At 39.9% G+C, this 72,089-nt stretch overlaps 2 pseudogenes; one reads left to right on the top strand and one right to left on the bottom strand.

Annotated features, from left to right (window-relative positions):
• The first annotated feature begins 29,822 nt into the window (after positions 1-29,822).
• LOC138432826 (acyl-CoA-binding domain-containing protein 5 pseudogene) lies at positions 29,823-32,900 on the top strand (annotated as a pseudogene).
• Positions 32,901-54,981: 22,081 nt separating this feature from the next.
• LOC138432432 (protein O-mannose kinase-like) lies at positions 54,982-62,500 on the bottom strand (annotated as a pseudogene).
• Positions 62,501-72,089: the final 9,589 nt, after the last annotated feature.

Raw genomic sequence — 72,089 nt, 5'->3', positions numbered from 1 at the left:
TTTCCCACGGGAACAAACAGAGGATTCTTAGCTGAACATCTCGTTTGCAAGAATGTTCAGCCCTAGTTGAGAGTCTCGTTTGCAAGCACTTCTCAACCTTCTTTATACCTTGTTCCCTACACACTGAATGGATTTTGGTGTGGCCTCTTCTCCAGAGCCTGCAGAGAAGCCAGCATCCTGGTTTTAACCATGGTATACCCTGAACAGAGAAGCCAGCTATTCAATGCCAAACTATGAGCTCTTAAGCACACATTGTTTCAAGCAGCTGTGTAGTATTTGTTACACAGAGGTAGAATTATGGTCCATGGGGTTACAAAGAACTAGACCCAACTTAGCAACTAAACAACAACAACAATAGAAAACCAATATGAGTTCTATTGTTCACACTCTAAGGCCGAGGATTTTCTCCTCAGTTCAAATGTTTGGTCTGAGGTGCTTCTAGCATGATTTACATTGAATTACAGAATCTCCCATATCCTATAAAACTTCAAGTCTTTGCTCTGGGGCCAGGGTTCTTTCATTGTTTTTGCTGAGTTCCCATTTTTCATTCACAAAGGAAAACTGTTCTCCAATTCAACAGATAAAGTCTTGCTGTCACGCCACAACAAGCTCCAATGCAGTCTCCTTACTCAAGTCACTGGCTACTTATTGTAGATATTTAAAATTGACCTTTCAATTTCAAAGGTCATTTTTTCTACTGAAAAACAAACAAACAAACAAACAAACAAAAAACTATTGATACTTCCGTGGTGGTCCAATGGTGAAGATTCTACACTTCTATTGGAGGGGGTCTGGGTTTGATCCCTACTTGGGGAACTAATTCCCACAATCCAAGTGGCCAAAGATTAAAAAAATAAATTAAAATAAACTAAAAAAATGTAAATAAATATCATGTGACTTGATATTGTCAACTCTTGGGAAAGTATAATTCTACCCCTCAGTAATGCCTACATTTAAGTTTGGTTTGAAAAGATATACCATTATCTGTGAATTCTTTTGGCTAACCAGGAAAGAAAAAATAAATACACATACACATACCTATAGATTTCCTTTTCAGGTTTTGTGTCAAAATAAACTTAAAGTAACAGGCAAAAGAAGCAAACGTACACTCAGAATACTAACTGGGAGTGCAAAGATGATAACTTGATGCTTTTCAATGTAAATAAATATAGAATGTTCATTGGACTCCTTCATAGTTGCCTTCTCTGTTTTTGTTTGGTATTTGCCCTTATTCTCTCTTTATCAGACAAATATCTTAAAGCCTCAAACCACCAACACTTTTATATATCTTTTATATATCTGTGCACTTCAGGATAATATTTGCTTTCAAAACATTTTTATAGTGAGATAAAAGAAAAGCCTGGAAGGAGAAGGTGAATTATATTAAACAGTGATTCATAAGAGCTGAACGTCAATGAGAAGGGAGCCAAATATTATCTGGAGGTTATTCCACATCTCATCATCTTTTGAAATATGCTATCCTATATAAGAGAAAATAGACTTTATTCAGCTTTGCAGATCCATTGTTTTGGATTTATTTAAAATAGCAGATAATTTCCTCCTCCAAAGCAAGGCCTCAAAGAGTTATGGTATAATAAACCCACCTTTAATATTGGCAACTTCTCCCTCACAGAAGTCCAATTTAAGAAGTCAAGGGTTCGTTTAACTATCCCCAGATTTCTCTGCAAGAGGTTGACTTTAAACTTTAGTAAAAGGCAGACTCATCTACATTTCAGGTTAGGCATACCTAAAGTTCATTTTAAAATCTTGCTATACACATATTTTATTCTACGTGTAATAAATAGACTAAAACCCAGCAGGTAAATCTGATCCTTTGTTGAATTTTGTTTGTATCCAATGTTTTAACAAAAAGTTCTATTGAAAAGGATAATAATAAAACTGAGTGGAAATTGTTAAGTTTTATCTTCTTAGTTAAGCTTTTGGAAGACTAATATTAAAGATCACAAGGTTGTAACCCAGGCATCACTATTCATCTGGTAGAAGTTTAATAACAAAAATATAAAGCATGAAATACATCAAGAAATAAACATCTTTTGGTAGCTAATCTATACAATACTATTTCAAATCATGATTACAAGCACATACATTTAAATAAGTAATTGTAAACAATACATGAAACTAAAATTGAAATGTTAAAGTAGGGTAATATAAGGAAAGAAGAGGCTGAAGAAATTGACTTAATCTACACTAAACAGAGAGGACCCTATGAGATTAATCTTCTAGTAGATCTCAAAACTGCCTACACAAAAGAACCACCCTCAGAAGAACTAATTAACTTGACCAAGAGGAATGGTTCTCCAAGTGTGGTAACCATCACCTGGGAATTTGTTGAAAATGCAGATTCTCAGATTCACCCCAACTGCTAAATAAGAAATTCTGGAAGTGGAACCCAGCAAGCAATCTGGGTGGTACAGGTCTTCCGGGGCTTCTGTTTGAGACTCGTTGATCTACAGTAAAGAGATAAATCATATCTTTATTGTTTGAAAGTGCTAATACACAGCCAAGATTAAAAACTCTGAGCTTAACACTAAAAATTAGGTAGATATCAAAACTCAACAAGAAGAAAATGAAAACCTTATTAAAAACTGGCAAAAGATCTATCTATACAGACATCTCATCAAAGAAAATATACAGATGGTAAATAAACATATGAAAAGATGATCCACATGGTATGTCATGAGGGAATTGCAAATTGAAACAGTGAGAGATCCTACACATCTATTAGAATGGTTACAATCTAGAACACACATGATATCAATATCAACAAGAACACTCATTCATTGCTTGTAAGAATACAGAACAGTACAGCCATTCTGGAAAACAGCTTGGCATTTTCTTATTGAAGTAAACAATCTCTTACCACATGATTCTACAGTTGTGTTCATTGGTACTTATCAAATGAATAAAAAAAAGTCCACATAAACTCTGCCATTGGATGTTTAGAGCAACTTTATTCAGAACTGCCAAAAGTTTGAAGCAAGCAAGATATCCTTTAATAGGTAAATGAATAAGTAAACTGTAATATATCCTTATAATGAGTTATCAAGAAATGATAATACCAAGCCATGAAAAGATGTGGAAGAGGCTTAAATGCATATTACTAAGTAAGAGAAGCTAATATGAAAAAGATGCACACTGTGTGATTTCAATTATATGACATTCTGCTGCTGTTGCTGCTGCTACTGCTGCTGCTGCTAAGTCGCTTCAGTCGTGTCCGACTCTGTGCAGTCCCATAGACGACAGCCCACCAGGCTCCCCCATCCCTGAGATTCTCCAGGCAAGAATGTTGGAGTGGATTGCTATTTCCTTCTCCAATGCATGACAGTGAAAAGTGAAAGTGAAGTCATTCAGTCGTGTCCGACTCTTCGCAACCCCATGGACTGCAGCCCACCAGGCTCCTCCGTCCATGGGATTGTCCAGGCAAGAGTACTGGAGTGGGGTGCCATCGCCTTCTCCATTGACATTCTAGGAAAGGCAAAATTATGAAGATGGTAAAAGATTAGTAGTGATAGTGGTTAGAAGGCAGGGAGGGATGAATAAGTAGAACACAGAGGACTTTCAAGGAAGTGAATTCATTCTTTTTTACTTTAATTTTTTTAACTGTGGTTAAAACACACATATAGAAGGTTCATATGTGCATGCTAAGTTGCTTCGGTCATGTCCAACTTTTTGCGATCCTATCAATTGTAGCCTACAAGAATGTCTGTGGGATTCTCCAGGCAAGAACACTGGAGTGGGTTGCCATGCTCTCCTCCAGGGGATCTTCCCAACCCAGGGATCAAACCTGTGTCTCTTATGTCTCCTGTATTGGCAGGTGGGTTCTTTATCACCATCACCACCTGAGAAGTCCCACGTATAACAGGACATGGTACTAAATTGGTGAATTCGTATCATCATACATCTGTCAAATGTACAGAATATATAAAATCCAAATTGAACCCTAATATAAACTGTGAACATAGGGTGATTATTATACATGAATGTTCATCAATTGAAAAAAAAAATGTACCACTCAGGCACTAGATGTTGACATTGGGGGAGACTGTACTTGTGTAGGAGTGGGGGTTGGGGATATCCCCCCTATCCTTCCATATCCGGAAGCTCTCTATAATTAATATTTAATCTTAGTGGAAATCTGAAACCGATCTAAAAGTCTATTAAAATATGGCATATGACATTAACAGATACATTTCATAAAAGATAAATCACGTATAAAAGTATTTACAATATGACAAAATTTTTATTTGACTCATCAGCTGGTAAGGCTGCTAGGAACAAATGTTACAGTAAGCTCAAAGGAGAATCCAAAGACCAAATATGCATGGTCATTAGGAATGCTAAAATGAACTTGCTTCATGGAGGCAAAACAGGATTTTTTCCAACAATGTATAAGGACAGTTGATTAAAGCTCCAGTGGATAGAATTTAATCTGCATTTATATATAGAGGAATCATTTGTATTACTTTCTGCTTTTTACAGGTTAAATTTTAACTCTACAAAGTTATATAATAGCTGCAAGACAATGAAATACACAGACCCTCCAGAATCAGATAATTCAGATGGAGTGCTCCAAACAATACATAGTTCTCTATGGATGGACCTTTATAATCTTTTGGGTCATATTAGAGTTGTGTACAACTTTTCTTTACAGTTAAAAACAGATGGAAAAAAAGGGCAAGGCAAAGCTTGGCCCCTTAGTAACATAGACAGTTGAGATGACCAGGAGGCAATAAGCCTTGAAAAAGCAGAGGGTTGGAATTAGAACAACAGGTTCAACAGTGTGTTTGTCCTTTGTCAAAGGGTGTCAGGTGTCATGTTGATAATTTTGTTATTCCTATTATGGTAATGTGAAGTCATCCTTGATTTCTGGGAAAAGATGTGTATGATTAATGCTGTGCTTTAGGGATACTAGTCTAAAGCAATCTCTAAATGGATTAAATGCCAGAAATGACTGGGGAAGACTAGGATGGAGCTGGTAGATCATTCAGGATTAAGGTAAAATTTAAAGCTTTCTTATTCAGAGATTTCCTAAGAATTTCTTTGGAGACAGACACTTTTGCAAATTCATCTTATTCTACAAAACTCACAAAACCAGTGTGTACTCTTTCTCTCTCTCATGGCCTTGCTCTACAGTAATATGTTGAAAATAGAGACCCATTTTTCTTTCTAGACAGGGTGGATAGTTATCTGGAGTGAAAAGTTTCATTTTCTAGCATTTTTCATTGAAACCACCCCCTGATAATTATACTGAATAGAAAGTAACCATTAATCACATTGCTAATATATCAATTCATCACTGTCTACCTTGTGTGAAGCAGAAGAACTAAAATTAATCAGTCAAACCAAACTCCATCACAACCAAATGCCTGGGGAGGGTGGGGGCCAGAAGAGAATCCTTTTAAGTGGAGAAAATACACTGGCTTCCACTGGCAGCAGGATTGAGGCCTCAGTGGTAACACTGCTTTCTGTCATCACAGAAGGTGATTTTAATCTCCTCCCTTTGCCCCATTTGAGCAACTTTAAGTTTATAAGAAATTCAAAAGCTCTTAAATGTTATCTTATCCGCAAGGGAAGGAAGTAGGTAAGTTCTGACACTGCCCTTTCATTGCACAAAATCTTTGCTAATGAAAACCTTTTACGAAATAAATTCACATTTCAAATTGCAACTGCTGCCTCTGTCCTTGTCACCCTGTTTCTCAACTGATAAGTTCACTCTGTCAGGTGACCCACTTAGAGACTCCTAGCTCTAAAGCTCTAGGAAAGAAGGTGTCTTTGTGGTGGTGATTAAATGTACAGGCTGGCTCTAAAGGTTCCTGGTAACGAATAAGGTGCACGGGGAACTATTCATTTGTTGCTTATCATCACCTGCTTCCTTGACTTGTGATGGTGCCATGAAAAGAAACCTGAAAACTGCTTACAAACTCCTTGAAAATAACAGCCAGGTCTTATATTTTTTTAAAGTCACTTCCAGTATAGCAGCTCCTGCATAACTGCTTGATAAGTAATTGGATGTTGGTTGGTTATAAACCGTAGATTCTCTAGAAAGTTTAGGAGGAAAAAAAAAAAGGAAAAAGGATTCTCTTAGGGGCTAAAAATGTCAAGGCATTTATTTCTAAACTCCTAATCTAGATTATAAATCTTTATTATATTATACATAGAGTGAGGGAATTTGGCATTTTGAGAGAAATGCTTTAAGACTCTCAGTGATTGCCATGATAGTACATTACCACTACCCCTCTCCATAAAATTCAGGAAATTAAAAGCTGATAAAAGGCAAGGCTCTAGCAAAATGAAAACAATCAAGCCACGGAGTTGTGGGTACTGAGCAGCCAAATTCTCTCCCTCACCAGGAAGAGGCACCCACTAAGCCCAGCTGTGCACATGCCATACCGTGTGTGTGTGCTAAGGCGCCTTAGTCATGTCTAACTCTGTGCAAGCCTATGAATTGCAGACTGCCAGACCCCTCTGTCCATGGGGTTCTCCAGGCAAGAATACTTGAGTGGGTTTCCATGTCCTCCTCCTTTAAGGGATCTTCCCAACCCAGCGATCAAACCCATGTCTTTCACCTCTACCTGCATTGGCAGGCAGGTTCTTTACCACTAGCACCACCATCTCGGAAGTCCACATGCCACATTTATGCTTCCTCAAAACTGCAAAGTACATGATGGAAACCTGTGGGCTTGGTCATTGATCGAGGCAAAAACTTTAAATTCAATACATTTTCAACTTACCAAGTATCTTCATCTTTGCTATAGCTCCCAGGACACTAAGAAAAATGATAGGCATCTGAATATCATTTAAAAAAAAATCTCCAAACAATAAATGCCAGAGAGTTTGTAGAGAAAGGGGAACTCTCCTACACTGTTGGTCAGACTATAAACTGGTACAACAACTATGGAGAACAGTATGGAGTTTCCTTAAAAAAAAATAGTTCCTCCCTTGTGGCCCAGTGATTAAGAATCTGCCTGAAAATGAAGGGGACACAGGTTCCATCGTTTCACTGAGTTAGACATCATTACACTCATCTCACATGCTAGTAAAGTAATGCTCAAAATTCTCCAAGCCAGGCTTCAGCAATATGTGAACCGTGAACTTCCCGATGTCCAAGGTGGTTTTAGGAAAGGCAGAGGAACCTAAAATCAAATTGCCAATATCCTCTGGATCATCAAAAAGCAAGAGAGTTCAGAAAAACATCTGTTTCTGTTTTATTGACTATCCCAAAGCCTTTGACTGTGTGGATCACAATCAACTGTGGAAAATTCTGAAAGAGATTGGAATATAAGACCACTTGACCTGCCTCTTGAGAAATCTGTATGCAGGTCAGGAAGCAACAGTTAGAACTGGACATGGAAAAACAGACTGGTTCCAAATAGGTAAAGGAGTACATCAAGGCTGTATGTTGTCACCCTGCTTATTTAACTTATATGCAGAGTACATTGTGAGAAATGCTGGGCTGAAGGAAGCACAAGCTAGAATCAAGATTGTTGGGAGACATATCAATAACCTAAGATATGCAGATGACACCACCCATATGGCAGAAAGTGAAGAGGAACTAAAGAACCTCTTGATGAAAGTGAAAGAGGAAAGTGAAAAAGTTGGCTTAAAGCTCAGCATTCAGAAAATGAAGATCATGACATCTGGTCCTATCACTTCATGGCAAATAGATGGAGAAACAATGGAAACAGTGACAGACTTTATTTTGGGGGGCTCCAAAATCAGTGCAGAAAGTGACTGTAGCCATGAATTTAAAAGACGCTTACTCCTTGGAAAGAAAGTTATGTCCAACCTAGTTAACATATTAAAAACCAGATTCATTACTTTGCCAACAAAGGTCCATCTAGTCAAGACTATGGTTTTCCCAGTAGTCATGTATGGATGTGAGAGTTGGACAGTAAAGAAAACTGAGCACCAAAGAATTGATGCTTTTGAGCTGTAGTGTTGGAGAAGACTCTTGAGGGTCCCTTGGACTGCAAGGAGATTCAACCAGTCCATCCTAAAGGAAATCAGTCTTGAGTATTCATTGAAAGGACTGATGCTAAAGCTGAAACTCCAATACTTTGGCCACCTCATGTGAAGAGTTGACTCATTTGAAAAGAGTCTGATGCTGACAAAGATTGAAGGCAGGAGGAGAAGGGGACATCAGAGGATGAGATGGTTGGATGGCATCACTGACTCAATGGACATGAGTTTGGGTAAGCTCTGGGAGTTGGTGATGGACAGGGAGGCCTGGGTGTTGCAGTCCTTGTGGTCACAAAGAGTCGGACACAACTGAGTGACTGACCTGAACTGAACACATTCCATCCCTGCTCCAGGAAGATTCCACATGCCAAGAGACAACTAAGCCCATGTGCCACAACTACTGAGCTAGTGCTCCAGAGCCCACAAGACGCAACTACTGAAGCCTGCTTTCCCAGAGCCTATTCTCCAAAACAAGAGAAACCACCCCAATGAGGAGCCTGTGTACTGCAACTAGAGTGTAGTCCCCACTTGCTACAATTAGAGAAAACACATATACATACAGCAGCGAAGACCTAGCATAACCAAAATAAAAATAAAACATAAAATAAATGAATATATAAACAAACAAAGAAAACTAAAAAGAGAACTACCATATGACTCAGCAATCCTACTCCTGTGTATATATCCAGAGAAAACTATAATTTAAAAAGATACATGCACCCCTATGTTCACTGAAGCACTGTTTATAAAAGCCAGGACATGGAAACAACCTAAATATCCATCAGCAGAGGAATGGATAAAGAAAATGGGGTACATATATACAATAGAATATTACTCACCCATAGGAAAAAAACAAAATAAGGCCATTTGCAGCAACAAGGATAGACCTAGAGATTGTCATACTGAGTGAAGTTGTCAGATACAGAAAGACAAATATCATATATTGCTTACATGTGGAATCTAAAAAGTGGGCTACAGAAGAACTTATTTACAAAACAGAAATAGAGTCACAGATGTAGTCATAGAAGACAAACTTATGGTTACCAGGGGATAAGGGGGGAGGGATAATTTGGGAGATTGAAATTGACATGTATGCATTACTATATATAAAATCCCTGAAGACTAATGATCTACAAGTTAATTCATCCAACCAAAATGTATTGAGCTTCCATCATTTTTTCTTTTTCTTACATTTATTAATAAATGTTAATGTCTTTAAAATTTTGTTTTCTTAATTGTTTTTGCTGGAATATAGTTGATTTACAATGTTGTAGTAGTTGCAGATGTACAGCAAAGTTATTTTTCCATATAGACCATTACAGAGTCCTGAGTAGAGTTGCCCGTGCTATACAGGAGGTTCTTATTAGCTGTCTATATGTAAAATATGTATATATAAATATATATAAAATAAAATAAAATAGACAGCTAATAGCCAATCTATATATAATATATGATATATAAATATATATAATAAAATAAAATAGCTAATAGACAGCCAATCTATATATAATATATGTATATATAAATATATATAAAATAAAATAAAATAGACAGCTAATAGACAGCCAATCTATATATAATATATGTATATATAAATATATATAAAATAAAATAGACAGCTAATAGACAGCCAATCTATATATAATATATGTATATATAAACATATATATAATTAAAATAAAATAGACAGCTAATAGACAGCTAATAAGAACCTCCTGTATAGCACGGGCAACTCTACTCGGGACTCTGTAATGGCCTATATGGAAAAATAACTTTGCTGTACATCTGCAACTACTACAACATTGTAAATCAACTATATTCCAGCCAAAAAATTTAGAAAACAAAATTTTATAGACATTAACATTTATTAATAAATGTAAGAAAAAGAAAAAATGATGGAAGCTCAATACATTTTGGTTGGATGAATTAACTTGTAGATCATTAGTCTTCAGGGCAGAATGTCTGCATCTGAGAATAACAAAGAAGGGGAATTAGTGGTCAAAGAAAGCAGAGATGATGATACCTATGCCAGAAACAGTTTTCATTTTCACGCATAAATCAAAGGAATGCTTTAATATTTTGAGTTCTGAGTTAGACACAGACTGAAAACACATGTAATTTTATTTTATGCAAAAGAAAAGAAAGATAATGAAACAGAAGGATATCATATAAGTCTCAGCCTGGGTGCCAGTTACAATTGGAGAGGACAATTCAACTTTCATGCTAGCAGCCACAGAAAGAAGGAGCCAGTGGTCACAGGGGATACCAGCCAAATCTTACTGGATTGTCCATAACACTGTCTGTTTCTAATTAATGACTATGCAAACTGGTTTGCAGTCAGTGAGCTGACCGTGCTGGCAATTTAAGTTCCTTTTGTTAGTGAGATCTTCAGCTGCAGTTGTCGACCTGACAACCCAGTGTTAAGATGATTATGCCTTTAAATGAAAGTTGGGAAATATATTTCAGAAAAAAAGAAGTGGAAGGGCTCAGTTTCCTGAGAGGAAATAGACATATATGCTACTAATCCAGGATTTAATGAAGTGAAAAGAAATGGACCATATAAATGAGAAATGTTCAATATAACAATAAAAAGAAGCTACCTATACAAATAAAGACTTGTGATGACAATAAAATTCATGCTTTAATTTGAACAGCACACAGCTTGCAAAATGCCAGCACATATGGTGTCACACTAGATCCTCAGTGAAAGTGAAAGTTGCTCAGTCGTGTCCGACTCTTTGCAATCCCATGGATTATACAGTCTATGGAATTTTGCTGGTCAGAATACTGGAGTGGGTAGCTGTTCCCTTCTTCAGGGGATCTTCTCAACCCAAGGATCGAATCCAGGTCTCCCTCATTGTGGGAAGATTCTTTACCAACTGAGCCACCAGGGAGGCCCTAGATCCTCAGAGGTTATTTTAAAATGTATTTGCACATTATACATATATTGACTTTTAGGCACCAAAGCCAACTATTGGACATTTGGACAGAATCAGACGCTCATAGTTCTTATGAGCAATTCTCTAAATGCCCATTGTTTTCCTTTTACTTATATCTTCTTTCCTAGATATTTCACCTTATGAACCAATTATTCTTATAACCCACTGACAAATTTATAAGTTGCTGGTATGAGTCACACTGTATCACCCATAAATGTATATGTTGAAATCCTGAGCCCCAGAACTTCAGAATGTCACCCTATTTGAAATGATGGTCATTGCCTATGTAAGTAGTTATGGTGACATGATTAAGTGGACCTTAACCCCACATGATCCCCATCCTTATAGCAAGAAGAAATGTGGACACAGAGATAGGCACACAGAGAGAACACCACGTGAAGACAAAGGCAGCGATCAGGGCTATGCTTCTGAAAGTCAAGGAATGCCAAAGATTGCCAGCAAATGACTAGAAACTGGGGAGAGCCATGAATTAGATTCTCCCACTCAGCCCTTAGAAAGAATCAACACTGCTGATACCTCTATCTAGCTTTTCTAGCCTACAGAACTGAGAATAATGCATCTTTGTTGTTTAAGCCACCCTAATCACGGTACATTTTTACAGCAGCCCCAGCAAATTAATACAATACCATCATGCTTATTACTCTAAGAATAGAGACATGTCTAAGAGTGTAGGGTTAAGTGTCTTTAGGACAACATACCAAAGAAAATCCTTCATCATCCAATAGCAATAGCTCAGATGTTCTAAACTCTTTCAACCGGCAGTGAGCAAGAGTAACCTGGGGAAAGCAGAGGTGTCCAGTTAGTTCCTTGGTTGTGTGACATAGATGACATCCACTCACTCTCTTTTCAATTCATATTCTGGGCTGAGCTTTCCTCCCAGTATTATCTGCAGGAAAGCTTGTTGGCCAAGAAAGTTGGTAGAAAGGAGGATGGTTTCTAACTTTACCTACTACCAGGTATTGCTTTTATACAAGCTATTTAACTTTCCCATTTATAAAGTGAGGATGAGGAAGCTTATCTTACTAGGTTATTGTGACTGTAAATGAGTTAATGCCCATCACTTTTTCCAAGACATTTTCTTCTGCCTCAGTGTTGAAAGCTATTGAAGAAACCAGGGGAAAAATATAAACACCACTTTTTCTAGCTCCAGAAACTAAAAATACTTAGCTCTTTCTTTGTCTTTTTCTTCTTAGTAAAACACCATAAATTTGCTTCTGTAATATCCATTTGCTTGCTATTCTCTTAATTTTTATATCTCTTTACCATGTCATCCCCATCAACTTTGTCCCCCTGACTTTCTCTTATCTGAGGCAAGCAACTACTTACATTGTTTTCCCTTTACTCATTCTTTAGGAAAAGCACTTTTCCCCTCTCTGCTGGTAGCTGAAAATTTTCTATTAGGATGGCTTAGAGGCAGTAATTTTGTTGGAAAGCTGTGCCCAAGGACAGATCTTGAGTCCACATTTGCAGAGCAGGTACTGTGTTTTTGTCTAGTGTTTTACTTGGGGTGGTTTGAGAAGAGTAGATGCGCCAACTGACTTATGCGTGATCTAATATTCTGGCTTTCCACCCCACATTTCTTCTCCACTCTCTCCACCCTGCTCTGTGCTCTGAGAGGGAAAACTCTACAGAGTGTTTACCCAAGCTCTCTTGTCCTCCTGCCAGGATATCCTAGGGTTGGACCAGAGAGAAATGGGGGTACTGAGGCATGCCATCTCCAGGTCCCTCCATGCAAGGCTATGATTTTGACAGCAGCTGCATTCCTACTAAGACTGTAGCTTCTTTCCAGCAGGTCTTCTTCTAATGCTATAGCTCAGTAATACCATTCCCTCCCCTCCCTCTTCAAGAACAGGAATAGTAACATAAACAACTATAACAGCCCCTCGTCAATACATTTATCCCTTAAAAAATTGGAGTACTTGCACTATCGCCCGCTGGGAGTTTTATTATTCTTTAACACCTCCCACATCTTTGTAAATAATCCATTCATTAAAATTCTCTTCACTTACACCCACTGAGGTGCCATTTCCTTACTGTCAGGACTTTGGTCACCCTGGCACTGCCATCTCCCTAGCACTTTCATCTCTCTTCCTAAAAACATCACACAAGTGTGACCAGCACATCATTCGTAAGGAACTTCTACTTTATTCCGGTTCATCTATAGCCTGAAGAAGTTTAGCGATGCTTTTAATCACAACCATAAGGTATATGTTACTAGGTTAACGTGCATTCTTTATATTCTTGGACTTTTCCTTTTTACTGTCTTCATCTTTAAACATCTTCATCTGTGAAGGCAGTCTGGGCCAGCAGAAAGAGTAGGGACCGTTGTGCCCCAACTGGTCAGGCTTGGAATTCAACATTTAGCTATTACGATATTAGGAGTCTGTGAGTACTGCACTTTTGAACAAAACATGAATCTTCCATCAATATTAATGAGTGTAACACCCCCAAGTTAATAGTAAAGAAGAAATAGTGAAAGTGAAGGAAATAGCACATACTAGTGAATTAACAGTTATCATCACCTTCCATATAGATAGATAAATAGATCCATTTTGTCTGATGTTTGTGAGACACTGCTATCCTCAGCCCAAAAACACCCTGAGATTTTCATTTCCTTCCCCATTTAGGTATTCAGCATTCAGTTCAGGGTCTGCTTGGTATAAAACGCCATACTTCTGCAATCAGTTTTTCTGCTCCACCATCTCATGGCATTAGTCATGATTTCCTTTTCACTACTACATAATCAAAAGTAATCATCACAATTCAATGTCTCCTTCCCTTGGAGAAGTGGAGATTTCCCAGCAAAAGATCATCTCTTTCCAACACTTTGTTTGAACAGCACTGGTCTTATAGGCAACTCCTGGAACAAACACTGAAATTACGTACTTAAAAAAAAATATTTCTTGGGCTGCATCAGGTCCTAGATGTGGCATATAGGCTCAGTAGCTATGGCACAGCATGTGGGATCGTAGCTTCCCTAAGCAAGGGTCAAACCTGTAACCCCTGCATCGGAAAGCAGATTCTTAACCACTGGACCACAGGGAAGCCCCTGGAATTCCTTTTTTAGTGACTATCAGTGACTGCTCATCCTCTTTCTCATCACTGTTGGCCCAATCACCCAGTCAGTCAAGAACTATTCTTTGGAAAAAAATTATTCTTTGCTTTCCTTCCACACATGAGTTGGTTTTCTCCCCCAGATAGTGGTCTAGGAAGAAAATAATTTTTCCAGAAGTTCTCAAAACTTTCTTAGAATTCTGGAACTAGGTCAGCAAACCCCAACACAACTTCCCATTTCAAGGTATTGTTCATGCTCCTGGTTTCCTTGCTGAGAAGCCTGCTTTGGGCTTATTTTCTCCTTCTCTCTTTGATAGCTTTTGACCTTGCCCTTGCTCCTTTGTCCTGCACTTTTCCTATTCCCCAAACTGACCTATAAAGAACTCTTCCATTAGCCACAATTTTTCTTTTGGGATCATCTTTCTAGATCATCTTTTTATTATATAAGCCTGTTAGTGCATTCTTTTATTTTCTTCCTCCACACTCTAAAATGCTTACAAGTCATGATTGTATATGAGGTTGGCATCATTGTTCATTGATTAATTTTTTCTCGGATCTCCTTAATTCCTAATATATAAATTCACTTATCCACTTCTTGAATTTTCATCATTTTCACTTTTCTCTTTTCAGCTCCTTTTTATAGTCTCCAGGAAAGCAGAAAGAAGCAGCACAGGCTTTTTATCTAGCAGAACACGATATTAATCTCAGCTTGACCACAGAAGTTCAGTTTCTTCATCAGTAAGAGGAGAGAACATTATCCGCTACAGTTTTCAGGATGATCACACTTTAAAAGCACGTGTACACCCGTGGCAGATTCATGTTGATGTATGGCAAAACCAATACAATATTGTAAAGTAATTAGCCTCCAATTAAAATAAATAAATTTAAATTAAAAAAAATAAACGCCTGTCACAATACCTGGCACATTGTGTCCTGTCAACAAATGTCTGTTTTCATACTTCTTCATTAAACTCAAATATCAGGAGATATTTATCTTTCACTGTGGTTTTACCCTTTTCCCTGAGAACTCATGCTTAGATCTAATTTAGCACATGTCACCAGTTGGAAAGATTGAATGCAGTGGAGATATCTTGCCCTTCTGATGATTTTTCTTATATTTCTAAACCTTTCATGTTCTAGTAGGAATTTATTTATCTTCTTCAGGCCATGAAAAACTCTTTGAAATTTTGAAGAATTAATTTTGGTTATTATTGTAGCTCTCTGGGTCAGGAAGATCCCCTGGAGAAGGGAATGACAACCCATTTCAGTATTCTTCCCTGGAGAATTCCATGGACAGAAGAACCTAGTGGGGTTCACAGGGTTGTAAAAGTCAGACATGACTGAGCAACTAACACACACTATGACAGAATAATAGATATTATTTTGACTCTTATATCACCATCTATTTTCATTCCAAAAGACAAAGTACCTAATGTCTACTGGTCCACATCATTTTTTTGTCAAATTTATTCCAGACTGTTATCATATTTATCTAAATAAACTTCTTAAATTCTATATGAGCTGATGAATTCAGGGTGTTTATCCAAAGAGTAACAATTTGGTTATTTCCAATTCCATTAGTTTAATAAAATTATTTACAAAGCATAGTGCTTCTTTTTGTAATGTGAGAGGTTCCCTACTCTTCAATAGAGTGGATCACCTTCCTCTCATGCGTGTGCCTGTGTGTATGTCTGTGTGTGATATGCACAGGAGACAGCTGATGGTAATGGTCATCCATTTAAATGTCATGATATGATATATATATATAGTATTTATATTATATATATCATATATATAATGCTATAATATAATGTAAATAATCTAAGGCTTATTATGATTCATCATCCAATTAAGATGTCCTTTATTTTTAAAATCTACAGGATGAGTGTTAAATGGAAATTCCATTTCTGGATGGTTTTCTTTTTCTATAGACCCAGCTCTTTGGCAGCTATCCATGTCCCTAATGTACTGACCATAGTTACCTGCAAAAAAAATTACACTTGATCTCTTCTCTCTCAGAACATCATACTAAAGCAACATTTTAATAAATGTCTGAGATGAAAGACTGAGGCATGTGACTATCTGGGGGATATATATTCTAGGTAGAGGCAAGAAAAAGTACAAGTGCCCTGAGTGGAGAGTATGCCCAGTGAGTTTAAGAAACAGCCAGAGTGTCAGTTTTTCTGAAGGGTACAAAGTGCAAGGGAGAGAAGTATGAGATGAGAATAATATTACAGGGGTATTGGGATTTAGAGAAGGAGGAAGATGCTGCAGATTCTTGTAGGTCACTATAAGGATTTTGGTTTATGCAGTGTGAGATGAAAGCCACTGGGGCGTAATGAGCAGAGAAATTTCATGAACCACGATCTGACCTTGTTTTAACAGTACTATTATGGCTGCTGGGTGAATTGTTCATAAAGACAAAGTGCGGAAGCAGGGAGAATTGTTAGAAAGACCTTGCAATGATGTGTGTGAGAGATAAGGCTGGCTGCAACCTAGGTGGGAGGGGTGGGAGTGATGAAAAGTATTCAGGCCACAAGACCATGTTGAGGGCAGAGCCAATGGGATTTGCAGACAGGTTGTCTGTGAGATGTAAGGGACAGATAACTCCAGCTGTTTGAGGAGTTGCCATAAACTGAGTGAAGATGTAAGAATACATTTGAGGCGCATAACTTAGATGTTTGAGTGGAGGAGAGAAGGCGGCAGAATGTCGGAGACTGGGGAAAGATACAAGATGGTGGTTGGTACTGGAGTCATTTGCTTCTAGATGGTAATGAAAGCCATGATAACTAGATTTGCGAGGAAAGGAGAAACCAACAACTGAAACTGAGGCTGAGTGATCTATGAAGGAAAAGACCAAAAGGAAGGGGTGTCCTGGAAGCAAAATGGGGGAAATAAAGTGTTTTAAGAAGGAAGTGATTGATCCACTGAACCTAATGTTGCTGACAAATTAAATGTGGCAAGGGTTAAGAATCATCATTAAAGTTCACTGTGGGGTTTATTGGTATCCTTGATGAGATACTTTTGAAGAGAGCAGCAGAGGGGAAACCCTGATGAATTTGGTACTACCAGACAGTGAGAGGTGTGGTGGAAGGAAAGAGAGAAAATAAAAGAAATTTTCTTCAAATAGATGTTCTATGAGGAAAGCTGATAAAGGATGAAGATTGGATTTTTTTAAGGTGGAAAAAACTACAGAATAGTGATGTTAATAATGCAAGAGAAGGGAGAAACTGATAGTGCAGAGAAGAAATAGGACAATTACTGGAGTGAGCAATCTGAGCAGCAAAAAGTGAACAGACTCAGTGCTCAGGTAGCAGGCTGGCCTCAGAGAGCAGCTCATTCCACCCTGACTCTGTAAGGGTGAGCATGAAGAGGACATGGATGCATGTAGGTATAATGGTGCAAGGCTGCAGGAGTTCTCTTGCTATTGTCTGCACTGTCCCAGCAAAATAGGAAGCTGGGCCACAAGCTGTGCAAGACAGTAAGGGAAGAGGTGTTGGAGAGTGAGTCGGTTTAAAACGTCACCTGGGAGAGGGAGAATGAATGGCCAACAAAAATGTTGTATGATTGCTTGTTAGTGTTGTAGGCCAAGTTAAGGACAGGAGTTTAATCATCATGAATTTAAGGTGCAACCAGTAATGGTGGGCTTTATTCTCTGCTCACATTTGGCTGCACAGTCTCAGGCATAAAGCAAAGGGATGGATGTTTGCACAGAGGTGTCTTAGCTCGGATGTATGATGATGTAAAAAGGGCTCAGGAGTTGAGGTGTCAGGAATGGAGTGATTAGATAGGAGGGCTCTGGAGGCCAGGAGCAAACATGAAATATAGGGTTTTAGGGTCAGTAGGGTTTAATAAACTGTTTGAATCAGGGCACCTCAGACTAGCCTAGTTTTTCTGAAGTAAACAGACGTGTGTTTCCTTCTGTTTTGTTCTCTGTGAGGACTGTTTCCTGCATATGTCTTGCTCACCATCCTTCTTTTTCTCCCGGTGTACTTTAGCACGTGGGCTTCCCCAGAGGCTCAGCGGTAAAGAATCTGCCTGCAGTGCAGGAGACCCAGGTTTGATCCCTGGGTCAGGAATTTCCCCTGGAGGAGGGTCTGGCAGCCCACGGCAGTATTCTTGCCTGGAGAATCCCATGGACACAGGAGCCTGGTGGGCGACAGTCCATAGGGTTGCAAAGAGTCAGACACGACTGAAGCGACTGAGGATGCACACACATATTTTAGCACACATGGAATATTTTTGTTTTTCTTTTAAAATGTCTCCTTATTCCTTCTGAAATATTTCACTACATTTTTGTTCTCTTTTAATACTATCCTATAGAATTTTCCATGCTAATGAAAATGTTCTATATTTGTACTATTCAATAAAATAGCCAGTGGCCACCTGTGGCTGTTTATCACTTGAAATGTGAATAGTGTGACTAAGGAAATAAACGTTCAGCATTATTTAATTAGCATTAATGTAAATTTAAACAGCCGCTTGTGGCTATTTGCCAATCTATTGGACAGGTCAGTGAGACTAAGAGCCATCTTTATATTATTTGATGATACAAATGTGATTGGCATTAAAATTGTCTTTCTGGTTTCCCAGAAATGTCCTTCATTTCTGCCTTCTCAATTTGATTCTAGAGCATCTACCTCTCTAGATTTAGGGAGCACCAACCGTACGCTGGGACTAGTGAGGGTTATTGGTGATTTAAGAATGCTTGTACTCAAGCAAGGAAGAGATGGGTAAAGAAATCAATGACAATAATGAAGGTTCCTCAAAAAACTAAAAATACAGTTACCACATGATCCTGCAATCCCACTCTTAGGCACATATTCAGATAAAACTATAATTTGAAAAGATACATGAGCCCAATACTCATTGCAGCACTGTTCACAATAGTCAAGACATAGAAGCAATCTAAAGATCCATTGACAGATGAACGGATAAAGAAGATGTACATATACACAAAGGAATACTACTCAGGCATAAAAAAGAATGATTAATACCATTTGCAACAATATGGATGGACCTAGAGATTATAATACTAAGTGAAGTAAGTCAGACAGAGAAAGGCAAATGCCATATGATATCACTTATATATGAAGTCTAAAATATAACACAAATGAACGTATCTACAAAATAGAAATAGACTCATGGACATACAGAACACACTGGTGCTTACCAAGGGAAAGGAGGATGAGGAAAGGAAGGACTGGGAGTTTGGGATAAGTAGATGCAAACTATATTTTATATATAAGATGGATAAACAACAGGTCCTACTGTATAGCACAGGGAATTATATTCAGTATGCTGTGATAAACCATAATGGAAAAGAACAGAAAAGGGATATTTATTCATGGAAAGGAATATATATATATATGTATATATATATCTGAGTCACTTTGTTGAATAGTAGAAATAAACACAACATTATAAATCAACTATATTTCAATAGAATAAACTTTAAAAAATCAGTGACAATATATAATTACAGTACAATGTTCCACAAGCTATGGTCAGTGAAAATGTGAAGAGTGGTAGGTGCCCCAAGGGGACAGGACAAAGGGAATGTATTTTTCAACATCCTACTAATTGAGGTGTGAATCCTGGCTTTTAGCTTTCTTTAGGGAGTAATCCATCTCACGGTGCAACCCAGTTAGACTTTCTTCTCAGAGTCACCTTCTTTGACAAAAGAAACAGAGAATTTGTTTTTCTATCTTGATCTGCTTTAGTTCATATATGCCATTCTTTTTTCTGCCCCCTCCATGGATAGGTCCATGAAGAGATACGTAGATAGATAATCAACATATAAATGATGGATAATTGATAATTGATAGATCGATAGATGATTGCTTGATAGATATGAATGTGTGTGATGATCACTCCTGTTCTAATTCTCTTGTTCTTGTTTCATTTTGCAGCTTTTTTTTTTCATTTTCATTCAGGGTTCTTTCTATGTTTCTATTCCTTTGTTTGGCCACCCACTTTCTTGTCTCCTTTACACAGCTTTAAAATGGCCACATCTTTAAGGGGAGCAGTAATACCCATTGCAATGCAAAGTGTATTTCCCGGGGTACAATAATAACTTGATGGGCCTCATTGTGGGCTGAGGTCTGGAGAGACATGAGGCAATTTGCATTCCAGCAAATATCAGTCTGTCAGGTCCTTGCTATTGTCTTAAAAATAGCTCCCACATATCAGGACATATTTTAGAGCTAAGTTAAAAGCATATTTGCTTGTTCAGAGCATCTCTTATGAGGCTGAAAATGCTGAGCTCGTGGAAAGCAAAGTTGGAAGTATTTATTTGTAACTTGCAGTTACTCAAGAATTCCCTCTGGGAATGACTTTGCAGCAATTTAAGCTCAAATGTAGAGCAAATAGAAAAGTACATGCTTTTGCCCCACTCTCATAAGATTTGTCTTGTACCACCTCCTCACATGGATAACAAGTAGAAAAGAACATGATTTAGAAACCAAGATCTGCACACTTATCTTCAGTAACTGTAGGAGACTTTCTCAGTCAGTGTTACATACAAGCCACAGTTCTAAACCAAGCTTCTGCCCCTAAGTTACTCTAATCTCACTCATCCTTCTCTCCTTGGGGGTACTTTTTATGCCAGGATTAGTAATGTATTACATGAGAAAAAACCAGTTGAATGTCACATTTTAAAAAGCAACTTAGTTGTGCTTGTTAGTTCAGACTTTTAAGAAACATGTAGTACCTTCTACTGCTCTGATGTTTACAGCAAAAACACATAAATTCTATTTATACATCAAGTGACAATAAACATCACAGCTTTGCTTTGGCTTCTGCAAACGCAAGAAAAAGGTGGAATGGAGAGAGAGACATAGACTTGGTGACACAGAGATGGACACTTAAGAATGAGCAGAATACAAAGGTAGGTGAGAGACCAGGTGAAGAGAGAGGGACAGACACCCCCACAGCCCTCTTTACCTCATTTTAAAGGGATTAGATTTAAAATGGGAGGGAGGTTCAAGAGGGAGGGGTTATACACATATGTATACCGGAGAAGGCGATGGCACCCCACTCCAGTACTCTTGCCTGGAAAATCCCATGAACAGAGGAGCCTGGTAGGCTGCAGTCCATGGGGTCGTGAAGAGTCGGACATGACTGAGCGACTTCCCTTTCACTTTTCACTTTCATGCATTGGAGAAGGAAATGGCAACCCACTCCGGTGTTCTTGCCTGGAGAATCCCAGGGACGGGGGAGCCTGGTGGGCTGCCGTCTATGGGGTCACACAGAGTCGGACACGACTGAAGTGACTTAGTAGTATTATTAGTAGTATACCTATGGCTGATTCATGCTGAGGTTTGACAGAAACAACAAAATTCTGTAAAGCAGTTATCCTTCTATTAAAAATAAATAAATAAATAATTAAACATAAGCAAGTCCTCCTAAGCAATACTGAATGGTGTAAGATGCTATTCAATTGCATGAGGATATTTTATCCTTACTGTGATTGTTTAGGAGTCATATAGGTCAGATCTGAGCATGAAGGTGCTGGACTCAGGTTTGAAATGGTCGGGGATGGGTGAGGAGCATGGCAGGATGGAGATGCAAAGAGTGAATTGGCACTGCAGATTGTTGTGTTCATGCAATAGCGATATTGGACAATCTCTATATGTACTGAAGAGTGTATTCTCCACTCAGCTCCTAAGACTTCAGAAGAAACCTACAGGGACAACCCTTTCACCTCAATGAAGCCCTATGACCTAGAGACTATAAATGCAGGCTCTGAATACAAGGCTTGGTTGGAATCTGAATTATGCCACTTACCAGCTATGCAATTCTGGACACATTTTTAAACCTCCATGGGTATGTTAGTTCTCTATTGCCCAAGTCCCTGTCATAGTGACCATGAAAACTCCACCCCCCCTTGACCTCTGTGAGCAACTTCCTTCATCGGTTAAGTAAAGAAAATATTTATTTCTCTGCTATGATGGAAATCAATTTAATGTGGTATATAAAGTGACCTCAGATAATCTAGAGATGGAGCTCAGTGTATGGTGCCTGCTCTTAGAATTTAAGCAGAGAATTTACATTTTTAACGGGGAAGATAAGACTCAGAAAGTGCTACCACCTCACACCAGAGGATCACGTCAAAACTGTGGTCACCTCACTTAACGGCTTCCCATGTGGCGCAGTGGTAAAGAATCCACCTGTCAGTGCAGGAGATGCAAGAGACCTGGGTTACTCCAGGGTCGGGAAGATCTCCTGGAGTAGGAAATGGCAACCCACTCCAGTGTTCTTGTGTGGAGAGTTCCATGGACAGAGAAGCCTAATGGGCTACCGTCCAACGGGGTCACAGTTGGATATGATTGCGCTATTGAGCATGCAATATACCTCATGCAATCCCCATGGCAGCACTGTACCTGTTTTATACATTTGGAAAAACTGAAGCACAGAGCAGTAAATCACTTCAAGTCGTATGACAACTTGATGGCAAACCTCAGGTCTTGGCATTTCAAACCATTTCTCCTTTGATCCTGCAGTGGATCTCCTGAGAGCTGTATCCTAACAGCAAACTGACAGACAGAGGCTTCAAGAACACAGCAAACACAGAGACGTAGAGAAGGGGCATATGCACACAGTGGGGGAAGGGGAAGGTGGAACGAATCGAGAGAGCAAGATTGACGGGTATGTACTACCATGTGGAAAAGAGATGGCTGGTGGGAACCTGCTGTATAACATGGGGGGAGCTTTGTGGTGATGTAAATGGGTGGGATGGGGGGAGTTGGAAGAGGGAGGGGATGCATGTATACAAATAGCTGATTCACTTCATTGTACAGCAGAAACTAACACCACATTGTAAAGAACCTATACTCCAAAAACACACACACAAAAAAAACACCCTCACACACACAGCAAAGAGATTTATACATAGAAGAGAGGGCAGAAGAAAAGTATTGCGTGGAACGGGCAAAGAGAAAAGTGAGTAATTCCCAAGACATACTGCATTCCTTCACTCTGTCCCTCTGATTTTCATGCTGGCTAATATCCAGATTAACTTGTTTCGTTTCCAGTCTTCTCAAGTGTGCCATTTCAAAGCAAACCAAAAATAGGAAAAAATGAATGAAGTCAGGGCTCCACAACCAGGAAAAACCAAACTGTCTCCTGAGAAAGTAATGAAGCAAGACTTGGGGTTGTTCTTCTTCTTAATCATTTAATGGCCAAATTGCTAAGGTGGGGAAGCAATAGCAGAGATTAACAGGATACTGTTTGTATTGCTCATTCCTCTAACAATTATTTTCCAATAATAAATATAGTGGTAGGTATTTCACTTAAATTTTTGGAAATGTGGAGAAATTCAAGGTATATGCATGCCTTGGTCCGTTTTTCTAGAAGTATAAATTCATCCTTCAGAGTTGAGTGACTGTTAATTTATATTTAATACTTAATTGAAACTTTTTTGTATTCTTAACATGCAAACATTTTAATTTGAAAGAGAAACAGTAATGTTAATTGTGATATAACGCATTCATTTTTAGGAAGCCCTGCAAATGTTATTGCATATTTCTGAGAATTCAACTCAAAACAAAATTTAATATGATTAAGGATCCATGGAGCATTTGAAAGACATAAAAATATAGCAGGGAAATAAAGAATTCCAAACATACCAAATGCTCCTTCATAACAATTTTTTCCTTAATATTAAATCAGCTCAATTTGGAAAGGTTACATATATTTAACCATATGATGGCATATAATACATCAAGATAAATGGAAAATATATAATTCCTTTTTACAGAGTATGGTTTCAGTGCTTAATTCATCAACCACCATTTTGACAGAGAGGTTCAATATGCATCTAAGCTCCAATCCACAATGCATGCACTATAGCTATTTATTACAATGTTGTGTCATTTGTCACTTTTATGGAATTCAGTGTATTTTGCAGGCTGTAAAATGGGCTAGAGTGATTCAAAAATGATCTATGCCATCATTATTTCTCATTTCTAGTGCTTCAATTGCATCTACTCTCCCCAACAGTCTTGATTTATTAGGTGAGTAAATAATAATATGCTTCAATAATGTATATCTATTGAGACTTCATTAGCTGCCCAGGAGATGCTATCCTGATTTTAAATAATTGAAATACACATGTGATGGAGTCCAATGGACTTGAGATGACTGGGGTATAAATATTTGCTAAAGCAGAGTGACGGAAGGAAGAGGCTTTCAGGCTAGATTGGAATTGAAGGGACACATTCAAGTGACAGTAAGTGTTCTTTATATAAAGATTTAGAGGCTTCTTCTCTCAAAACAGAAAAGCACCTTAGCATGGAGGTAAAGAAATTTGTTTATTTTCTCTGAATCCTAAACAGACTGTCCTCTATCATTCAGCTGACTCAATTTTAAAAATGGACCTATAACTCTAGTCAAATTCGTTCATAACTTAATTCCCAAAGCAACCCAGTGCTGAGCCTCAGAGTCCAATAAAGTAAGGACCAAACAGTGGAGTATATTGCTCTCTTCAAGGATAACAATTTATCTTCTGCTAGTTGAGATCATTCACTTGCTAGGTTAAACGAGTTTTGCTCCCTTAATTAGAAAGTTTTTTAGCTCTGTCTATAACTCACAATATGATGAAATAAGTTTGTCTGTAGTCAAAAAGTCTCCGTTCAGTGTTTCAGAAATTTCTAGAACAGTTTCTGTCAGAAGCCATTTGTAAAAGGTGCAGCTTAGCTAGTTAAGAAAGATAAACCTAATACAATTTCTAAACTACCCCAGCTGGCATATTTTGGCTGAAAATGCGTTTTGGGGAGGAGAATATTTATTTCTTCTCTAAAATAGACTTAGAAGTTCCCTCCCTCTAATCAGAGAATAAAGTTGCCTCACAAGTGGTGAATAGATGCTAAAGAAGAATGTTTATTTCTGCTTTAAAAGAAAACTGGAAAATGCTTCTTCCTAATTGGAAGGGGAGGCATAGTCTCAAATGTGAGAAAGAGTTGCTAAAGGAAGCATATCTACAGCAAAAAAAAAAAGGTGTGTGTGTGTTCTTCTTTAAAAAGGAAATAAACATGCCCCCCTCCTCTTGTTCCAATGCCATACGATGGCAAGAGATGTCCTGCAGCCCCAGGAATCAGGCATCTATTTAGAGAGGTCAGTAACATGATTGGGGACAGAGTCTTAGGTGGCAGCAGGGAGGCAGATTCTAAGTATCTGGTGAAGAATATTCCAGACCAGAAGAGTTAAACAGAGCTGATTGAGGCAGGAGGGAAACCCCAAGGCAGGAGAAAAAAGGTGCTGGGGATCTCCTCCTTTAATTAATGGAAGGGTGGGGGGATACAAGGCTGTGTGACCACAGACATTATTCATAATGAAAAGAGTGTCGGAGGAGGGCAGTTCATGAATGGTAACATTACCTAAAGTGAAAGGCTCCTCACCAAAGAGTCAGTGAGGATAACTAGAAAAACAGGATGATTCAAACAGATGTTTTCCAACACTCAACACAATTATGGGAGGTATCAGAGAGCCTGTGTTAACATATGGTCACATGTACATATATATACACATACACACACATATATATTATACATAATATACATATATATGTACATAATCTATGCATATATAATATATACACATATATATACATATATATATATTTCTCCCCTTTCTAGAAGTCTTAGAGGATTACTGCATTCTATAATTACCTGCTTCTGTAACCTAGTAAAATATAACGCAATCAGTCATGCTTCGTGACCTGAGGACTGGCTCGAGAGAAATGGGAGAGGGAAACAGAACACACGGGTGTGAAAGTGAGCGTCACTGCGGGATCCTTGCCCTGACTCATCGCTGGGCCCTACTCTCTTCTCCTGGAACAGTGTAAGCCTATGTAGACACAGGGTGTGTCCTTCTTTTTTATTTTTATATTCTCTGTGCTATATATATATATATATATATATATATATTATTATCTATTTTATTTTAGTCATATGGCATGTGGGATCTTAGTTCTCTGACCAGGGATCAAACCCATGTCACCAGCATTGGAAGTGTGAAATCTTAACCAGTGGACCACCAGGAAAGTCCTACAGCAGGTATCTTTCTCCTAGCAAATGTCTTCCTACCTGATACTATACTAAATCTACTCCTTCCCTCAAATCTTTAGTTCTGATTGATCTGACATCCTAGGTCCTATCATGGAGATCCTGGGCATGTGCTGTCCTGGGAACCCTGAATAGCATGCACCATACCCTAATTCTGGGGTTTCCAGGTGACTTAGGCGTAAAGAATTCCCTTGCCAATGCAGGAGATGTGGGTTCAATTCCTGCGTCAGAAAGAGGAAATATTTCCCCCAAAGAAGGAAATAACAACACACTCCAGTATTCTTGCCTAGGAAATCCCATGGACAGAGGAACCAGATGTGCTAGAGTCTAGCTCTCACAAGGAGACGGACACAACTTAACAACTGAGCAAGAGCATGACTCTAATTCTGCCTCAGGCAAGTCACTTAGCCTCAGGAACCCATCTCCTCTTGTGATTTTGTTGGTTGCCTCTAAATGTATTATGCTTATTTCTGTATTTTCAAGTCCAAATTTTTTTTCAACTTCCCATGTATCCAAATGCTACTGCACATTGCTACCTGAATATTCTCAAAATGCATGTCTAAATATTTCATACCTGTGTGTTTGAGCTCCTATATGCCAGGAATTATTATTAAATAATATATATGTTATATTTATGTTTATTTAGGTTTATAACATAACATATATGTTATATATGTTAAGTGAAAGTGAAGTCGCTCAGTCGTGTCCAATTCTTTTCAACTACATGGACTATAGCCTACTAGGCTAAAAAACATATATTTAACATATATGTTAAATGATTTACATATAATATTTATAATCCTCACAGCATAGCAGCCCTCTGAGGTAGGTAGCAGTTTATTTGAGAAGAATCAACTGAATGTCTACAAAGCACCAATAATCCTGCTAGGTACTGGAGCATCACAATGAAAAGATTAACGTCTTGCTCTCACGGACCTTAAATTCTGATAGAATTAATCTTATTTTATTGGTGAGGAACTGAAACTCAGAGGGTCTCATGGGCAACCAGTGGTCCCAGACTTAGTGAGTGACAGATTTATGATTTACTCTCATGCATTTCACACTGTACCATACCAACCAATGTGTACTAGGCTCCTCTAGGTCAAGTATTGGCACTATTTCTGTAAAGGGGTAGACAGGAAACACTTTAGACTTTATGGGCTACAGTGTCTCTGTCATAGCTGTTCAACTCTGCCTTTGGAGCAGAAATACAGTCACAGACACTATGTAAATAAACATGCAAGGCTGTGTTTTCATGTAGCTTTATTTATGACTGGAGGGCCATAGCTCGTTGACATGTGTTCTAGGTGATTCCTGTCATCCCTGAGATTATGCTTTTTCTATTAACAATACTGTATCCTCTAGTGATGCATGTGAAAGCTTTGGATTCGTCTACACATGCTCCTCTTCTTTCACTGTCCACTTTTTCCTTCCAACTCACTCACATGAAATATCCTGTGGTTCATCAATAACAGCTCTTTCATAATGTCAATTGCAATATTAATTAGATGACTTCTAAGGTTAACTGCATATAATTCTAAATCACTGGGACCAAAGTTTAGACTAAAAAGAAAACCGGTGATGGTATAATAAAATAAGGTTAGCATTAAAAGAGACCTTGGAGAAAATCACCCTATGGCATTTGAGCATGGTATATAAAGTAAGCACAGACTTGGAGAAGCCAGGGTTATATATCAGAGAAAGACATAATATAAGCATAACCTTCTCCTTCTTGCTTTCCTTTCTCTCTTCCTCTATGTTTTTCCCCCTTGGTAATCCATGACAATACCTGTGAGGCTCTAGAAACAAGTGTGTTCTTCATCAAACTGGGAAAAACATAAATTCTCACCCTCTAGGCTCTATCCTCTCTTATTACCAACCCTAATCACTATTGGTCTTCCACAAAACTCTGATCTAGCTCCTCATAATCCATGAAGGTCAGTAAAGCTATCCCACAATCCAGAATCCTCTTTCTTGAGATACCACGTGTAGTTATGGAATCTACCTAGTAGGGGACAGAGATGAAGTGAGCTAGAGTGAGTGGGCTTGATGTGAAAATAAGAATATTTGTTTTCTATTGCTGTTGTGTAAATGATCATAAATTTAGTGACTTAACACAAATATATTCTCCATGGTTCTGGAGGTCAGAAGTTCAAAATGCATTTCACTGTGCTAAAATCAAGTGTTGATAAGACTGCATTCTTCCTGGAGGCTCTAAGAGAGAATGCATTTCCTTGCCTTTCCAACGTTTTTGGCTCCCACATTACTTCTCTTGTGGTTCCCAATCAGCAATTACATGAGTCTGACCTCTGCTTCTACCATCACATCTCTTCTCTCTCTGACCTTCCTGCCTCCCTCACTCCCCTTGTGATTACTCGGGTTCTAAATGTGCATCCAGGAGAATCTCCATTTCTTGAGATCCTTACCCCTTAATCACATATGCAAAATTCCCTGTGCTATGCAAGTAAATATACACAGGTTCCAGAGACTAGGACATGGACATCTTTGGGGTAAAGGACATTATTCTGTCTTCCATTCTAAGCTGTGTGCACGGGAACATGCTTATTTCTGGACATCAGATGTACTTCTGACTATATTTAAATACCAAATGCAGATTAGTGTTGAATCGCTCATTGATGCCACAAATAGTTCTTAAGTATCCATTTTATGTTAGACACTGTAATGCAGACAGGAGGGAGGAGAAGGATACATGGTTGCTTTCCCCAGTCATCTCACAGCATGGGAAGACAGTGTGTTGAGAAAGTCAGGAAAAATATTTGAAAAGTATCCTTAAACATCTAACATTCTCCAACACATTCACGTTTTCCATTTTGTTTAATGAACATGTATTGAGCACCAACTCTGTGTCCAGAACTGTGGTGGGCATTCAGCATACAGCAGGAATGATGGAAATTCCTGCCTCAGAAGAGTTTCTAATCTGATGGAGAGATACACAAATGAACAAAAAAGTAAACAAGTTGAGATAGATGTTATAAAGTAAATCAAAGTGGCAGGGGGTCGGACTGCTTTAAATTGTCCGGATGCAATCAGAGGATGACTTTGAATTGATGGCCTTTTAAAAGATAAGAAAGCACCAGCTACACATAGGGCTTGGGGCAGAGGATTTGAGGAGAGGAAAAAGAAAGTACAAAGGTCCTGAGGCCAAATAAAAGCTTAATGTGTTTGAGGCCAGAAAGAGAGGCCATTTATCTGGAAGAAAGCAGGTGTAGGAGATAGTTATATGTTTTAAAAATCACTTTTGGTTGACTTAAAGTGAATCAACTGCTCAGTCAGAGGATGTCCAAAGCCCTCTCAGCCAGTCACAGTCACGCTGAGGGTGTGTGCTTCACATTCTCTGTCTTCTGTCCGTGTATGGATTGTCCACTTGGAAGGTCAATAATCACTGCGTGGAGATGTTTACCATTTTGAGTTTCTCCTGAAGAGCAAGTAGTTACCCAGCATTTTATTTCTAGCCATGCTCGTGAATTTTTGTTTTTTAAGGTTTGCGAATTTTCAGATTCACCAACTGGAGTGTGGAAGAGATTACTAAGAGAGATGCTGTTGCCCTAGTAATGAGATTAGATGCTGAGGGATGGGTAGAGGGAAAAGAATGGGCATTTGGGACAGACGGACCTCGCCGGGATGGGGGGTGTGGCTGCCCCGCCAGGGTCCTGTGGGTGGGACGGCTGCACCGCGACTACTGGTGCCCTGGGCCCCTCCGCCTTCTGCTAGAGATGCTCTTCCTCTCATTTCATGCAGGCTCCTGGGAAAGCTGGTGCTGCTGCTGCTGCCTGATTCCAGGCAACAGACCTTGGGACCGGGCCGGCGCTGGCGGCTGGAGATGGTGGACACGAAATCCGTGCACGAAACCCGGTTTGAGGCTGCTGTGAAGGTGATACAGAGTTTGCCGAAAAATGGTTCATTCCAGCCAACAAATGAAATGATGCTCAAGTTCTATAGCTTCTATAAGCAGGCAACTGAAGGACCTTGTAAACTGTCAAAGCCTGGCTTCTGGGATCCTGTTGGAAGATATAAATGGGATGCGTGGAGTTCTTTGGGTGATATGACCAAAGAGGAAGCCATGATTGCTTATGCTGAAGAAATGAAAAAGATTCTCGAAACTATGCCGATGACTGAAAAAGTTGAAGAATTGCTACATGTCATTGGTCCATTTTATGAAATTGTAGAAGACAAAAAAAGTGGCAGAAGTTCTGATTTAACCTCAGATCTTGGTAATGTTCTAGCTTCTACTCCAAATGCCAAAACTGTTAATGGTAAAGCTGAAAGCAGTGATAGTGGAGCTGAATCTGAGGAAGAAGAGGCCCAAGAAGACACAAAAAGACCAGAACCACATGATAGCGATAAGAAAATGATGAAGAAATCTGCAGACCATAACAATTTGGAAATCATTGTCACTAACGGCTATGATAAAGACAGCTTTGTGCAGGGCGTACAGAACAGCATTCATGCCAGTCCTTCCCTGAATGCCCAATGCACTGAGGAAGTAAAATCTGTAGATGAAAACTTGGAGCAAACTGGAAAAACTGTTGTCTGTGTTCACCAAGATGTAAACAATGATTATGTTGAAGATATTTCAAGAATTCAGCATTTGACAAGTGATTCAGACAGTGAAGTTTACTGTGATTCTATGGAGCAATTTGGGTAAGAAGTCTTTAGACGGCTTTATATCAAACAATGGACTATTTTCCTATTACTTGGGTGGTAATCCCAGTCAACCGTTGGAAAGTTCTGGTTTTCCTGAAGATGTTCAAGTACTTCCTGGGAATGGCAGCCCTGGGAACATGCAGGTAGCAGCAGTTGAAGGCAAAGGTGAAGTAAAGCGTGGGGGAGAGGACGGCGGGAGTAACAGTGGCGCCCGCACCGCGAGAAACGGGCTGGAGAAAGTGAGGAATTCTCTAACATTAGGAGAGGGAGAGGGCACAGGATGCAGCATTTGAGCGAAGGAAGCAAGGGTCGGCAAGTGGGAAGTGGAGGTGATGGGGAACGCTGGGGTTCGGACAGAGGCTCAAGGGGCAGCCTGAACGAGCAGATCGCGCTTGTGCTCATGCGCCTGCAGGAGGACATGCAGAACGTCTTCCAGAGACTGCACAAACTGGAGATGCTGGCGGCATCACAGGCAAAATCATCAGCATTACAGACCAGTAATCAACCCACTTCATGGAGACCATCTTGGTGGCCCTTCGAGATGTCTCCTGGTGCATTAACCTTCGCTATCATATGGCCTTTTATTGCCCAGTGGTTGGTGCATTTATATTACCAAAGAAGGAGAAGAAAACTGAACTAAAGAAAATGAAATTTTGTTGAAGTCTACTGGCCCTGGATAACCTCGGGATGATACTGATTGTGGAGCTCACACGAAAATCCTAGTTTGTGATGATTACATTTTTGTTGTCTAGTAGTTTGGTTTGTGTACATATATACATATATATATTTTGCACTACACAAATGATAAACATTTTAAGGACTAATATTGCTGATACTTGAATAATCAATCTCAACTAGGTGATAAGTAGCATAGATTTCCCCTACCCTTGACTTCGAAGGACATTAAATTATTAATTACTGTTGGTAACATGTTTACCTGATTATCTCCCATAGAGAATGATAAGCTGCTTTTCCCAGGTATAGTTGTGATGATGAGAACAGAATTATAACTGGGTATTTTTAACTTTCTAAATTAAATATGAGAAAGTATGCAAACCAGGAGTGAATTTCAACTGATAAATCAACCGTCTTTTTAAGTCACTGAACCAGCATGCAATTTACTGGAGAAAGACCGGAAGAATCTTCTCCACACCCACTCTGTGGGCTGCTCAAGATCCCGCTTGGGCATGCACAGCTCTGACTTCAGCTTCAGGCATCATGACAAAGCAGAGCCCTGTGTACTAGGCTTCGTTTTTACAAATGATTCACAGAATAGACCTTACCGACTAATGGAAATGATGAAAAGTGGACTTAAAGTAGGTTTGTCAGTGTGTTCTGAGTCTGCAGATCATTAATAAGATTTGTATTCAGTTATATACGTGGATTCCTTTGTAATCATTTTCCTTTAACTGAGAATATCTTGTTTCTGCTTCATAGGGTGCTTTGAAATATAAAATGAAAACTTATACTGTTTTTACAAAGGTCAAAAGGAAACACATGAAAAATCACTTTTCTGCAACTGGTATAAACCACACAGACTGGACTCTTAACCTCTTAGTGCCTCAGTTTTTCTTCTGGGTATAATATTGGAGACGTACCTATTTCTCAAGGGGTGTTGGAGGGATTTGAAAGCTAGCAGGCCATATGCTTCCATTTGAATAAGACACATCCAACTAATGTAAATTTAAGTCTTTCCCCCACCCCCCACCTATAGACTAAGAAGAAGACTGTAATTTAGCTTCTTGAAGACTTTCTTTGGAATTATCCTTCTTGTATACCTTTTGAAACTCCCTGCTCATGTAGATGTACCTTACTTATACTTCAAAGATTTCTCTGATTCAAAGGCTTAGTATCAAATGATTTTTAAATATTCTTGGTATGTGTGATGTTGGCTTTAGCATCATGTGTTTAGAGTGTTTTTGATAAGAGAGAAAGTAATCTGTCCCTAGTATAGAGGGTGGTTCTTTGTTTACCTGAAGAAAGAATATGATTTGCTTTTCTGAAGACTGTTTTTTCCCTTGATTTTTCTTACATGTAACTTGGTGTTTGTTTTTTTTTGAATCCCATCTTGATTAAAATGTGTCTGTCTAAATGGATCTACCAATTATTTGCTTTTAAAAAGCTGTCCTCTATTTATTTAGAGGAAAAAAATGAAGCCAGTAACTGAATTATATGTAACAATAAAATTTAAACCTGTGGATCTGGAATTATTCTAAAAAATTAGCCCTCTATCTGGTATCAGAAAATAGTGGCTTTTCTCTTAGTATATAAGGAAATAAGAGGCAGAGTAAGAATGTAAGCAGTTGTGATTCATGACAAGCAGTTGGAGGTAACTAGCTCCTAGGGATAACCATTTGTATCCTATTCCAAAGTCTTATTTTATAGTTTGAAAAGCACTTTGCACACTGTTCTTGTATATACAAGTAAAGATGTAATTACAGGACGTAGTGTTACTGCTTTAACAAGAATCTCATTTAACATTTAAGATTGACAGCTATGGTATTTTTTTAATGATAATACTTTTCTGTTTCTCTACTGTAAAACTAAGTTAAAAATAAAAGGTTAATGAGGAAAAAAAAAAAAAGGATGGACATTTGGAAAAAAGAATTCAAGACTAGAATCAAGATCAACAGCGCAGACCTGGTAAAGAGTTCCTTCAGAAAAACTGTCTCAAGGATAAGGTTCCAGTGAAGAGACTGTCATGATTATGGGCCGCATGAGTCCCAAATGCTTCCCTGACAGCTCAGTTGGTAAAGAATTCGCCTGCAATGCAGGAGACCCAGGTTCGATTCCTGGGTCCAGAAGATCCACTGGAGAAGGGATAGGCTACCCACTCCAGTATTTGGGCTTCCCTGGTGGCTCAGATGGTAAAGCATCTGCCTGCAATGAGGGAGACCAGGGTTCGATTCCTGGGTTGGGAAGATTCCCTGCAGAAGGAAATGGCAATCCGCTCCAGCACTCTTGCCTGGAAAATCCCAAGGACAGAGGAGCCTGATAGACTACAGTCCATGAAGTTGCAAAGAGTCGGACAAGACTGAGCGAATTCACTTCCACTTTCACTTTCACTTTCTGTGGCTCAGCTGGTAAAGAATCTGCCTGCAATGTGGAAAACCTGGGTTGGGAAGATCCCCTGGAGAACGGAAAGCCTACTCACTCCAATATTCTGGCCTGGAGAATTCCATGAACTTTATAGTCCATGGGGTCACAGAGTCAGACATGACTGAGCAACTTTTACTGAGTCCCAAATAGATCAAATACTTGGCAACTATCCACACTCCTGCCTTTCATTTTTTTTCAGACGATCTAGAACTGACCCTCTGGAAACAAAGCACAGTTGGTGTACATACACATTATATTGTTTTTTCTCTATGTAACTGATAAACTTCTATTCTTGGGATGCTGACAATTTTTTCTCAATCCCTCAACTCATTCTGAGGCAGATAAATAGAAAGAAAGAAAGAAAGAAAGATAATGTTAATAACTGAATATATAAGCTAGACCCTGATTGCTGACTTGTTTGCTAGGGAGAGAAATGAGACTCTAGTGGGTAGATTCATTTTGGACCTGAAGCTTCCTGAAGCCATTTACATAGAGCAATGTCTGTGTTCCCTTCTACTCTGAGTTTACCTCTTCCATCTTCCAAATCACAGTGAGGACACTTTCAGTTCAGCTCAGTTGCTCAGTTGTGTCCGACTCTTTGCGACCCCATGAACCTCAGCATGCCAGGCTTCCCTGACCTTCATCATGTCCTGGAGCTTTCTCAAACTCAGGTCCATTGAGTTGGTGATGCCACCCAACCATATCATTCTCTACCATCCCCTTCTCCTTATTCCTTAAATCTTTCCCAGCATCAGGGTCTTTTCTAATGAGTCAGCTCTTCGCAACAGGTGGCCAAAATAATGGAGCTTCAGCTTCAGTACCCGTCCTTCCAATAAATATTCAGGGTTGGTTTCCTTTAGGATGGACTGGTTTGATCTCCTTGCTGTCCAAGAGATTCTCAAGAGTCTTCTCCAACACATCAGTTCAGTTCAGTCGCTCAGTCGTGTTTGACTCTTTGCGACCCCATGAATCGCAGCACACCAGGCCTCCCTGTCCATCACTATCACATACCACACATCAAAAGCATCAATTCTTTGGTGCTCAGCTTTCATTGTAGTCCAACTCTCACATCCATACATGACTATGGAAAAACTACAGCTTTGACTATATGGACCTTTGTTGGCAAAGTAATGGACACTTTATGAAATGCTTTATTTCTATTATACTCGGGCCTACCTTCTTCAACTCTATAAGGCTTCCAAGAAGGGGCTTCCAGGAAAGCCAGGTCTTACCCTAGGAACACCATCTTGCTCACGCCCTGTGACCATAAGATGAGCCAGGAAAATTTCAGCCCATTGGCATTCTGATGGAAACCTTCCCCTGTCTCCTACTTGCTAGAGAAATTTCATTGCAGACTAATCTAGAGACGTGCTCTAGAGAGAAAAAAGCCTCAGAACACACCCCCACTTTTCTCACTACTACGTATATCTTGCAGGGTCTGTTTTCATTCTAGACCTTGAGTAGAGATCAAATAAATAACTCTTATCAGTAACTATCAGTAAATTTTTCAAAGAAAAAGAAATCCGTTTATACCATTTGTTGACAATAATTTTCATTTTCCCTGTCCCCATTCACATACACAGACACACTCTCTCTCTCTCTCTTTAATTCCACCAATAATCATACATCCTTGCTCCAGAAAAATGTCTAGTTCCCTGTCATTTGATTTAAATTCTCAGCATTATTTCACATGGATCTAGAATGTTACTCTGCTATAAATATTGTCATTCTTCTGGGCCCAAAGCCACTCTTCTCTCCCCAGCTTGCTGGGACTCATCTAGGAGAACTCCAGATCCAAAAATTCCCCAGAACTCAAACCTCTTCCTTTCCTATTTACATGCTTTTTTTCCCTGATTGCATGCTTATTATCTTGACATTGATGCCTCCCAAAAGCTCCTCTGCTTGAAATTCTAGTCTCTATTAACTTCACATCCTCAATAGTACACTGCAAAAATAAAATTAAAAGGTCGATAAATGAGACCAATTTTTTTTTAATCTCTCCCCACTAGCCCATCCAGGGATGCTTCCCTCTTTGGACTTCTCAGGTGTTGCTAGTGGTAAAGAACCCAACTGCCAATGCACTGGACATACGGGATGAAAGTTCAATCCCTGGGTCTGGAAGAATCCCTGGGGGAGGGCATGGCAATCCACTCCTAGAGAAGTATTCTTGCCTAGAGAATCCCACAGACAGACAAGTCTGATGGGCTACAGTCCACGGGGTCACAAAGAGTCCAACATGACTGAGCACACACACTAACTTTTTGCTTACTCAATAAATCATATCTTTCAGAGTACTCATTGATATCTGAAATTACCTATTGATCTATTTGCTTTAATTTGCCTATATGTTTGTTTGCCAAAGGACTTGACATATGGTAACTAGAAGTACTTTTCCCAGCAACAGGGACTCAATGATGAATAAGACCAGGGAAACTCCCTGCCTTCAAGGGGCTTGAATTCTGGTCAGGGAAATGGCAAAAAAACACAACTTTTTGGCCAACTCAATAGATAGTGGGTATCTTTGTTGATTTTAATCTCTGAAGGGTAGTATATTTGAGTTCATTCATTCAACGCAGATTATTAAGTATTTCCTATGCTCAGACTGTGGTACTGGAGAAGACTCTTGAGTATGCCTTGGACAACAAGGAGATCAAGCCAGTCAACCCTAAAGGAAATCAACCCTGAACATTCATTGGAAGGATGGATGCTGAAGTTGAAGCTCCAATACTTTGGCCACCTGATGCAAACAGCAAACTTACTGGAAAAGATCCCGATGCTAGGAAAGTTTGAGGGCAAGAGGAGAAGGGGGAGACAGAGGATGAGATGGTTGGATGGCATCACTGACTCAATAGACATGAGTTTGAGTAAATTCAGGGAGATAATGAAGGACAGGGAAGCCTGGTGGGCTACAGTCCATGGGGGTCACAAAGAGCTGGACACGACTGAACAACTGAACAACTTCTCAATGCATACTTTGCATCTGACCAATCTTGATGACTGATACAACCAAGTAAAGCTGACATGTGCAGCGGGAGATGCTTCAGATAATCCAGGGCTGGAGTTCACTGCATGTAGAAACACACTGCTCCTACAGTCTGAGTGTGTACTCTACAGAGTATACACTGCATATACTATATTCCAGGTGAGGTAGGAATTGGCTGAGTCTCTATTCTGCACCCAGGACCAATCTCAGGAGGTATTTATAATGACTGAATTTGTCATTGTCACTTCTTTCCTTTCTTCACAGTCTCTCAGCCCTGAGACCCAGGTCCAACCTGTCTGTTGGCCAGCTGGCTATGGACAGTGACTGTGGACACCGGCTGTGCTCCTCACCCCACATCTCCTCTCTTTGTTAATACTTACCTCACCGAGTCATTTTTTTCCTACCTGTACTGCTTTCATCTGAGAGTGACAGAAAAGTGGTAAATCATAAAAGCAAATTTATGTGAATTTTCCAGTGTATCCAAGGGAGCAGAGGACATCTAGCCCATGAGGCAGATTTATAACCTTTGAAGAGCCAAGTTAATGGCAGGGTGTGGGGCAGGGGACAGGGAAAAGGAAGATATTAAAAACTCGAGGTGGACAAAAAACAAGGTAATTTGAGGATATGTCATTATGCTACTTATTTGATGGTATATTCCATGTAAGAGACTATGACCACATGTACTCACCAGGTCACAGGTGAAGGATTTTGATCCCTCATGCCAACTTCTGGCCCCTTTTTTCTCTCACATGGACTATTTGTTTAAGATGGATATTGTCCTGATATTTATGGAGCTACATAGAACATTTCATACCATTGACCACACACACGGGGAGCTAAGATCTAGAAAAGGCACAAACCTGTTCAAGATGATGCAGCCTTTGAGCGGACCAGACACTGGAAGCCAGATTCCCTTGCAGCTCAGAACTCAGCTCTCATCATGCTCTACATATGAGCCAGTTCTGACCCCTTTTATTGAGACCTCAATGGATATTGTTGACATTTTAAGGAGAAAGTTCCCTGGGCTTCCTGATCTCAGGATGGTTACTGAGGGTTGGAGTGGGTCAGAGAAGAAAGCATGGGCTGGACATAAAAGAAACAGGGATGTGGACAGACTTGGACCCAATTCAAGATTCATTAAATTAATCAAATATCCTTCTGCAATTATGGACTCACAAGCAACCCTCCAATAAGAAGGTTTTGTGACCATCCAACACAAGATGGTCTAACATTTTCCTATTTTGTTTTCTTCCTAGTACATTGAAAATCATCTAATTTCTCTGTTTTCTAATTATTATCAGTCTTGTTAATTAAAAGGCCAGCTCCATGAGGAAGGGATCTTGTGTCTTCTGTTGACCTTGCATTCCAAATCCTGGTGTAGTGATAGGCAATAATAAATATATGTGCCATGAATCTTGATTAAGTCAAAGGTATGGCATAAACTTTGATACCATGGAATCTTCAAATATGTGCTTTCTGAATTAAAAATATATTATTTGATCTTCTCTTACGTCTACTGTTTGAATCTAAGAAATCAAGTGTCTGTAATTTGGAGGAAGGACTCCCTAAATTTCAGAGAGTTGGCAGCCTAAATGCTGGTCAGCTGTTTGCAATTCTTTTTTTGCTCCATCACAGTGTCACTTTATCTAACTCCTCTCTCATAAAATGACAAAAAAAAAAAAGCCTACTGAAAACCACTCACCTCTCTTGAATTCCCCTGATATAGACCCAGAGGGGAAAAATACAAATATTGTTCTCCCAGGGAAAAGCAATGCCCAATTTAGTTACTGCTGGATGGATGGCATGATTCACAGACATGGGAGATCTATCATCTTCAAGTTTTCTATCTAGCCAAGACCAGACTGTGGTAATAAGTCTAAAGAGCAGCATTTCAACTCCAGCTGTGGATCCAATTTCCACTTATATGATTTAACCTGGAAATTACCAGTGACAATCGCAGAGGGAAAATGAACAGCTGATTTGGAAGGTACAGTGGGAGAAGCCGGCTCAGCCTTGTAAGAAGAAAAGACAAATGGTATACATGGCAAACTGGGATAAAGAATGTCTTTGAGGAAATGAAATGTGATATACAGTCATTCCAACTGTGAAGCCACCAAACAGCCTATTAAGGAATGAGTGGCTTGATGGGATTATAGGGAAGATAAGTGAAATTAAAGAACATCGCATGCATCTAGGAGCTTTGATTGAGAGGTAGTGAGAGGTCTAAGTAGCAGGAGGAAATGAAAACTGGATGATGCTTTGAATGAAAAAATAAAAGGAAAAGAAAGGGAGTACATGGGGGCAAAGTCTATTTAATTGGGGTGCAGATATAGGGGGAAATTAGTCTCCAACTCTAAAATATATAAAGGCTGAGAATTATAAAAAGTGTAATGAAAACTCAAAAAGTTTCAGCATCTTTAGTTATAGGTGTCCCATGTGTTCAACGAACATTGTTAAAATCCTAAGAGCCAGGTGGACATCTATAGATTAAAGATACCATCTCTTCCTTGCAAGAGATTAAGATTGGGGCACAGAAAAGGTAGCTGAAAAATACAGGAACAAATGTGTAATAGGATTTGGTATTTCCAGGAAAATTACCCTCGTTTCATTTCAAGAACAAGAACCCCTCCATTAATTGACCTTCCATATACTCTGCCACTCAGTATTCACACACCCTGTGAGCTAGGCATTGCTGTCCCTCATTGCACTGGCAACAAAACCGAGGACCTGAGATATTTACACATATCACAGAGACAAAGATCAAAGAAGCTCGGGTTTGAACCCAGCATTTGCTACCAAACTCCTTCCACATCATATCATCTCCGCTGATATTTAACCAAAACAATGCCTGGTAAATCTACAAAATACACAGGGTCCTCCTTTCTTATGACTTATGTCCCACTGAAGTGACCCCATTTTACCTTCTCTGAGAACAAGTAGCTTTCAAATCTTTCCTGGTAGGATTAGAAATGTGTTGACAAGCTGGGTATCTGGGGGAAAAAACGTGTTTGTTTGTTTGTTTTTCAAAAGTATTTGAATGTTAACATGTGCTTCCCTGCAGCCTTAAGGCTGAAAATGATTAATAATTTTAAAAAACCTCCAAAAAAATGATGAAGTCAAGGAAGAAACAACAAGGGAAAGAGGGAGGTGTCTGAGGTCAGAAAAGTAGTCTCTAGAAACTCGCCACAGACATCCACAAATAGCACAGGGATAAGGCACAGGATCTGCCATACGGAACCAAGTCTAGGAGGCAGAATGGCAAGCCCCTGTTTGTTTCAGCACAGTAGCATCTAAAAACTCCCCAGCAGCAATCAGCTGTTCTGGGTCTATTATCTGCAACAATTTTCTCCAATCAGGAGGCTGCTGATAGAGCTGGAGCTCAGAGGGAACTTCTCACAGCCCAGAGCCTGGCCACAACACTAGGAGGCAGCAAAGTACCTGGTAAGGGAACTCTCTTCAATTAACTGTAGTTCCCAGAACAATTTATGATTTGGCGAACACGTGTCCTGCTGCTGAACTTGGAAAAACAGTAAAGAACCAAAAATCATAACCTTGACCACTTAAGGTGTATGGTCTCATGAAATATATAAGCAAAATAAACCCAGTGATTTTTTAAAGGGAAGCAGAGAGTGTTCCTGAGATGGTGACACTGAGAGTATGGTTTAGGAAACAAAGACCAAATCAAGCTACTTAGTTGAGGAAAACTTCATGGAATAAGTAGACTTTGAGACAATTGAAATGAGAAAAGCGATGGCCTTTGCTGAACAGCAAGCATCTCCATGGCAAAATGAGCCTAGGAAAGATGGAGGTCGAGGAGATGGCATTGCAAAGATATCAGACCAACTCAGAGAGGTGTATCTATTACCTAACAGCCTGGGACTAGAAGTTTACAAGTGCCACTTAGCCTGACTCTCGTGATAACTGCATTAAAGGCAGTGCTTTGTTTATCCCTATTATAAACAGAATCTCAGAAATAAGTGATTCCTCTAACAAGCAGGAGTCCCAGCCAAATATTAAAAGATCATTCACAATATTCTCTATTCAAGTGTCTCCAGGGGTCAGATGCAAGTGAGACAAAGAAAGACATTTTCTCTGAACTCAAGGAACATCAGCTTGGAGGTGGGGAACACAGACAAATTCATCAGGGATTTTAATCTATGTCATCAAGGTTACAAATTAAAACAATAATAAGATACTACTACACCTATTATAGGGCTTCTCTAGTGGTTCAGACAGTAAACAATCTGCCTGCAATGTGGGAAACCCAGATTTGATCCCTGGGTTGGGAAGATCCTCTGGAGAAGGGCTTGGCTACCACTGCAGTATTCTTGCCTGGAGAATCCTATGGACAGAGGAGCCTGCTGGCCTACAGTCCATGGGGCTGCAGAGTCAGACATGACTGAGTGACTAACACTTTCACTTTTCACACCTATTAAATGACCAAAATCCAGAACACAGACAAAAGCAAATGTCAGCCAGGATGTAGAGCAATAGGAACTTTCCATACATTTCTGGCACAAATACAACATGGTACAGCCACTTTGGAGGTCAGTTTGGCAATTTCTTGCAAAATATACTCTCTTCATACAATCTAGCATAATGCATACTTACCCAAAGCAGTTGAATACATGGCCACAGAAAAACCTACATGTAAATATTTACAGCAGCTTTTTCATAATTGCTAAAAATTAGAAGCAACCAAGATGTCCTTCAGTAGTTAATGTATGAATAATCTATGATACAACCAGACAATGAAATATTATTCAGTACTAAAAAGAAATGAGCTATCAAGCCATGAAAAGATGAGGAGGATGCTTAAATGTTTATTACTATGTGAAAGAAGCCAATGTGGAATGACTACACACTATATGATTCCACCCATGTGAAACTCTGGAAAAGGCAAAACTAGAGACACTAAAAAACAAACACACACACACACAAAAACAGTATTTTCCAGGGATTAGTGGAGCATGCATGCATGCATACTAAGTCACTTCAGTTGTGTCCGACTCTTTGCAACACTGTGAGCTGTAGCCTCCCAGGCTCCTCTGTCCTTGGGATTCTCTAGACAAGAATACTGTAATGGATTGCTGTGCCTTCCTCCAGGGGATATTCCTGACCCAGGGATCGAACCTGTGTCTCTCATGTCTCCTGAATTGTCAGGCAGGTTCTTTACCACTAGCACCACCAGGAAATCCTGGTTAGTGGGCAGAGCAGGATAAACAGGCAGAGCACAGAGGACTTTAAGGGCAGTAAAACCTTTTGTAGGATACTTTTGGATTGGCCAAAAATTTCTTTTGGGTTTTTCCATAGGATGTTATGGAAAAACTTGAATGAACTTTCTAGCCAACTCAATATAATGATGGGTACATGTCATTACATTATATATTTATCCACACCCATAAAATGTATAAAACCAAGAGTGAACTCTAAAGTAAACGATTAACTTCAGATAATAAGAATATCAATGTGAGTTTCCCAGGTGGTGCTGGTGGTAAAGAACCCTCCTGCCAATGCAGGAGATATAACAGACACAGATTCGATCCCTGGGTAGGAAAGATCCCCTGGAGGAGGGCGTGGCAACCCACTCCAGTATTCTTGCCTGGAGAATCCCATGGAGAGAGCAGCCTGGCGGGCTCCAGTCCGTAGGGTCGCAAAGAGTCAGATACAATTGAAGTGACTTAGCAGGCAATGTAGGTGGGGATGCTGATAAGGGAGGAGACTCTGCATGTATGGAGGCGGAGGCATATGGAAATCAGTACCTCTGCTTAATTCTGTTGTGGATCTAAAACTATCCTAAAAATAAAGTTTATTAAAAATAAGAAATAAATGGAAGATATACAAATAAGGAAAGAGTAGGGCTGCTTCAGGATGAGGAAATCACCTGCATATAACCCTAGAGGTGAGAAGGACCTGGCTGATCCAGCAGCAGGTCCTATAGGCTAAGGGCAGAGACTGAAATCAGGTGTCTCATCTAAGTCTTGTTAGCTGTAAGACCTTGGAAAAGTCATGTAACCTCTCTGGCCTCAGTTTTCTCATCTGAAAAATAAGGACAATAATAACACATGTCTCCTGGGGTGGTTATGAGCATTAAATGAGCCAACATTTGTAAGAAACTTAGGATGGTACCTGGCAAATACATAATGAGGTTGGACTGGAGTCTTAAAAACAAGTCTGATCATGGGTTTCCTTGTGTGTTATGCTAAAGAACCTGGAATTTGTCTTCAGAATGGGGCAGGGATGTTGAAGGGGTTTAATCTCTAGACAGTAAAATCTCTGAACAAGCATTTTAGAAAGCTGGAAGTGGAAAGTTGGAGTAATTTAAGTGGGCAATGGGGAAGGCCAGAAACTAAGACAACGACAACTGAGAAGGACAGAATGCAGTAAGTCTGAAAGATATGGAGCGTGGAATATGCAGAAGAGGTGACTGAATGAATAAAGGCAGAGACTTTCTCCAGCTTTTAGGTTTGGTGATGTGATCATTTCTAAAAGAAGTAAAATGTTTCCGTGTGATCCTTGGCCTTCCCTTCCACCCCTCGCCACTCCCTGACTGCTTTCCTACTGGTACGATGAGAACTGTCCAGGATATTATCTCTAATTGGCCCTTTCAGCTCTAAGAGCCCTTGTGTAGCATGAGTGATTTCAAGCACAGGAGTGAATCCAGTTTTCTCTCGGACCAATATCATGGTAGCCGGCCTTGCCCTCTCACTTCCTGGTAATACAGACTCATTTTCAATGGTTTGCTTAGAAACGAGGCTTTAAAGTAGACGTCTCTTCCCAAGCTGACACGTGAAGTACCTAGAGATGGGGCAAAAGCGTTGCTCACAGCTTCATCCCACGCTGTGGAGCCCCTCCTTGTCGTGAAGAGTCAGTGAGTGAATCTGGGCCAACAAGAATGATTTGTTCCCCACTGCCGAATCCATCCACCCTTTTTATGCATGTGTACATTGCTAAGTGAATGTTACGGGGAAGCCAAAGAAATGATCCAAATGAGAACTTAATGCATTCCCAATCCTTCTCCTTCCACTGCTAACACGAGATATTAGTCAGTGAGAAAATTAAATGTTACTTGGTTTGATTTATGTTTCTATATTTTAATGTTCTTCTGCTTAATAGCTATTCCCCTGCCCCCTTTTAAAGCCACACATCAAAGCATTTTGGACACATCTGTCTTTAACTAAAACTAAACAAGACACTACACGCTGCAACTTCCCTCTCTTAGAGTCACCTCTCATGCACATGCCGCAGGAGAAATGAGTTCAGTATTTCTGCATTCCATTATGAACTCATGGCACCACAGAATGGTCAGGCATGGAGAGAAGCAATGTCATTTCTTCCTATATCTTGGGAGTCACTGCGCTCACAAGTCCCAGAATTCAAAGACATCACAGCCATCCATTTTATGCTTTCAGCAGCACTTGAAACACAGCTCCAGAAGGGAAGTAGGTAATGAGAAACAACCCACTACTTCAGAGATTCAACAAACTAGAATCTCCAGTCTTGTTTCATGAAAGGAAGTATGTGTATGAAAGCAGTTTCTTGGGACTTCCCTGATCATCCAGCGGTTATGACTCCAAGGTCTCACTGCAGAGGGCCTGGGTTTGATCCCTGGTTGGGGAACAAAGATCCCATAAGTCATGTGGTATGGCCACAAAGTAAATAAAGTTAAGAAAAAAGAAAGAAAGCAATTTCTTGACCCTCACACTAAGCCTACTATTAGTCTTCTCATCTCAAAGAATAGCAACGGGAGGGTTAGAAGTAAGTGGCCTGTTCAGTTTTCTGACAGAAATATGTCAGGGCCAGGATTAGAACCCCCAAGCCCCACCATCTTGATCTCTGTATTACTGAATAGCAGGTATGTCAGTTGAATGTTGGCTTGTATCTTATAAAACATCACCACTTCTGAGCATGGTGGTGTGACAGAATCAAGAATGTGGCAAGACTTTCCTCAGGCTACAGACCCCATTACGTGAGTTCTTACTTGTCCTGGCTTCTCCAGACAGATAAAACATGCAAAAGTGGGTAATAAAGTCCTCTACATGGATTCAACGGTACTTCACAATTACCGTATTTCATACATTTTATCTCATGTAATCCTCAGAGCAATTTACTGGAGTCCAGCTAGGTGTTCTCATTTGCCCCCATCTCACCTCCCCTGCCACCCAGCTTTGGCCCTGGGAGACCAGTTTCTAGACCACATCACAGTGCTCCCTGCAGTGTGGATTCCGGTCTGTGTCTGCAAGAGGAAGACACCAACAGGAGATAAGGGGATAGGAGGAGAGATGGGGTCAGTGAAGGTGGTCACCAGCTCCCTCGCCCGGCTGATTGAGCATGACTATCTGTGCCTCTCCTAAAGAGGTGACATCTTCTGTCCGGAGGCCCACATCTACCCCCTTCAATGGGAAGCAAACAACCCCTAAAGGTTAATATCTTTGTTATCTATGTATGTATCAAACTCACATGCATATATCTGTATATTTATATGTAGTAGTTGTAGTGAAATTCACTTGGTCGTGTCCGACTCTTTGTGACCCCATGAACTCCTGCCAGGGTCCTCTGTCCATGGAATTCCCCAGGCAAGAATACTGGAGTGGATAGCCATTCCCTTCTCCAGGGGATCTTCCTGACCCAGGGATTGAACCTGGGTCTCCCGCATTGCAGGCAGATTCTTTATTGTCTGAACGACCAGGGAAGCCCCCATATTTATATGTGTATGTCTACATAAGAGTGTGTGTGTATGTATACATGTACTCATAAACGTGTGCACATGTGCATATGTGCATGCTCAGTCATGTCTGACTCTTTGGGACCCCATGGACTGTAGCCCATCAGGCTTCTATTTCCATGGGATTTTCTAGGCGAGAATACAGGAATGGGTTGACATTTTCTACTCCAGGGGATCTTCCTGACCCAAGGATCAAACCTGTGTCTCTTGGGTCTCCTGCACTGGCAGGAGGATTCCTTACTACTGCACCACCTGGAAAGCCCCAAGTGTACAGATGTGTACTCATAAATACCCACCCTCACACACTACTAGTGCCTTTCTTATTGAATCATGATCTTGACTGATACACAGAGGGTCAATTGGCTAAGGAACTTTCCTAAAGTCACAGTCAGAGTCAGCTACAAAGTTTGCAAAGTCCAATGAAAAAAGAAAATGCAGATCCCTTTATCAAAAAGTAGAGGGGGAAAGCTATTTCCTTTCTTCTGTGGTCTCTTTCTTGACCTGTCTCAGTGTTTACTTTTACTATTTAATATCACAATCTCTGGGTGTAGGTGCAACCCCTCAAGGAACCTGAGGCTCAGCCGCAGAGCTGGCATACCAGGCATATCCTTTCAACTTCAGTTCTCCCCACACCTGCCTCAGGGCCATTGAGGTAGCAGTCACTGAACAGGAGCAGAGAAGTAGCAAACTAGTACCCTGGGGTGGTGGGAAGTGGCAGGAGGCTAGAAGGCCAGCAAGTCACAGAGTTTACTTACAAAACACAAATCCAAAGATAAAATGATGAAGAATTCCAAGATGGCAACTACAGGGCAAAAATCCCAAGAGGAGGGTGCCCTTGGGATGAAGCTCTGCACTCCTGTAGACCCAAGATCCTGGCTCCACATACAGATAGTGTCTGATGGACTCAGAACTTGAAGCACATCTGAATCTTAAACCCAAACCCATGCTTATCCCTTGGAATCACACTGCCTTTGAAAAGCCAACAGAGGATGTCTCATATGTAATGTGACTGTAAGGATAAGAATGAGCAAGCACCCCAAAAGATCCCGCTCTTAATTTCTTGATCCTAGAACCCACCTACATCTCCATTTTGTTAGCCAAGGAATGACAATATTCATTTTTCCTTTATAATTAAGAAACTGAAATTGATCCAGGCAACATTTCTAATGACATTTTTACTTCTCGTCTTAGCATCAGATGAACACTGAGCCTCCATTAAGTGTACAAGCCAAGCAGAGGCAGCAAATGTTAGGAGATACAGAGTCACCAACCACTTTAAAATTGAATCATGCACTTGACCGTTCTTGCTGGAGGTGGAAGCACTGGTGAAGGGAAAATTCAAAATCAACAGACTGGAAAAACATGTCAGTGCTTTAGGCACAGTGCAGAGAGATTGACTGAGAGGGTCTTTGGCTGACTGGGTAATGGTAATTCCTTCTCTCGTGAATAGAAACAGAACTCCTCCCCAGGAAAGAAAGAAAGACCACCAATGTGAATTTGCAAGCCATGGATACTTCTCAAGGTAGAATTTCATTTGGAGTTTTTCATACATAACACAAGCTCAGGTGTCCAGGTAATAGCACAGGAACAAAACGTTTATCAAGACTCTTGCATGTGTAAGATTTGCTCATGGGTTGAAGTACAAAGAAATCCAAGATGGGACTGAGTTTTCTTGCAGGTGAGGCCAGAACTATTTCATAGAAATAAACAGCAGCTGTGCTTCACATGTTTTGAATGATAAATGAATGCTAGGAGAGGCTGAAGAAGAGAAAATGTACTTTACGGAAAAAGTTGAAACTTTTTTTTCTGCAACAAGAATGAAGAGTCACATAAATGCATCTCCTTGCCAAGAGATCACACAGAAAGAAAACCTTTTAAAAATATATCTAAATTTCCTGCACTTAATCAGTTAATAAGGATAAGATAAATCTTGGTGGCTCAGATGGTAAAAAATCTTCCTGTAATGTGGAGATCCTGGTTTGATCCCTGGGTTGGGAAGATCCCCTGGAGAAGGGAATGGCTACCCACTCCAGTATTCTTGCCTGGAGAATTCAATGGACAGAGAAGCCTGGCAGGCTATATAGTCCATGGGATTGCCAAGGGTTGGATAGGACTGAGTGACCAACACTTCCACTTTACTTTTCAAGACAGTTTAGGACATTTGCTGTTGATCTCAATGAACCCAGCTTTTACTCAATGATTTCCATCACAGATGTGGGGGTATACCAGTCAGGTGGAACTCAGGGCTCTCTCTGTTGGTAAATACCTGTAATGATTGAATTGCCTTAAAACCTGAGGCTGAATATTTCCTTACCTGGTTCCAGAATGGAAGTCTATTGTAGACTAATTCAAATGGGCATTCCAGGAGCCAGGGAGCCATGAAATCAGACATCCAGCTGAGTGAACATAGACAGTGCTATGCACTGAAAATAAAATGTGAGCCACATGTGTAATTTAAATGTTTATAGTAGCCAGATTTTAAAAAGTTAAAATAAGTGGTTGGAATTAATTTTATAATACAGTTCAACTTATATCTGAACTACTATCATTTTAACATGTAATAAAATTGTTGAATTATTGATATTTTTCATTATTTTTATTAAGTCTTCAAAATCCAGTGTATATTTTATATTTCACAGCACATCTGAGTTCAGACAGGTCACATTTCAAGGGCTCAATAGCCACACTTGGTTAGGAGCTGTCAAACTGAACAATATAGGTTAAACTCTTTCTTAAGCATTAAAGTCTATTCCATCAATCAGCAAGAACTTAGGTAGTCTCTCCTCTGCTTCATCGATAGATTCCAAGGTAGCTCTTTGTGTCTGGAAGCTTATGAAGAAGAAAGAGTTATTTTTTTCTCATCTGATCAGTGACCTGGCCAGCGCAATGCATATACTTTTTAATGTGATGAATAAGTGAATGAATGAACAAATGAATGACCAAGTGTGACTATGAATTACTTACCAGCAAGACTGAGAGGGACTAAAAAGCAGGACAGTAGAGACGAAACATGCAGTATCACAAGTTTAAACTGTCTGGTGTTCAAGACAATTCACATTCTATTTCTTATCCCCGGTGTTAACCCTATACATTTCCTAATGAATCCTATAATAAAAGCTAATAAAAACTAATCTCATAAAGGAGTTACTCTGTACAAATAAAATAAAAGAGGATTATACCAATCACCAAATTACACACACACACACACACACACACACACACATTGTAGTCCCTACTTAGAGATTCTCAATACACACCAGCACTATGAGGAAGAAAGCTGAAAGAATTTCTTTTCGGCAAGCCTTTGCGGAGACTTTAATACACTGATATTTAATTGTTCTCATCCTCTACCATGTCTGTCCACATAAATGGTGGGCTTGTTGAGGCCAAAGATCACATTCTTTGTTCTTTTATAACCATCACATGACCTTTTTTTCTGGCCTGAACTCTTTCTCCTACAATCCATTCACCAAATACAGTTAGTGTGGCCTTTTACAACATAATCTGGTCACACTGGTTGTTGTTGCTTAGTCTCTAAGTCATGTCCAGCTCTTTTGTAATGTTATGGACTGTAGCCTGCCAGGCTCCTCTGTCCATGGGATTCTCCAGGCGAGAATACTGGGGTGAGATGCTATTTCTTTCTCCGCCAGTCACACTACTATGTTACTAAAAACCTTCTGAAAATCCTTCTTATGCTTGAATGAACAGAAGCTCCTTCCTCTAATTCTCTCACTATGTGATTCTGCATGATCTGGTCACTATCGATCACCTAAAGCTTGATGTCCTGCCCCAGGAGTCTGCAAACTATGGCTCTGTATCTGATCCACTGTGTTTTGTGAATAAGGTTTTGTCTAAACATAACCACACCCAGCTTTAAGTTCTGTGTCTTCTTTGGCTTCAGTGACAGAGTTGAGTAGTTGCCAGAAACACAAGTGTGACCCATAGACCCTCACCTATTCACTGTCTGGTCCTTTACAGAAAGTTTGCCAAGTCCTGGCAGACCCATTCACCTCTGTCCACTGCCTTCTTTCTACTCTGACTTTCTTTCTGAACTTGAAGCACATCACTCCTTTCACTACAGGTTTTATTTATTTATTTTTTTTGCATCCATTCTTTCCTCTGCCTGGAAGATTGACCACATATTGCGTGGCTGGTTCCTTTTATTTTTCAGGTCTCAGCTCAGCTCCCTCCCCTCACTGTCCAATCTAACACAGGTCTTCTCATCCCCAGTTACTCTCCCTCCCATTCCGGTGTGGTTTGTTGGTGATTCTTCCTGGTACCAATTACTCCCTGAAATTTCCTTACAGATATGTTTACACTTGCATTATCTGTCTCCCTTAACAGACTATACACCCCTAAAGGGGCACTGCCCACAGCTTTCACTATTGTAACATCAGAATCTAGAACTCTGCATAGCCCATAGTAGCTACTCAACACATACTTCTGGAATAAAAGTTATGGAATAAGTCAGTCTATACCTGGCCTGTCATATGGCCCCAAGAAAAGAATTCAATGGACTCAATCTGACTGGGTACCATGATTTTTTTTAAAGACCATTTAGGACAAACTTCTCATTTTATGGATGAAGAAAATGAGGAGTGAAGATAGGATGTATTTGGGTTGAATTCAGGTTGACGCTTATCTCAGGCTCAGGTTGCCTCACTGTCTGATCTGACACTACCATGAATGACTGTCTACATGGAGCTTGATTTAGAGAAGACTTTCCCAAGGATTCCATTGACTAATAACCTTTGGAAGATCACAAAGCTAAGTGAAATCATTCCTATACTGAGAATTTCTCAGATCCTTCAGTAAACTATTTTTTTATCAGAGAAGTTACAAAAATGGGATGTTTTATACTAGTTTGAATACTTCTCATCAGAAAAATACTATATTTTTCTGTGATTAGTCTATACTCTATCCAATCTTGTTTAGAAAATGCCACAAAAAGAAACTATTAGCAGTGTTACCTTCCTCAAATCTCTCTTATGCTCCTATAGCATTCAACCACCCCTAGTATTTTTAGTTTTATGCTTTATCAACTATTATGCTATATTGAAATTGTCTATTTTGGATCCTATACCGGTTTATAAGCTTATTGGAAGCAAGAAATGTACTTGATTCATCTCTGACTTCCCAATGATTAATACTGCCAAAAATATTAATTTTTTTAAAATAAGTGTATCTTGATTCTTTGCACCACAAGACTTTTGCCCTGGCCTAGAAAATTCTTTCCCCAAATGGGTTTCTGGCTCACTTTTTTACTTCTTCAAATCTTGACTCATCTGCCATTTCTCAATAGACTCTACACTGACCACCTTATCTAACACTGTAAACCTCTCCACTTGAACTTTCTGATCTCTGTCACTCTGTTTTACAGTTTTTCCAAAGCACTTATTGCTTTCAAACATACTACATATAGCAATGTGTACAGTATACCTATTCTCTACCCCCTCCCCTCGCAAGACAATACACTCAGGAAAGGTGGTGTGTGTGTGTGTGTGTGTGTGTGTGTGTGTGTGTGTGTGTGTGTTTACTTGCTTGATTCACTAAAATATCTCTAGCACCTAGAATGGTTGATACAAGGTGGTTAAAATAAATTTTTTTTGATTGGGAAAATGAATTTATGAATGAATGAGTGAGGCCAAAAGGAGGAAGCCATATGTCAAGCTGCATGTGAGATGGGCCAGGAGACTATCAGACCCTGCTGTAATCAAAGCAGATGCCAGGTCGTCTCTTCTCAATCCAGAAAGAAACTAGAGTTCAGGCAAGCCGTATTCAAGAGCAGCACTGAACAAATAAAAATTAGCAACCCTTATGGGACAAGAGTTTGCCTTGCTCAATGGCTTGGCAGCAGAGTGAGCAGGGGGAGTGTTTGAAGAGATCTGAGACCTAATCTTTTGTAGACTCTCTGCTGCTCCTACAGCCCGCAGGAGCCATGAGCAATATTTCCAAAGAACAGGAAAAAAAAAAAGAAAAAAAATCTAGTATTGTTCAACCGCTAGGAGGCAGAGTGAAGCGCCAGTGTGAGAAGAAAAAAATCACAGTCCTCTCAACTAACTTCTATGAAGAAATAAGTCTACTTTGAAAGAAATGGAGTAAGTTACCTTTTACCTCAGGCTGTCTTCTACGTATTTGTTCACTTTGGCTCAGGGGCTCGGGGAGATTGAGGATGCTATCAATATGGGGTTTGACTGGGCTTGAGAATAATAGAAATAAGCTACCTTGCAAAAGGCTTTAGATGAGATTTGTAGTTAATACTGAAACAAAATGGCACCAAGCTTAGAGATGGCAACAACAACAACAAAAAACCCGCAAGAGGAGCTATGTGATTTAAGTTAATTCTTTTCATAAAAAAATAATAGTAAGAAAATAAGAACTTTGTTTTCCTAACAAATGGATTTAAACAATTAGTACTGTTATTAACTCATGGTCTCCTTAGGTCCCATCAGGAAATGGAAAAGTCTCTAGCAGAATTAGGTTAGTCTTTGTGGAGAAAACACATTTGAAGTTTTTTATTCTATTAACTTGGAAAAGAAAACCCACTATTCTCCTGAGAAAAACCAAGGCTTATTTGAATAAAGCTGGGACTTTGTTTATTCAAGAGTTTGGGCATATTTAGTGGAACCAAAAAGACTCCTAAGAAATTAAAAAAAAAAAAAAAACATCCTAAGAAATGAGAAGCCAGTTCCACTCTTCAAAAAATCCTCACTATCAGGATGCCTGCTTTTGGAACCATGGTGCAATTATAAGACAGAAGAAATAAAGTGACTTTCCATTTTTGAGAACTTGTGTTAAGGTTTTTTTTTACATGGGTCTCCCCATTTTTATCCTACAAGAACAAGACAGTGTTCTTTACTACTTAACAGATGAGAAAGCCGTTGCTTACTGACCGAGGTAGATAGCCAGGGGTCATACCACTAGCAATAAGTGGAGTCCACTGCAACTGAAGTCAGTTTGGTGCCAAAGCTCTTTTTCCTCTATGTGGAGAGATAAGAGGGCTAAAAATTGCATTCCTCAGCAATACAGAGGATGCTAGGGTGGCTGAAATCCAAAGGGTTCCATGTATTAGTAAGGTAAGACTTACATAAATCCAGGTCTAAATCTCTGAGTGCCTTAGCCAGAGCTAACTTTGTGGAAAGGCAAAGCAAACCTTCCCCAGTCGTGGCTTGTGGAAAACTTGCAACCTTCCCTACCAAATAAACAGTGTAGGTGGAAATAGATAAACATAGCTGGATACACATACACATACACACACACACACACACAGAGAGGCAGAAACTGGTTTTAAAAATCCCCCATTGGCAATCTGTTCCTTTCTTCTTTTTACACTTATATTATGTTTTCCTCACGACAAAAATCATAGAGGAATAGTTCAATAATTAAAATAAAAACCATAGTCTCATCATGCAAAGGCAAATATTCACTTCCAGTCTTTCTGTGATATTTTATTTTTTTTCCAGCTTTATTGAGATATAATTCACAAACCACAAAATTTCCCCCTTTTATACAATTCAGTGTTATTTATTATATGCAGAATTGTGCAACCATCACCATTAACATTTCTGGAAATTTTCATCACCCCTGAAGAAACCCCGTACCCATTAGCAAGCCCGCATTCTTCAATTCCAAGCCCCTGCCAGCCCCTGTGAAACTACTAATTTATTTTCTATTTCTGTGAGTTTGTCGATTCTGGACATTTCCTGCAGATGGAATCATTTGGCCTGTGGTCTTTTGTGATGGCTACTTTCACTTAGTATGTTCATCCATGTCGGAGCATGCATAAGTGCTACACTCCTTTCATGGCTGAATGTTACCTCTCTGTATGGATGGACCACATTTCCTTCTATCTATTCACTAGCAGATGGACATTTGGGTTATCTTCATCTTTTGTTTATTATGAATAATGTTGCTATGAATATTTGTGTCCAACTTCTTTTATGGACATGTTTTCAATTCTCATTTGCAAATATTGGGAAGAGGAACTGCTGGATCATGGTAACTCTATTTTTTACCTTTTGAGGACAGTCAGACTGTTTCCCAAAGCAGCTGGACCATTTTACATTCCTACCAGCCAGATATGATGGTTCCAATTCTCTACATCCTCGCTGACATTTCTTATTGTCCATCCTTTTGATTACAGCCATCCTAGTGGGTTCTGGCAGCATGTTTATAACAAAGAGCAGCAGTTAATATACTCTGGGCAAGAGTATTCTCCGACCAACCGTAGGACTCACAGGACCCAATCAAAGGAACAAGGATAATACTGATCGTATTCCCTGTCTACTGCCTGGACTGCCTGCCTGACAGATAAGGACACTGGTTCTCAAAATGTGGTTCCCAAACTGGCAGCACTGGCTGTTTCACCAGGGAACCAGTGAGAAATGCAAAAACTCCACCCAGACACTGAGTCTGAGACTGCCAGTTGGGGTGGCGCCCAGGAGGCCTGTGCACAGCGTTTCTGCCCTCAATGCCAGCTTTAACCCCCTTATTGGTAATGATGAATATACATCGAATCCTTCCTCCCCTGCAAACAAGGATGACAGGGACCAAGAGCTTTCTGAAGGATTCAACTAAGCGACTCAAGTGGAACGGTTCTGCACCTTCCAGTAATGAGTGAGTGACAGACACTGTTGGTGTAAAATGTTCACAATAATTAATGTTGAATACAGAATAAATATCCAGCTGGAAGGTAAAGAGAATTTTCACAAGCACCATCCAAGGCAGTAGTAACAGAGATGTGATTTCCGTCATACGTGATATTTTAAATGTTCCTTATCCACTCAAGGTTTTAGAAAGCATGCTACCTTGCTGAGACGTGGATGACACAGACCTGAGCAGCCACCTGAAACACAGTGATGTCTCCTTGGTACTATGAAGTACACTGCATATACTCACCTGACAAAGGGAGAAATACCGCTTGTCTCTTCCACACACTGCCCCGTAAAAACCTCTCTACACACACTGCTTACAAGCTTACAGATTTAGTTGTTAGAAACACCTCTTTGTAGCTCCATTTTTGCTCCTTCCTTCAAATACTGGTCAGACTCACTGTTTCTCTCCACCTTCGCTTGCAGCCAGGCTCATGTCAAGCCCATGTACTCTTGCTTGGCAACACCCCTCAGGCAGTCAGGAGAGGAAGAACCCGGGGCAGAACCACTAACATCTTCAGTTCAGTTCAGATCAGTCGCTCAGTCGTGTCCAACTCCTTGCGACCCCATGAATCACAGCCCGCCAGGTCTCCCTGTCCATCACCATCTCCTGGAGTTCACTCAGACTCACGTCCATCGAGTCCGTGATGGCATCCAGCCATCTCATCCTCTGTCGTCCCCTTCTCCTCCTGCCCTCAATCCCTCCCAGCATCAGAGTCTTTTCCTTACATCAGGGCAAAACCGGTGCAACTCTTCCAGCTGTTCCCTGATTTCCACCCCTCAACGACCATACTGGCTTTTACAGCATCTCTCTTGTCTGAGATGTTGAGGTGTCTCTGATTAGATTCAGAACCTTCTGGTAAGTGTCCAGGACGTTCTGAGCAGTGCGTGTCTCTGCAGGCTCCTGGCCTCTTACACACCTTGTGAATATCAAACAAGTGGAATCGGACCATGTCGCTCCCTTCCATGTGCCCCAGAAGGAAACTGGAGACCTCTGGAATCTTCCAGATGTCACTCTTCTTGTCATAGGTGGGCATGAGGTCGTCCTGGAAGGTCTTCCTCTCCGAAGGGCCACAGCTGCTCTGGGGCCACGAAGTCCCCACAGAGCTCCTGGTGGGCACACTTCACCAAGGTTTAGCTGCGGTTCACCAGGGGCAAGGTGTCCAGGTTGTTGAGCACGATGCTGAAGTTGGTGTTTAGCAGGTGCTGGGAGAGTGTCTTGGACAGGTCGCTGGAGTTGCACATGACCGGTGTGCCCAGGGGGCTGGGGTGCACAAAGTCGAGGATGGCCACGGTGCCCAGGGCCAGCTGCAGCCTGTACTGCCACAGGCTGCAGTTCTTGGAAAGATTCAGTGGCGCCTCCAGGTTGCCCAGGGAGCCTAAGGGGGTAGTACTCTGTGAGGACGATGTTATTCTCACAGTAGTCCAGCAGCATGACCACGTGCTTGCTCTGCGGTGCCTGCAGCATCCGCAGCCCGTGCAGGAGGTCGTCTCTCACGTCCAGCCTGGTGAGCCTCGACAGGGCCACCTTGCATTCCTTCCACTCGGACAGAAGCACTCTTTTCTCGGCTCCTTACCTGACACGCTTCAGCTGCCTCACGTCTGCCCTCAGCTGCTCCGAGGGCAGCCGCGGGGAGCAGTTGGTCATCTGTCCCAAGCTGAAGTGGCCGGGGTGGGGGGGGGGGGGGGGCGAGGGGTGGGCAGTGGCCAGGGTCCTCCGCGGAGCGCCGGGGAAGATGAAGAGCTGGTCGAGGCAGAGGTGGAGGAGGACGTTCATGAGGGCCATGGAGAACAGCAGCCCCACCGCCGGGGGCATGTCCCTGGGCGGGGGGCCCCTTCCTGCTCTCCTGGGGCCTCGTGTCCGTGGCGCTGTGCTCTGCATTCCTTCCGGCTCAGGTTTCTGGCCAGATTCCCGGCCAGTCAAGGTTGTGGCTGGCCCCGCGCGCTGGTTTGAAAGCACTCCTGCTCAAGATTGCAGGCCCGCATCTTTCCAGCCCTCTCCCTCCGGGCTCTCCCAGGACTCCTGTGGACTTGACAATGACATTCACCACTCTGGCCTCACAGTCTCCTGAGCTTCTTCCACCAACGCCTGATTCTTAGAAGGTAACTTGGGTTTCTGCAACACTCTTCCAAGAGCTCTACCACTGCTTTCTCTTTTCCAATCCATTTCCCACAGCAAATAGGCTCTCTTTTCTTTCCTGCGGACCCCTCCCCCGGCCCACCCGCTGCTGCCTCCTCCTCTCCTGTGATATTTTAAATAGCTTTCATCTTACTGTACTGTTTCCTGTTGTTTGCTCAACACATGACATAAGCATTTTCTTGCCATTAAAATTCTACAAGTTTAAAATATGTAAAATGTTATATTAAAAATTGAAAACATCTTGTAAATGTAATTTTAATATGTAGTAACATAACATCATGTGCATGTCATTTACTTAATTCCCTATATGTGAGTATTTTAAATTGTTTTCATTTTTTCTGATTGTAAATGACACAGATTAATTCTTTTGACTTAAAGTTTAGAGTTCTGTAATTACTCAAATGCCTTAGGAAGGCTGGAATATAAAATCTGATGATCTATCTGTATATTGAGAGGAGGAATTTACCATGTGTTTTCTTGAAAGTGCATTTAATAAATAGGGTCGGTGTGAACCAGGAGGGTGTGGAGTGCCTGGTAGCTCCAGAGTGGGCTCCCCACTGAGGGAGTGGGTGTCACAGAAGAGAGAGGATGGGCCAGCAACGCCCACCTCCCAGTGCTGACCACCTGCCTGCACCATCACAGAAACCAATGAGCAGAATACAAGTGACACAATGCCCCAGACAGCCAGAAATCTTAAACATGGCCTGGGAGTAGAAGGAGAATTCTAAGTTTTAGAAGAGGTGACTATTAGATTCCTCTATATTAAAAAAAAAAATAGTGGTTGGGAGAAACTGTCATTTAGTCTCCGTTAGAAGTCATATCATCCACCAGAGAAGATATTCTCCAAATGGTCAAACAGCTCCTTTCAGAGGTTCTGAGTTCTAATTTGAAACATTCCTGATGGACATATTCACCTCTTAAAGACCTAGAGGAGACGCAGTATTTAAAACACCAAAGGGAATTCTCTGGTGGTCCAATGGTGAAGACTCTGTGCTCTCACTGACAAGGACCCAGGTTCAATCCCTGGTCAGGGAATTAAAATTCCATAAGCTGCACAGCAGGGCCAAGGGCAAACAACAACAACAACAACAACAACAACAAACCCCACAAACAAAACAGATTGGGGTTAATTTGTGACTGAGAGGGTTTGCTATTTTCAGGAGCAAATTTTTGAGGACAGCCTACAGCATTTTCTGAAGATGGGATTAAGAATAGATTACACATTTATTCACACACACACACACACACACACAGAATAGATGGCTCAATACAATTTTATGTCTGGTTTTAGAAGTGGGGAAGCAGGTGGAAACAGAAGCAGAGACGAGGGGAAAGATGCCCTTTCACAGAACTGTACTATAACCAAGCGTTTGTGACCCTCTCCGGTTACATGCCTTTTCTTTTAAACTCCAATGTAATTCAATCAAAGTCAGCAATAATAAAATATCATAAATAATTTTAATGTATAATGTATGCTGACAAATGTTATTAAGGAGATGGCTGTAATAGACAGGGAAATATTTAGTATGACTTCATCTAAAAGTTACATTGCTAAGAAAACTCAGTAATGAGTTTTACTTTAATTAGTCCAATGAAATGACCTCTCTAAATGATTTTAAAATCATGGCAAGTAGAACTTAAAGAATTTCCAAAAGGCTTTTAGAGAGGATGTGTTAACTTGATCAAGTTTATACAAAATATTCCAGGTTTAAAATAAATGTATGCACATAGAATTCTTACCATGACTGATGCATTGTTCACTGGTAACCTTTTAAAATAGGCTTACCAAACTTCCAGTGACTTTTTATTCTGTTGAGTTCTAACTAGGTGATAACTATCTGTCTTGGAATTTCCCTGAGAGTTCTAATTACATATATTCCATGTCATTGTCCTTCCAAACCATCGACTTGGCCTAGATATGTCAATACAATGGTGTCAAAACTCCTCTTATTAGATGTTCCTCTACTCTTGAAAATGACACAAAAATCACTTGAAAAACTATACTTGATTTTTTTATTTGAAAATATTATCACTCCATCATTTTTATGAAAAAAGCTGAATGTATGGTATCTGCCTTTACAAATATGTTCCACATTCCATCACTCAAACCTTAGGTTTCCACTTCTATTGTGTACTTTAATATTCAAAAAGATAAAAATATATTATTCTTTGACAAGGTGCAGTAGGCAGGTAATGAGTTAGAAATGCCTGGAATTATCATTACCTACAAAATAGCCATCATTCTCACAAGAACATTACTAAAAAACTTATTATACACAGTTCCTATCCTAAGTGATTTAGCTGCTATGCCTACGTCACTGTGCTTTTGAAGACAAAGTATAGTATTGTATGTGAGATACACACAATAACTGTTCATTCACTCTTGCGTGTAATCATTTTACAAATATTTATTGAGTATCTTCTTTCTGCCAGGTCTTGCATGACGTACTAATATATAATGAAAACAAAACAGCCACAATCTCTATGAACAAGTGACAGGGACAGAATGAGGGGATGAAATAGGTGATTAAATAGTTAATCCCACTCGAGGATTGTAAGTAGAAAGATACGGGAGACCTGTAAGTTAATGAATACCTGAGAAAGTAGGTCTGCTTAACCACGAAACCAAGCAGTCTTGCTTAGCAACAAAACCATGCAACAGAAGCACAGGACATGCCCCCAAACAATAAATCAATGGTAGCATGAGACCCACATCCTGCCCAGTAGACTCAGTAAGTTAATGATCCCTGGAACATGCTCCCTGCACACATTAAAAATAATCATTTGTGGACCTAGTTTGACCATGCAGAGACAAGAAAACTCCCCTGCACAACCTGGAAAATGACCTAATGATGAAAACATGGCATCTACTCAAGAAAGACAAAGGAAATCTTCTCCCCTTCCCCACTTTTCCTTTGATTATAAAATCAGCTCACTAGGGGCATGGCATTCCTCACCTGCCCACTTATAAACCTCAGAAGCATCCTATTCTAATAAATCACTTCTTATCTACTATTTTGCTCTTGCTGAATTCTTCTTTGCACTGAAGTATAAAGGACTATGGTACCAGAGCTCTTCAGAGCCCCCTCATGAAATGACAACAGTTGGTTTCACAGAGAACTTACAGGTGGTCAAAGATGACACTGATGTTGAAACTTAAAGAATACAAGAAAATGAGCCAAGCAGAGGGAAAGTACAGGGACAAGGGAGAAGAGAGAACATGTAGAAAGATCCTGAGCCAAGGAAGTGCTTGAAATAGTCAAGGACTTTCAGCACATGTGATGAAATAATATGAGTTTGTGGATAGTGGCCTGAGGATGGAATGGGACAGATTAAATAAGGTCAAAGGTTGCAACAGCTTGGTTTTAGCTTAAGGTGATAGAAATGAAGTAGTATTTCCATCAGAGTTGTGAAGTAACAAGATGTATAATTTAGAAACATCACTCTGGCTGCTCTGTGGAGATTGACTGGTCCATATGACTGATTTGGTGGAGGAATCATGAACCAAAGTGAAGGGACACTCTTATGAGCCCAAGTACGGAGCTAGGTAAGAGTTCTCTGTGTGTCCCCCTCCTACTCCAGCAAACATGGAAAAGTGTGTGCTTCATGTGGGTCATCTATTGGCAGTTGAAAACTCTCTCATTCTGGGTCTTTAGTGACTACAAGAGAGAGAGCCCATCCACCCCACCTGTCACCCACTGATCCACACCAGACTGTAGCAGAAACAAGATATAAATTTGTTATGTTAAGGACTCAGATTTCAGACAAAAACATGGGAATAAGAGCCTTCAATTTTGAGGCATGAGAGTCAATATAGTGACAGATAAGTAAGTACATATCACAGTAGCAAGGACACAGTAGATGCTAAGAAAAGGGTAGCTAGAAACTATTATTATGCCTGTTGATTCTAGTCTCATCTCTGATGGTAACTAACTCTCTTGACTTTGGGTGAGTCCTTCAGCTTTCTGAATCTCAATTCCCTGCCATTTTCAATGAAGGATCCTTACTATAACTCCAAAACTGACGAACCTGGATTCTAAACTGATAGGATAAAAACTCAGGGGAGTTCATGGTAAGTTAAAAAATTGGACAACGCTTCTTCTTCTTTCATCCAATAGAATAAGCAGATTCTTTGGATACTAGATCAAGAACACCAGGTAATACCCCCAGAAGCCAGGCCACTGATGCTCTTCTTTGCACAAATAAGTGAAATTATTTGGAATTCCTCTAAGTCCATCAAACAAATCTTTAATTTCTCTCTGTAAATTTACAAGCCCAGCAGCTAACATAGGAAAAGAAAGGCACTGATTCTTCTAGCTAAGACAGGTCACAGGTGTTGATAAACCACTGCCAAGGAATTTCCCAGTTTGCACTGCTGTCCTCTTCTGAGAACTTCCATGTGAATCTGAACATCTCCAGAGCCACTGACTTGAACTCCCAAATGAGAGGCAAGCTTGGGCTTACTTCATGTCCTGGACATTTCTGTGTGCAGGCAGTGCAGATACTCTATTTATGTGACAATATTTCTCAGAAAATCTGGACTCTGGCTCCAAAGCTGCTACAAACTAGCTCTGTGATTCTGCACAAAGAACCCTATCTCCTCCACAGTTCAGGATTCTCATGTGTAAAATAGTGATAGTAATACTCACTGTACCTACCTCCTGGGGTTGTCATAATGATCAGATGAGATGGAATAGAAGTGAATGTCCTTTATAAAGCATACTCTGTCTCACAGATGCATTTGAGAATCACTGATGCATTGTTGTTATTATTGCTAGTATGATCTTCCCTGCTCCAAGATCATTTATCTCAAGGGGCCTTCCTTGTGCACATCAGGGACCAAAAAAAAAAAAAAAAAAAAGAAAGAAAGCCTCCCTTCTCCCTTCTCAGTTTGATGCATGATGTGACTGTGAAGGAAGTTTGCTGACTTGAAAATGTGAACAATCTCTTCCCACTGAGATGTTTTCCCGTTATAGAAAAAAACAACTGCTTTTTTTTTTCTTTTCTCTCTCAATGCATACGAATTTCTGTTCTCCTAAGAGATCCTAACTGCTTCATCTCAGTAATAAGTTTACCTTTCTAGGTGTTTGTTATTCACTGAATAAGCTCACTAAAGTAAGTCTGTATTCTTCAGATCTCATGGGAGGCAAGTCAACCATTTTTACCCAGTTTTCATCCCCAGGGACACTGGTTGACATAAAATTTTGAAACAAGCAACAGGAATCGGAGACAATAGTTTACAACTCATGCAAACGCCTAAGACATGCTCTCAGGTCAATTAGGTGATGAGGGGAGGGGTACCTGGTGGAGTATCTTTGTCCAACAACCTAACAGGCATTATAAAATCCTCCTTCCATAGGAAGCTTCGACCTTTGGGATTTGTCAGACTTTTCAGACATCCAAAGTTCGGTCTAGTCTAGTAATGCAAATACATATGAGAGTATATCTGAAATTATTAGCTAAAATCTTGAATGGAGTTGCTGACAGCTTGCTGAGAGTAAGCTTTAGTTTGGAGACACCAGAAAAGTGGGTACATGTATGGAAAGGGGCAGAAAAGGGCAGAGAGATTATAAAGAAAATAGAATTCTTAGAGTTGAATTATAGTGATCTTATAAAATACCTATAAAAATGACATAATTGCAGCCCAAAGAGGTTAAAGAGTTTATCAGCAAAAACAAAAACAAAAACACAATGTTACTTCAGTCCGAGGCCAGCAAGTGGATGTCAAATCAAAACGGCTCAAATAATTATAGAAGTGGGTAAAATGGCCCCTTAAGGGAAAAAAATATATATATGATTTTGGTCGGTGGGCCTCAGTTTCAATATTATCATAGCAGGAAACATTTTACTAAGTGTCAGATAGTATATAGGACATGCAGAATAGAAAAATAGGACAGTTCTAACAGGGTTATGGAAACATAGGCAATAAATGGCAATGCAGGTTGGAATCTTGGAATGGGGCAGAGTGCTTGGAAGTTTGGAGAAGGAACTCCAAGCCCAACTTTGGGAGGGTTGGTGAGAGATACCGAAGCAGGTCTCGAATGATGTCTCCGAGAAAAAAATGAACATAAATATGCAAACACAAAAATGTGTGTGAACTCACCAAAGTCCTGGTGCCAGGAAGGCCACAGTTGAAAATGAGGTTGAAGAGCCTTGTGGCTCTTTCAGCTATCACCATGTTGCTCTTAAGTTTGTACTTGAGTAAGCAATAACAATCCATTTGGGAGTTTTACAGAAGAGTGTGACATGATCATATTTGTATTTGAGAAAATTCAGCCTGGCAGAAAGGCAGTAAATGAATTTGAGGGGTGGGCGGCAGTGAACATACAGAAAGAACTGATAATATTAATTTATAGTTTGGGGCCCACAAAGTGGAGCCCAACCCGGTGGCCTGTCTGTGTCACAAATCCAAACCCAAATCAAGCTGCACTTAAGAGAAATAACTCATTGTCAAGGAAACTTCACATATACAAGTCACAAGTCTCCAACTCATCTTTAGCTAACAGAAAATAGAACCTGCTAACCTTACAGTGCAGCACTTTCACAGCATCATCTTCCAGCATTTGAAATAGCTCAACTGGAATTCCATCACCTCCACTAGCTTTGTTTGTAGTGATGCTTCTAAGGCCCGCTTGACTTCACATTCCAGGATGTCTGGCTCTAGGTGAGTGATCACACCATCGTGATTATCTTGGTTGTGAAGCTCTTTTTTGTACAGTTCTTCTGTGTATTCTTGCCACCTCTTCTTAATATCTTCTGCTTCTGTTAGGTCCATACAATTTCTGTCCTTTATCGAGCCCAATTTTGCATGAAATGTTCCCTTGGTATCTCTAATTTTCTTGAAGAGATCTCTAGTCTTTCCCATTCAGGTGTTTTCCTCTATTTCTTTGCATTGATCACTGAGGAAGGTTTTCTTATCTCTTCTTGCTATTCTTTGGAACTCTACATTCAGATGCTTCTATCTTTCCTTTTCTCCTTTGCTTTTTGCCTCTCTTCTTTTCATAGCTATTTGTAAGGCCTTCCCAGACAGCTATTTTGCTTTTTTGCATTTCTTTTCCATGGGAATGGTCTTGATCCCTGTCTCCTGTACAATGTCATGAACCTCCGTCCATAGTTCATCAGGCACTCTGTCTATCAGATCTAGTCCCTTAAATCTATTTCTCACTTCCACTGTATAATCATAATGAACAAAGCTAGTGGAGATGATGGGAATTCCAGTTGAGCTATTTCAAATCCTGGAAGATGATGCTGTGAAAGTGCTGCACTCAATATGCCAGCAAATTTGGAAAACTCAGCAGTGGCCACAAGACTGAAAAGATCAGTTTTCATTTCAATCCCAAAGAAAGGCAATGCCAAAGAATGCTAAAACTACCGCACAATTGCACTCATCTCACACGCTAATAAAGTAATGCTCAAAATTCTCCAAGTCAGGATTCAGTAACTGTGAACTTCCAGATGTTCAAGCTGGCTTTAGAAAAGGCCGAGGAACTAGAGATCAAATTGCCAGCGTCCACTGGATCATCAAAAAAGCAAGAGAGTTCCAGAAAAACATCTATTTCTGCTTCATTGACTATGCCAAAGCCTTTGACTATGTGGATCACAATAAACTGTGGAAAATTCTGAAAGAGATGGGAATACCAGACCACCTGACCTGCCTCCTGAGAAACCGATATGCAGGTTAGGAAGCAATAGTTAGAACTGGACATGGAACAACAGACTGGTTCCAAATAGGAAGAGGCGTACATCAAGGCTGTATATTGTCACCCTGCTTATTTAACTTCTATGCAGAGTACATCATGAGAAATGCTGGGCTGGAAGAATCACAAGCTGGAATCAAGATTGCTGGGAGAAATATCAATAACCTCAGATATGCAGACGACACCACCCTTATGGCAGAAAGTGAAGAAGAACTAAAAAGCCTCTTGATGAAAGTGAAAGAGGAGAGTGAAAAAGTTGGCTTAAAGCTCAACATTCAGAAAATGAAGATCATGGCATCCGGTCCCAACACTTCATGGGAAATAGATGGGGAAACAGTGGAAACAGTGTCAGACTTTATTTTGGGGGGCTCCAAAATCACTGCAGATGGTGACTGCAGCCATGAAATTAAAAGCCACTTACTCCTTGGAAGGAAAGTTACAACCAACCTAGACAGCATATTAAAAACCAGAGACATTACTTTGCCAACAAGGTCCGTCTAGTCAAGGCTATGGTTTTCCAGTGGTCATGTGTAGATGTGAGAGTTGGACTGTGAAGAAAGCTGAGTGCCAAAGGATTGATGGTTTTGATCTATGGTGTTGGAGAAGACTGTTGAAAGTCCCCTGGACTGCAAGGAGATCCAACAAGTCCATCCTAAAGGAGATCAGTCCTGGGTGTTTCTTGGAAGGACTGATGCTAAAGCTGAAACTCTAATACTTTGTCCACCTCAAGTGAAGAATTGACTCATTGGAAAAGACTCTGATGCTGGGAGGGATTGGGGACAGGAGGAGAAGGGGACGACAGAGGATGAGATGGCTGGATGGCATCACCAACTCAATGGACATGAGTTTGAATGAACTCTGGGTGTTGATGATGGACAGGGAGGCCTGGTGTATTGCAGTTCATGGGGTCACAAAGAGTTGGACACGACTAAGTGACTGAACTGAACTGAACTGAACCTTACAGTGAGGTCTCTGACTGCCTAGCCAATCATTCTGTGTCCATATTGCTTTGTCTCACAGCGTAGAAAACTCATTTGTGCCCAAATTCATCAGAAGGAGTGCTCCACTCCTTACAAGGCCCTATACCCCCCAGCCCCTGGATTGCTTTTCCCTGAATAAATAACATCAAACTCATTACTAAATCATTTTAGTTTTTTTCATTTGACAGAACAGATGCGAGAGATATTCAGAAGGTAAGATAATCTAAACTTAGTGAATGCTTGGATCTGGGAGTGTGAGATAGGAAGTGATTAAGGACTAGTCCCTGGTTTAGTAATTCTTATAACACTTAAGGAAAAAACAATTAGTGTAGAAAATATTTTAATCTGTTTATATCATACTCTAGTAATACAGTTGAAGGGGAAGCTACTAAGATATGAATGGAATTAAGAGGTAAAGAGGTTTATCTCTGTCTGACTTACTTCACTCTGTATAACGGACTCTAGGTCCATCCATATCTCTACAAATGATCCAGTTTGCTCCTTTTCTATGGTCAAGTATTATCCCGTTGCATATATGTACCAATCTTCTTCATCCATGCATCTGTTGATGGTCATTTAGGTTGCTTCCATGTCCTAGATATTGTAAATAATGCTGCTATGAACATTGGGATGCAAGTGTCTTTTTAAATGGTGTTTTCTTTACTCTTTTTAAAAATTTATTAATTTCTAATTGAGTATAATTGCTTTATAATACTGTGTTGGTTTTTGCCGTATATCAACATGAATCAGCCATAGGTATAGGTATATCCCCTCCCTCTTCAAACTCCCCCTCACCTCCCACTCCATCCCACCCCTCTAGGTTATCAAAGAGCACTGGATTTGAGCTCCCTGTGTCATACAGTAGATTTCTACTGGCTATCTAATTTTACATATGGTAGTATATTTCAGTGCTACTCTCTCAATTTATCCCACTTTCCCCCAACTGTGTCCAAAAGTCTGTTCTCAATGTCTGCATCACCACCGCTGCCCTGCAGTAAGTTCATCAGTAACATTTTTCTAGATTCCATATATATTAGTTAATATATGAGATTTGTCTTTCTCTTCCTGACTTCACTCTATAAAATAGGCTCTAGGTTCATCTACCTCATTATAACTGATTCAAGTACATTCCTTTTCATGGCTGAGTAATAATCCATTGTGTATATGTATGACAGCTTCTTTATCTATTCATCTGTCAAAGGACATCTAGGTTGCTTCCATGTCCTAACTATTGTAAATAGTTCTGTGATGAACATTGGGGTGTGTGTGTCATTTTAAATTATGGTTTCCTTAGGGTATATGCCCAGCAATGGAATTGCTGGGTCATATCTTTAGTTCTATTTGGCATAAGAAAAGTTGTACAGATGAACCTATTTGCAGGTCAGGAATAGAGACACAGATATCGAGAACAGATGTGTGGACACAAGGGGCAGAGGGATGAATTGGAAGATTGGGACTGCTGTAAGTGCACTGCCATGTGTGAAATACATAACTAAGTGGGAACCTGCTTTATAGCACAAGGAGCTCAGCTAAGTGTTCTGTGATGACCTTGATGGGTGGGACTGGGGAGGGAGAGGAAGGCTCAAGAGGGAAGGGATATATATACATATATATACACACACACACACACACACACACACACACACACACACATACATACATACATATAGCTGATTCACTTTTTATACCACATTGTAAAGGAACTATATCACAATTTAAAAAAGAGATGAGAATTAACCTACTTTTCTCAATTTATCTAGTATTCCCCATTTTTGCCTAGTAGTTTTACTGCTAGAAAACTTGACTATCTTAAATAAAAAAAGGAAAGTGTATCTTAATGATACAAAAAATGGCCTTAGAATTATGGAAGCAAGATAATGTTACTCCTTACTTAATAGAAATCAGGAGATATTTGTTGAATGGGTAAAGGCTTGACGTTAAAACTACATCAACTGAACTATGGGTCAAGATAGCAGATTAAACACATGCAATTAATGCTGTTCCTTCGCGAAGTCCACTACGTTTATAGTAAATGAATTTTGTTTGTAAAGCCACACACATGGGCACAACAGAAAAGGAGATGATAGAAACACAACTCTGGAAGCTAAAAAGCAAATGAGGAAAAGAAAACTTAGCAGAACTGAGAAAACTAACTCCTAAGTCAGTACTGAAGAAAAACTGAAAACCCACACAAGTTACATAATGGGCTCATCAAGAAGATCAACAAAATGCCAGTCCCACCCAGACAACTTTGAAACTGCAGGGTTGGGAGAGAGACAATGAGGAAGCAAGAAGAGGCTAAAGTAAGATAAGGTATATAGCTGAAGTAGTTTGAGAATCCAGTGAATCTCAACTTCTCATTCACTCCAGCCCCTTGATCCTGGGAGATTTTTGCCACACCATAAAATGCTGGAAGCTTATTCCCTTCAATAAAGTAAAACACAGGGTCTCTGGGTTTGGAAGTACAATAAGAGTATGGACACTATCCTAAAAACAAAGGACATAAGTGACCATGCACAAGAATGCTGGCTGTTGCAATCTCGAGTCAGTTTCCAGAAGATCCCTGGCAGTCAGATTTCCATGGCTCTGAGAGGACTGTGGTGAGGACTGTGGGCAAGGTCTTCCCAGGGAAATATGACCAACACAAGAAGGAAGTCCCCAAAATACTGAGCATCCTCCTAAGCAAGAGCTCTGAGTTGATGACCTGTTGGTCAGCCAGATTCACATACATAACCTTCTTTTTCCTATTCACAACCACGAAGAGGAAACCTCATTCACCAGACACCAGAATTAAAGGAAAACTTCTAAGGTAGAGAAGTCCCTCTCATGGAATACAGAGATCAAAGTGATAAAAAATGTAAAAGCAGCTTGGAGAAAATACAGACCATAATAAAAGCAAAACAAAAGGAAATATTTATAGTCTTAGGAAGATAATACAGACATGAAAGAAGCACAGAGATAAAATATAAGAAAAAATATTCATGTAAGTTAAAATGAATTCTTAGTAATAGGAAACATAAACAGAAAATAAAATGGAAATCTCAGCATTAAAATTTTAAGATAAAGTAAAGAGAATATACTGTAAAGCTAGAGGAAAAGAGATCTAAAATAGAAAATTAGAAAATTGGTTGATTACATCCAAATAATAGATGTTCTAGGGGAAAAAATGATAATAAAAACAGATGGGAGAGAAAATCATTAAGAAAATAACTCGAGAAAAATTCCTGGAAATGGATGACAAGAATTTTTAGATGTAAAAACTGCATGAGTGCCCAGCACAGTAGAATGATCTATTTGTATAAGCTTCAAAAGTGGGGGAAAGAATAAACTTGGACAAAGAATAGAGGCTGGAGATGACAGCAGGTTTCTCAACAATCACTCTGAAAGCAAACACCTTTGGAAGAACGCCTGTAACATTCTGAAGGAAATTTATTTCTATCTAATCTAGTAGAAATTACTATAATGCTATAATAAAGATATTTTCAAACATGCAAGGTTAAAAAATATACTTCCCTCTCATTCTTTTTCATTAAATTACTGCAATATGAGTCCCACCTTGTGCAAAACAAACAAACAAAAAACAAAAAAAAAAACAGAAAGAAAGAAAAAGAAAGAGAGAAAGAAAATAAACCAAAAAGAAGATGACATGGAAAATAGGTCATCCAACACGGGAGAAAGGATGAGAAAATCAAAGCATGTAATTAATACCTCCATAGGACTGCTGTGCAATAGATCTGGAGGACAACCAGTAGGGTTGGGTTTATACCAAAGTACGCCAAAACACAGACAGCCCAAGGACTGTCATCTCTAAGATGCCAATGCCAGCCTTCTACTTTTTACAAGAGAATAAAAGGTCCAGGTAAGTCTGATCCTGATTTGTAGCTGGTCTTGGTTTCCCTCGACACTGTGCTGATAAAATTTCTGCTCTTCCAACTGTCATACATCCTAGATCAGTGGAAGAGACTCATTTTGCTTCACAGAAATGTTCTTTGGTCCACTCCTGAGAGCTGTAGGAAGAGCACAATTCAATCAGGAGTAGAAAATAATACAGAGTCACCAACTACCCTGGTCATGTTCCTGCAGGATGTCCGGTACCTTGTCCACACCTTAATCCTGCCACATGCCCTGAAGAGGAGATTCATGTCACCTTTACTCCAGTAAAGATGAAGCCAAGTGATTGCTCAGATTCGGTTCTATTTGTCTTCTCCTGAGAACCTTCAAGGAAGAGTGGAAATTTGCCCTTTTCTTACATAGCTACTCAAATTTCAAAAATAATCTGCATTTCATTTGCAGATAATTATATTGGCAAATATATTGGCAATGAATCAAGAAATAATTAGCAAAAGTCCAGGTAAAAAGTACTTCTGGAGAGTTGACAAGAAGATGCAATCGAGAAAGCTTCTAAAACACTGGCCATATTGTAGTTTTTAAGTTCGGTAGTGGTTGGATAAGTGGTTGCTCTATTATTCATAAACTGTGTACACATTTCATATATCATATAACATATATCATATATCATAATTTGTAAAAGTAAAAACAAACATCATACATTTTTCAAAGCTCTTTGCATTTGGATTCACTGATCCTATATGAACCTCTATTTGCTCATATTTTACATAATATAGTAAATACTTATTTTCTCATCATTGTCAAAAAAGAGGTTATTTGTGACAAATGCAGTATGTTGTAGAAGTCGAGATTCTTGAAGAGAGGAGTATTTAGGAAAGGCCTCCAAGGGTGAATGGAACCATGGAGGAAGGTAGGACGTGGTTGCCTCCTCTGTGTAAGTATAACACTTTATTTTTAAAATTAATTTTATTGGAGTATAGTTGCTTAACAGTATCACAGTTTATTTATTCCTCTCCCTGCTCCTGCCCTAGTGACAAACACAGTGCTTAGAATATAGAAGGAGATCAATAAGTATTGAGTGACTGGATGTATCATCAAGGAAAAGGCATTCTAATCTATAGCAGAAGGCAATTTGCTCTCATAGTGTAGCTGAATTCTTTTTTCCCCTATAGACTATCTTTGTCCCCACTTCTCAGAATTACTGAATGAAAGAGTTTCTATAATGAGGTTTCGATTAAATTGTATCTGCTTTTCATTAATTGACATGAGTAAATTATTTGGGAACAGATGTTCATATTATATAAAAAGTGAATAATACAGATTTTCCGGTAGCTTTCACTGACCATCAGTGGTTTTCTCACCATACAGCTAAACTGCATGACTCAAAAGAATATTTTGCTTGTTTTGTTGATTCTACAAAACTTAAAAATTAATACTATAATTATGCCCTTGATTGTTTCTTTTTTAATTATCTTATTGAAGACAGGACTTCCATGGATGCTTCTGCTGCAATCATTATATGAAAATGATGAGCTGAGGTCAGCAGAGTGACTTGGAAGAAACCCTGGAGGGGATTTGAGTAGTTGAGTTATTGGCTTGTGCTCTGAGGTTTTATTGCAGACACTCATGAAAAATGGAATTCAAGACCTGCCATTGACCTGAGAGCAGCTAAATGTTTTTGAATGAGCCCCTTTTCTTTGACTATGGGCTATGTTTATTCTCAAACTCCTCAAACAACTCTTCACTTTAACTCACACAGAATATTTAGATAATAATCATAGAAGGCTTCTCTCACTGTTGTTACAGCCTCATTCATATGGCCTTTGTTTTGCTTTTGTCATTCTGGTTGGCTTTAGCTAGAGACACTTTGCTTTATTATTCTGCACCCAGTAGATATTATAAAATGGTAATCATGTGCCATGAATTGTGCAAAGTTCTATGAATCAAATTATGAGAACAAACACATTAAACACTCTCCCCAGATACAAACTTATTTTACATAAAACAATTATACAAATATACTCCATGGTGTTTATTTTAAACAAATTTTTTTGAGGTGGGCCATTTTAAGTCTTTATTGAATTTGTTACACTATTCTTTATGTTTTGTTTCAGTTTTTTCGGCCATGAGACGTGGGATCTCAGCTCCCCAACCAGAGATTTAATCTGCACCCCTTACATTGGAAAGTGAAGTCTTAACCGCTGGACCACCAGGGAAGTCTAAATGGTAAGTGCTTTGAGACAAACATATAAACCCATGTTCTAAATGTGTCATATTAACTGGAGAATAAAATTTCTCTGGCAAAAATGGAATGAAGTTTCAAGAATACCTTCCCCTGTGATCAAACACTTAAAGTAAACTTGCTGATAGAGATAGGAAAAGGCAGGAAAAGAGGAAATTCTGAGGAGAGGAGAGAATTCAGGAAGATGCTCAAAGCAGGAAGTCACCTGGCAATTTCAAGGACATGAATATATATATGTATATATAAAACTGGAGGTGAATGACTGAGCTAAAGTGAAAAAGGAGACATAGGTAGGGGCTGGATCATATAGGCCATGGGACCATATTTGAGTTACTTTTCTCTAAAAGGCAACAAGAAGTCTTTGAAGAGTTTAAATCAGAAAAGCAACTTGGTCACATTTGCATTTAAAGATCACTGTGCTGTGATATGGAGAAGGGTCTGAAGTGGACAAGAATGAGTGTAACGAGAATAGTGGATCATTCAATGTTTTGTAACAAAACAAACAATAAAGTGGGGTGGTTTTCTCAATATAGTTTGCATTAAGAAAATGTAGCGAGAGATTCATTTACACCTATAGGAGCAAAGTTAAGGAGCCAAATAGGAGTTGCAAGCCATTGAGAGGCATCCCTCAGCCTGAGAAGGCAAGGGGAGCAGAGTTTAGCAGAGCCTGAGAAGGGTCAGAGGAAGAAGTGGGACCAGCTGACAGGGCAGGGGATGGAGACAAATACTCTGATCTTTCCCCTGCCTGATATTGCTCTATTGCCAGTGCATCCGCATCCAGATCCACCTGAAGAGCATGGATGTCAGTTACGTGGGGAGATAGAGGATATAACATGGATGTATTAGAACATTCCCTGTGCTGGCCTTCATCTCTGAGTTTGGATTAATTATCCAGCTAGGTTTAGGTAGCCTTTTCTCTCACCTAGAACCAGGAAACGAGTAGCTAGACCCTGTGGCAATAACACTCCCACAAAGTGACTGAAAGTTGATTTTCTAAGG

The sequence above is a fragment of the Ovis canadensis genome, chromosome 2, assembly GCF_042477335.2.
Source record: "Ovis canadensis isolate MfBH-ARS-UI-01 breed Bighorn chromosome 2, ARS-UI_OviCan_v2, whole genome shotgun sequence".
Taxonomy (NCBI): domain Eukaryota; kingdom Metazoa; phylum Chordata; class Mammalia; order Artiodactyla; family Bovidae; genus Ovis; species Ovis canadensis.
The sequence above is the reverse complement of the archived record's forward strand: the minus strand, read 5'-3'. Positions and strand labels throughout refer to the sequence as shown.